This window comes from Nomascus leucogenys, chromosome 4, assembly GCF_006542625.1.
Source record: "Nomascus leucogenys isolate Asia chromosome 4, Asia_NLE_v1, whole genome shotgun sequence".
In the NCBI taxonomy this organism is placed as follows: domain Eukaryota; kingdom Metazoa; phylum Chordata; class Mammalia; order Primates; family Hylobatidae; genus Nomascus; species Nomascus leucogenys.
This window is the reverse complement of record NC_044384.1, coordinates 76,571,333-76,643,421: the sequence shown is the minus strand read 5'-3', so window position 1 is coordinate 76,643,421 and position 72,089 is coordinate 76,571,333. Positions and strand designations below refer to the sequence as shown.

The 72,089-nt window shown below is 44.7% G+C and overlaps 1 protein-coding gene across 1 annotated transcript; it reads right to left on the bottom strand.

Annotated features, from left to right (window-relative positions):
* Positions 1 to 40,926: 40,926 nt before the first annotated feature.
* Positions 40,927 to 52,439, bottom strand: LRRC55 (leucine rich repeat containing 55). Its single transcript, XM_030810820.1, has 3 exons — positions 52,371 to 52,439; positions 49,936 to 51,471; positions 40,927 to 45,380 (listed from the first exon to the last, which is right to left on the bottom strand). Exons 2-3 carry the CDS (start codon positions 50,723 to 50,725, stop codon positions 45,145 to 45,147), a joined length of 1,026 nt encoding a protein of 341 aa, XP_030666680.1. The 5' UTR covers positions 50,726 to 51,471; positions 52,371 to 52,439; the 3' UTR covers positions 40,927 to 45,144.
* Between the last annotated feature and the right edge of the window lie 19,650 nt (positions 52,440 to 72,089).

Below are 72,089 nucleotides of genomic sequence, written 5' to 3'. Positions count from 1 at the left end.
ATTACAGCCCAGGGTGAGTTCTAAGGGAATGTGTGAAGTGTTCGAGGGCCTGTTGTGGAGACAATGGAATGAGTCAGGCAGGGCGTCAGGGGCGACTTTACAGCCACGGTGCCTGCCTGGAGCCTGCTCTGAAGCGTGGATTGTGAGCGGTTAGTGGGGAAAATGTTCTGGGCAGAGGAATTGCCCACGGAGAACACAGCCCCTCTGAAGAACTGGAATGAACACTCATCCTTGTTTTTACTCACCCCCACCCCAACTCTGGGAGGTTGGCCAGTTAGAGGCACAGAGAAAATCTTGCCCAGTTCTCATTGCGTGGATGCCGAGAATACTGGGGGCTGGGACTAAAATCCAGGAATCCAGGTCTCTAGACAATTGGGGTTGTGCAGGGCTTTTTTTTCTTTTCTTTTTTTTTTTGTCACTTCCAGTTTCTTCCCTCCCTGGGTTTGAGCTATCTTCCTCTAAGTTATCTGCCAGGGTCTCCTAATCAGGGGCTGGAAGGTCCAGGCCCTTTCACTCTGAGCTTGTTAAAAAGGGGCAGATGGATTCCGTGGGAAGATCCTCCCCAACTTCAGAAGCCAAGATGACCCCCAGTGCAATAAGCTTTAGATGTGACACACCTCCCTACCGTCTCAGCAGACACCACTGTCTGCATTCTAAGGAGTTCAACACTTGCAGGGCCTGATCTGGCAGGGCCAGCTCTTCTCAATCATTGCACAAATGCTTATAAAGTCTCCATGCACGACATTGGAGACAGACACAAAGATGTGACCCAGGGAGCTTGAAATCAAGTGCACAAGAAAGGAGGTTCTGAGATGCTAAGCTCACTCTAGAAGTTTCCATTTCTAGTTAGAGTGTTGGAGTATCAGAGCAATGCTCATTTACTTATTCATTGAATCCTTTTTTTTTTCAGTGTCTGTCTTGTGCCTGGGACTGTCTTAGAAGCTGGAGATGCTGCCGTGAACAAGACACACCATCTCTGCCTTCATGGAACGACTAGAAGCACCTTCTAGTCTTACTTTCTCATTGAACAGAGGGGTAAACTGAGGCTCATGGTTGGGAGGGGGAAATGATTGACACATGGTCATATAGTGGGATGGTGGCAGAAGTGGGACTAGATCTCAGGTTTCTCACTGCCAGGCAAGAGCGTGTTCTGTGACTCTAGGCTTAGAAAAGAGAGGAAGTCTCTTATTGAGAATACACAGGGCAAGTGGAGAGTCAGATCCATGATGAGCCACCAACTGGGAAGTAGGAGGGCACAAAGGCGCTTGAGGATCATTCGAGGTTTTGTTAATAAACCTTTTATTTCAGAAGAGTTTTAGATTTACAGAAAAATTGCTGATAGAATACAGAGAGTCCTCATATATTCCACACCCAGTTTCCTTTATTATTAGCATTTTAGATTAGCAGGACATGCTTGCCACAATTAATGAACCCTATTGATACCTCACTATGAACTGAAGTCCATCCTTTGTTCAGACTTCCTTACTTTTTAGCTTATGTTCTTTCTCTGTTCCAGGATCTCATGCAGAATACCACATCACATTTAGTCATCATGTCTCAGACTTCTCTTGGCTGTGACAGTTTCACAGGCTTTGTTTTTGATGACCTTTATGGTTTGGAGGAACATTGCCTAGGTATTTTGTCCCATGTAGAAATATCTTTCTATGTCCATATGTCAGGCACATGCTTGGTGATGAGAAGAAGCAATACATGATATATAAGTGATTCCTGCTCTTTTGGAGTTTAACAATCAATAATAAAGTGCAGTAAGCATATTGCAGAGGAAGTACAGGATGCAGTGGGGACAAACACCCATATTCTGGTTTGCACCACAGAGGGATCCCGAGACAGGGCTAGTGCACTGGCTCAATGCACAGGCCCAACGTTCAATTCCACAGGGGTGTAAATGTCTGACATTCTCCTACTTCCAAGCCACCTTAGGGTGCATTTTCTTGCCTAAATAACTGGAAACCTGAGGACATGACACAAAGGACTATTTGTGCCCAGTGAGCATCTCCCCCGATATTGTTCTGTACTTTATTACTTAGTTGTATGGCACATCTCTTGCTACTTGAGGCAGCTTCTTACATGGAGAGTGGATAATCAGAAATGGATTCCCCAAACCTACTTGAAGTACCCCACTTGGCCAGCACCCTAGTACTCCCAGCCCCTTGTCCCCTGAGCACAGGGAACAGGTCTCTAGAAAAGCTGAGATCTGGCCACTCTGTCTGGGCTCTGTATTCCTTCTCATCTCTTCTGCTCTCTGGGCAGCTCCTCTAGACTAGGGCTATGTTTATGCATCTTTTTTATTCCCAGTGCGTGGAATGTGGCAGGTGCTCAAAGGATGTTTGCTTAAATAACTGAACAACTGAACAGAGAAAGTGCAGGAGAAAAGGTGAGAAAAGCTGGTTTTTGCTTACAGCAAACAAGTTGATTGCTTTTAAAATAGCCCAGAAAGATGAAGTTAGGACTGGTGCTACCAGAGACACACTGGGATTGATAAGTACTAGGATTATTAACCCCTGACCCAATTAAACCAAATGTTCTGGCTCCTAAGAGCTGCCCTCTGGGGACCCAGTGACAGAACAAAGGACTGGCTGGACCATGGTACAGGGGCTCTTCTGATCTTCTCAGTAGAATTTCTCAAATTATGGCATCGTGGCGACCAGTTCAATGTTCATGCTGGAAACTATGAAACTTCAGGTCTCTTTGGCTGGAGGATGGTTTGCAAAGCTGGTTGGCTTCCTGGGGAAGTTATCGGTGAGCCAAGTGGAGCTGACACTGAGTCAAACAGTTTCTGGGAATCCATGTCTGGACATCCACTGTTCATGGAGGAAGGACTTTTGTGGTGGGGGTGGGGGATGTACCGACTGAATAGAAAATAAGATCTTGGATTCCCCCTGTATAAAAATACTCAAGGAAAACTTCTCTTCCGTTCCCTGAGAAAATCTGGGCCACGTTTAAGGGCATCCAGGAAGATTTGGCAGTCTTTCTTCTGGGTCTGGAATATGTCCCTAAGGTCACTAGGTCTTCCTGTATGATAGGGATGAAGCAGCCTCTGATGATAAGAGAGGGACCCAGGGAGGCAGAGGTTGCAGCGAACCAAGATTGCGCGATTGCACTCCAGCCTGTGTGACAGTGAGAGTCAGTCTCAAAAAAAAAAAAAAAAAAAAAAAAAAGAAAGAGAGAGAGGGACCCAGGTTTTACTCTACGTGGACTGGGTCTGGTCTGTTTGGGAGAAAAAAACTTTGGTAGCAGGGCCGGCCAGTGACCCAGAGTCTGAGGACTGTCACTGCAACATGCCAGGAATGAAGATAATGGATGCAACCCTTGCCCTTAGGAAAATAGATACACCAATATGGTGGTTAGTTGGCTTCCGGGATGAGACCTGGAAGCCCTTGGGTGTTCTTAGGATTCAGCTGGTTGCAAGCTCTGTACTGGGGCACTGTCAGGGCCCCTGCATGGTGGTGGTTATTTGCTGTGCAGATAATAAACTATTTTTATGTTTGGAAAAAGCAACACAGCAATTACCAAAGGAATTGACTAAAGATAGACATTACCGGCTGGAGAAGGAAGTGATTTCTACTCTGATGGTTTCAGAAGCAGCTCAATGGGCTGACGTGAGGAATGCCGCATAATTGAGCTGCACAGAATTGTCCCTCCAGTCCCACTTCACTGGTAAAGAAAGTGGGGCCCTGGGACACCGGGCCATGGCTAAGTAGTGGTTGATTTGGCTGGCTTGGCTGTCTTGATTTTCAGGCCTGTTTACTTTCCACGTCACCAAGTTTCCTCCTTTCTATATTGTAGACGGCTTTGGAAGGGATGGTCATGGGAGTAGACAGGTAATCAGATGTGCTGCTGATGTGTACAACTTCTACCAGTGATGACTTAACCTGTCTCCTTTAAAACCATGATGTTTGTGTCTTGGGTGTCTATTCTGTTAAGAGTACCATCAGGCAGACCTAATTTATTTATTTATTTTCATAGGTTTTTGGGGAACAGGTGGTATTTGATTAAACGAGTATGTTCTTTAGTGGTAATTTGTGAGATTTTGGTGCACCCACCACCCAGGCAGTATACACTGAACTTGATTTGTAGTCTTTTATCCCTCACCCCTTCCCACCCTTTCCCTCTGAGTTCCCAAAGTCTGTTGTGTCATTCTTATGCCTTTGTATCCTCATAGTTTATTTCCCACTTATAAGTGAGAACATACGTTGTTTGGTTTTCCATTCCTGAGTTACTTCACTTAGAATAATAGTCTGCGATCCCATCCAGATTGCTGCAAATGCCATTAATTCACTCTTTTTTTATGGCTGAGTAGTGTTCCATTGTGTGTGTGTATATATATGTATATATGTTTTATATATTTATGTATATATATGTGTGTATATACACATACGTATATATATGTATATATGTTTTATATATTTATGCATATATATGTGTGTATATACACATACGTATATATGTATATATGTGTATATATACACATACGTGTATATGTATATATATGTGTATATATACACATACGTATATATGTATATGTGTATATACATATGTGTACGTGTATATGTACATATGTATATGTGTATATATGTCAACAAACTTCTGACCAGATTAATTTCATATGCAAACTTCTGTCAATTTTTTCTAGCTTTGTTTTGATACTACCAAGATAAAAATATTTTAAATACAAGATTAATTACCAACCACCACATTCCCGGAATTGTACACTCCCTTCTTCCTTGCACCCTTCTTTTAAATGCAAAGATCCTCCAAGACCTCTGTAGTGGAAAGGAGCTCAAGTCACTTTTCTTTGTAACAGGAGTGGCAAACAGGAGAATGGGAGGAAATTAAAACCTATAGATTACTTCTTATGTGCTGGAGACTGTGAGAGTTCCTTGCAAGCATTACCTCAGGTAACCTTCAAAACAGTTCTCTGAAGAAACTACTTTTAAAGCTATTCTATTTTGACAGATGAGAAAACAACCCACTAATGGATGTTATGCCCCTAGATCTTTGCTCCCCTGAATGTAGTCTATGAGCTAATAGCATCCACCATTGTTGGAGGGCTTTAAGGAACGAAATACTAAGGACACCCCCTAGATCTGTTGAATCCAAATCTGTATTTTAACATTGCCTAATGATTCTTCTTCACACAAAAGTTTAGGAAACAATGGTCTAGATAATACGACCAAATAAGAGATGAATTAGGATTCTAATTAGGTCTGTCTGAGGACTAATACCCAGAATCCACAACAAACTCAAACAAACTAGCAAGAAAAAACAAACAATCTCATCAAAAAGTGGGCTAAGAACATGAATAGACAGTTCTCCAAAGAAGATATACAAATGGCCAACAAACATATGAAAAAAATGCTCAACATCACTAATGATGAGGGAAATGCAAACCAAAACCCCAATGCAATACCACCTTACTCCTGCAAGAATGGCCACAATCAAAAAATCAAAAATAATAGCTGTTGGCATGGATGCGGTGAAAAGGGAACGCTTCTACACTGCTGGTGGAAATGTAAACTAGTACAACCACTATGGAAAACAGTGTGTAGATTCCTCAAAGAACTAAAAGTAGAACTACCATTTGATCCAGATAGCCCACTACTGGGTATCTACCCAGAGGAAAATAAGTAATTATATGAAAAAGATACTTGCACACACATGTTTATAGCAGCACAATTCACAATTGCAAAAATGTGGAACCAACCCAAATGCCCATCAATCAAGGAGTGGATAAAGAAACTATGATATATACACATATTTATGTATATATACACATAAATGTATATATGCACATAAATATACGTAATATATGTATATACACACATAAATGTATATATACACAAATATACATAATATATGTATATATACACATAAATGTATATATACACATAAATATACATAATATATGTATATATACACATAAATGTATATATACACATAAATATACATAATATATGTATATATACACATAAATGTATATATACATAAATGTATATATACACATAAATATGTGTATATATCACAGTTTCTTTATCCACTCCTTGATTGATGGGCATTTGGGTTGGTTCCACAATTTTGCAATTGTGAATTGTGCTGCTATAAACATGTGTGTGCAAGTATCTTTTTCATATAATTACTTATTTTCCTCTGGGTAGATACCCAGTAGTGGGCTATCTGGATCAAATGGTAGTTCTACTTTCAGTTCTTTGAGGAATCTACACACTGTTTTCCATAGTGGTTGTACTAGTTTACATTTCCACCAGCAGTGTAGAAGGGTTCCCTTTTCACCGCATCCATGCCAACAGCTATTATTTTTGATTTTTTGATTGTGGCCATTCTTGCAGGAGTAAGGTGGTATTGCATTGGGGTTTTGGTTTGCATTTCCCTCATCATTAGTGATGCTGAGCATTTTTTTCATATGTTTGTTGGCCATTTGTATATCTTCTTTGGAGAACTGTCTATTCATGTCCTTAGCCCACTTTTTGATGAGATTGTTTGTTTTTTCTTGCTAGTTTGTTTGAGTTTGTTGTATATTCTGGGTATTAGTCCTCAGACAGACCTAATTAGAATCCTAATTCATCTCTTATTTGGTCATATTATCTAGACCATTGTTTCCTAAACTTTTGTGTGCAGAAGAATCATTAGGCAATGTTAAAATACAGATTTGGATTCAACAGATCTAGGGGGTGTCCCTAGTATCTTGTTTCTTAAAGCCCTCCAACAATAGTGGATGCTATTAGTTCATAGACTACATTCAGGGGAGCAAAGATCTAGGGGCATAACATCCATTAATGGGCTGTTTTCTCATCTGTCAAAATAGAATAGCTTTAAAAGTAGTTTCTTCAGAGAACTATTTTGAAGGTTACCTGAGGTAATGCTTGCAAGGAACTCTCACAGTCTCCAGCACATAAGAAGTAATCTATAGGTTTTAATTTCCTCCCATTCTCCTGTTTGCCACTCCTGTTACAAAGAAAAGTGACTTGAGGAGCTCCTTTCCACTACAGAGGTCTTGGAGGATCTTTGCATTTAAAAGAAGGGTGCAAGGAGGAAGGGAGTGTACGATTCCGGGAACGTGGTGGTTGGTAATTAATCTTGTATTTAAAATATTTTTATCTTGGTAGTATCAAAACAAAACTAGAAAAAATTGACAGAAGTTTGCATATGAAATTAATCTGGTCAGAAGTTTGTTGAGAAAGAAAGATAAAAAATAATACCTTGCATATATAGATATTAAATTAAAAATTCGGTCTCAATCACCTTTCAAGTCTATGTGAGCCTCAGCTTCTCAGTCTGGGATGTAGAAAAGGTAGCCTGATAGAATTCCACACTGGTGATGTAGAGATGGAAACTCTGTTCCCAGCACAGTCTCCAACTTAGTGTGTTCCCTGGGAAGTCATGCCACCTGCTTGCACCTCAGTTTTCCCATCTGTATCATGAGGAGCTTGAAAAAGATCAGGACAGTCATAAGCTTCCTATTGTTATTGATGGCCTTTCTGGTATGACTCATAATCCCTCTCCATGCAGCACTCTGGGCAATTGAAATGATAAATGCAATTTTGAACCACCATCTATAAGGGCTGACATTCTATAATTCTAAGAATGGCTAATGGGGGAATCTCAGGCATTAGAGTTGAAGATGGGCCTGAAAGGATAACTAGGATTTTGGTGACTTGAATGTGGAGTGGGGGTTGTAGGAGGCATCCAGCCTGAGGAGACAGTGTGAAAGAGGGTAAGGAAGAGCATAGGAGGTCTGAAGAGCAAGTTGACTAGCTTGTGTGTAGGGTATACATACAAGGGACTGTGGAATAAAGGAGGAAGGATTAGACTGGGGACAAATCATGATGACTCATTCATTCATCAAATATCTGTTGAATATATACTGTGTGCCACTCACTCAGCTAGCCACCAGGATTATAGTGGTGAGATAGACCTTATGTAGCTTAGCACTTTTGTAGGGAAAGATAGAAAATACACAGATACATAAACTGGCCATTTTATGAAATGGCCAGTTATGGAACATACTATGAAGGAAATAACATCTGAAGTAGAAAATAATATTAAGTACAACTTCAGAAAAGGTGCTTGGGGAAGGCCATCTTGGAAGCTGACCTTGCCGTTGACATCTGAAGAATGAGAATGAGCCTGCCCTGTACAAGGGAGGCTCAGAGAGTCCCAGATGCAGGAAACAGCAAATGCAGAGACTGTGAAGCAAGAAAGATCATAGTAGGTTCTGGGAAGGTTGTCAGGGCAACTGGAAGGCTAGTCCCAGGAAGCCAGGCAGGGGGTGGCCTGAGACAAAGAGAGACAAGAAGGGGCCAGGTCATGCAGGACCTTGAAGGCTGTGGTAAGAAGTGTGACTATTAAATGCAATGAGAAATCATCAGAAAAATGACACAATCTAATTTGCATTTAAAATTGTTCCTCAAGCTGTTGCATACGGAATGAGTTGAAGGGGAGTAGGAGGGAAAGCAGAGAGACCGGTTAGGAAGCTACTTCAGAGGCCAAGATGAGAGATGTTGGTGGGTCACATGAGGGTGGTATCCACAGTGACTGAGAAGAGAGGCAGGTTTGAGCCATATTTTTGATGCAGAATGAATAGGACTTCTGATTGCCTGGGTTTGAGTGAGTGGGTGGATGAGCGGTGAGAAAGAAGGAATTATCCAAACTTTCTGACTTGAGCAACTGGGAAGAGGATGATACCAATTAGTGAGATAGGGAAGGCTGGAGAAAGAATAGCTTAAGTTTTAGCTACATCACCATATCATCCCTGAGATGTTAATAAGACATTCAAGTGGAGATGTTGAGAAGGCAGTTTGATATATAATGGAAGAGAGGTCTGGACTGATGATAAAAATCTGAGCATCATAGCGATGGAACTGTGAAGAATCCTACTGAGAGGTCAGATAAGAGGAAACCAGAAAATGATCCACTGGATTTGGTGACACAACGGTCTTTGGTGACATGGGCCAGGGGTTACAATGAATTTTGTTCGTAGAAGACAGACTACAGGTTGTGTTCGTAGAAGACAGACAGTAGAAGACAGACTGCAGAGAGCAGAAGAGTGGATAGGAGGATTGGAGAATGCTTGTGAAAACAACTCTTTTCAACAGTTTTGCCATTTTGGGAGGCCAAGGCAGAGAGATCACTTGAGGTCAGGAGTTTGAAACCAGCCTGGCCAACATGGTGAAACCCCATCTCTACTAAAAATACAAAAATTAGGCAGGTGTGGTGGTGTGCACCTGTAATCCCAGCTACTCAGGAGGCTGAGGCAGGAGAATCGCTTGAACCCAGGAGGCGGAAATTGCAGTGAGCCAAGATTGTGCCACTACACTCTAGCCTGGGTGACAGAGCAAGGTTCTGTTTCAAACAAACAAACAAACAAACACCCCAAAACCTTAACAGTTTTGCTGGGAAGGTAAGGAGAGAAATGGGCCATAGCTAGAGAAGGGCTTTAAAAAATTAAAGATACAAGGGCGTGTTTGTGTGCTAGTAACAATCTAAGAAAGACCAAAACTATAAGTGAGGGTGAAGGCAAGAATGAGCCATGAAGAGAATGATGCTTTTGTGGAGAAGAGACGACTGGAGGAGAAAAGCCTTCAAGAAAGACAGAAGGGATGCAGGCAGGAGCACATGTGGGAGGGTCAGCCTTTGCTAGGAAGAGAGGACGTTTCCTTCAGTGCACTAGAAAGGACGTAGGAGAGGATGGGTTAAGAAGCAGATAGGTTGGTAGAGTTTGGTGGTGGGAAGATCAGGAAGTCCTGGCTTTGTGACCTCTCATTTCTAAGTGAATTGTAAAATGAGATCATCAGCTGAGCGTGGGGTAGGGAAAACGGTCTAGAAAGTTTTAGGGGGATAAACTATTACCTTGGGCAATGAAAAAACGAAAATTCCTAGGGAAGCTTCCAGCGCCAATTTTCCACTTGAGATTTGTGTCCATGAATTTAAAGTGAAATCACTTAGACAGGTTGTGTGAAGTTCTCTGGCAACATTTAGATGCTGCAGCATAGGCACAGAGAAGGTGATAAGCACATGTTGGAGTTTTGCAAGGGGATTGTGACAGAGGAGAGCAGCTCCAGGGCGCTGGGGTTGTTTGTGAGAGTAATTATAAAGAAGGACAATGGAATCTAATTTATGTAAGGAAGGAAACAAAGGCAGGAAGTGGCTGCTGGAGGGTGGGTGTGTGGTGAGATCAATGGCTTAGTGGTCAAGATAAGGGGCCAGAAGTATGGGGATGAAGGGTACCAGAGCAAACGAGCTGGAATTACTCGAAGTGAAGGCCAAATAGAAGGATTTGGAAATAGAGATTTCTGGCCATGTCATGGTCATGTGTGGCTGTTGAGTGGGTGGCTGCAGAGGAGTGAGGACAAAGGTTGGTAGGGTAGAAGACATCAAAGAAAAAGACCAAGTGGCCGGTTGAGTTGCACATACAGATATTGAAGTTTTGAGAATTATTGTAGGAAGAGGGCAGTGAACATGATTGTAACCAGGACCTAAAGTCTTCAGTGAAGGAGGAAGGATGATAAGAGGTGGGTAGAATGACCCCAGTGAGGAGGAGGGCAAGGGTATAAAATAGCAGAAATTGGGGCCATGGCTAGCTCATATGATGCCTTTGTACAAATTAGGAAAAAATAGTCTTCCTCCAGTGGAAGCAGCCCCACCCAAGGGTGACGCCTGTGGGGATGTGGGCTGGATTTTACTTACCTCTCAGGTGGGCATCCTTGGCCAGGAAGCAACCTACTTGTACAACCTGTATAGCTGTGCCTGGACACCCTGGTTGAATGGCATAGGTGTCAAAGGAATTAGCTTTTTGAAAGAGAAAGAGCCTTAAAGAGGCAATGGGGAGCAAAGATCAACCTTCTGATTTTACAGACAGGGAAACTGAGGCCCAAAGAAGGAGGAAATAATTCAAACACATTGAAGGTTGGGGGCAGAATTGGAACTAAACTCTGCTCTCCTGAGACTCAGTGCTTTCTGTGACACCCTATAATGGAAGTGATGTTTTAGCAAACACTCCAAAATTGCAAATTCAAAAATATGTTGTCCCTCAAAGTTGCTTCTGTGGGAGGTGAGAGACTTCTTTCTAGTGATGCTGCCACTGTTCCAACCATTTCTGGAAACTCCTTCCGAAAGAAGATTTTCAGAACCAGCTTCTGAGTCACAAAGACAGCCCACTGCACTGCAGAGACTTATTTAGCATATGGGATGGGAACTGTCCTTTTCCTTCTTTGGTGCAGGGTCTCAGAGTCCAAGATTCAACCTGTGAACAAGGAGTCTTGTGGCTTTTCTTCATTGTATTTCAACACATGTTTATTTTCTGCTCAGCATGTTCCAGCACATGAGATCCCAGTTTAGGTGGGGGGTCAGATATTGCTGTGAGGTCTATTCAGTCCGATGAGGTTTGATTTTGTTAGGCTGGCAGGCATGAGGTTTGCATCCTTCGGGAATCTTAGATGTAAACAATACCCCTCTTTGCAACAGAAGATGTAAACAGTACCCCTCTCAGCTGTTTATGCAGAAAATGAATTTGATAAAGGAACTCAGGGAGCTCACAGAATCTCTCGAGCATTGGGCTGCAGGAAGGAGTCATCTGTGAATTATCTGTCTCTAGCAGGAACTTCTCTGCTTGCACTGTGAAGTTCTGTCTGGGACTGGATCTCCAGAACTCTCACCGCAGCTGTCTCTGAGACACTTTCCCTCCTTAGACAGAAAATCGGCTTCATGCAACTCCTGGATCCTCAGGTGGTTTTCTTTCCAAGTGAATTTTCACACTTGGTGAATGGTGGAGACCAGGTCAATGCTAGCATTAGTGGCAAAGGAATCTGGGAAAGTGAATTCTAGCTTCTAACTTGGAAGGTGGAGCTCAGATTGTGGACAGATCCTCAAACATAGTGAGTCTGCTTAAAAAAAGCTTGCATGCCACAGATGTGGCAAAGGTTGGCCACAAGTTTGTTGGTTTCCTTGGACCTTAGTTCCTAGAATTTGAGAGAGCTGCTCCAAGTTACACAGTCCTGGCTGAGCTGCTGTCCTTCCTGGTCCCATGGCCTATCTTTACAAAATGTGACAGCCAGCTCAGAGATCACAGTACACTTGGGCTTTTTGTATTAAAAATTTAGAGTTCCCTTTAAAATGAATGCAGTTAAAAGATATAGAGGAAATCTTTCTTCAAGCCCCCAAAAGTGGATGGTTGTCAAGGTTAAACCTCCCACCAGCGAACTGGTGTCCATGAAGAAAGCTGAGCCATTCAACCTGGAAATGCTCTTCCTCAGTGATCCAGAATTCTTTCCATCCAGTCTCTATAATAAATAGACAGATGACCCAGCATCTCCCTATGCATGCTGAATGTTAGTAGGGCTTGCTAGGTGTCAGGGTCTGGGCTTGAGCTTGAGCCGAGGGGGTTGGGAGGTTTCAGAGATGATGAAAATATGAACTCTGTTTACAGAAAACTCAGTCTGGTGTGGGAGACAGACAGGACCATGTCGATGTGTCCATGGAGTATGGTAAGTAGGGGAAACGGGCCTTGGAGCTTTTTGACCTCAGGATCATACGCTGGGCTCTGTGAACTAGTTTTCCTACTGCAAAGTGGGGATAATAAGGCTTAACTCTTGTGGTGGTTAGAGTCTGTGGAGTAGCTAGTGGCGCATAGTGGGCACTAAGCAAGTTGTGCACCTTGCCCCCACCCCTCCTCTTCTCCATTCATTGTGAAGTGTGATGGGACCACAGAGAAGGTAGTGGTTAATTTTGCTTGATGGATTTAGGCTGGGCTGCTAATGATGACAGGGAGTTCTTTAGGTGGAGGGCTAGGAGGACACTTCAGGAAATGGGAACGATGTGATCAAAGCCATGGAATACTGTGTCTGGTGAATGGTGCACTGAGTGTCTGGCTGGAGGTGTGTGAGTGGGAGAGGGGAATGGCAGGAGGTGAGGCTGGAGGCGGATTTAAGGGCTCCACGAACCACAAGGGGAGGCTGAATGTTCTCCTGTAAATGTTCAACCATGGAAACATGGGTGGTCAATGAAGGGCTCTGAGGCAGAGGCCTGTTCCAGGAAAGCCAGAGCAGCTGCTTTGGTTGGTGAAAATATCTGCCTTTTATTTGGAACTGCCCTGGACTTTGAGAGATAAGGATGGAATGGGTGAAGTGCTTCTTGGCCTCCATTCAGCCTGGGGATATATCTGGTTGGTGGACATCTGCCGCTCTCAGCACACTGTTAGGTGTTTTACATAAACAATCCCAAATCCTTTGAATAACTTTGTAAAAGGAGGTATTATCATCTCATTTTTGCAGAAGTAACTGAAGCTCAGGAAATGTTAGGCAATTTGCTTAAGGTCATGTGATCAGTACACGGCCATGCCAGGATTCAAAGCTGGGTTTGCCTAATTGTAAAATCTGTGCAAGTTTCACCATGCCATGCTCCTGAGTCCCACTGGATTATTTTTAATTGACATGAAACTTGTGGCATGAAAACTCTCAATCTGTATTCATACTCTCTCTCTCTCTCTCTACCTATCCACCTATCTATCTAATGGAATGTGAGAAATTTACCTAGTATCTGGAAATCTCTTGCCTTCCTTTCCTAAAATCGCAGGGAAGTCCAGTGCATTCTCTTTTTTGGATGCTGAAACGTGGCTAACTGTTGCCATCAGAAGTGTCCTAGAGTGAGGCTGTCCCGCCTGACACCTCAGTCATGCACAGACCCAGATCTGGTTCCAGGAGAAGGAAGCTTTGGAAGCTGACTTACAGGGTGTGATAGAGATTCCTGAAACTTCTTTTTTATTTTAATAGGTTTTTGGGGGAACAGGTGGTGTCTGGTTACATGAATAAGATCTTTAGTGGTGATTTCTGAGATTTTGGTGCACCCATCACCTGAGCAGTGTACGCTGTACCCAATGTGTAGTCTTTTATCCCTCACCCTCTTCCCATTCTTTCCCCTGAGTTCCCAAAGTCCATTGTATCATTCTTATGCCTTTGCATCCTCATAGCTTAGCTCCCACTTATGCGTGAGAACATATGATGTTTGTTTTTCCATTCCTGAGTTGCTTCACTTAGAATAATAGTCTCCAATTCCATCAAGATTGCTGCAAATGCCATTATATTTTTCCTTTTTATGACTGAGTAGTATTCCATGGTTTATATATATATATATATATGCCACAATTATATATATGGTGTGTATATATATATACGGCGTGTATATATATACGGTGTATATATATACCGTATATATATGTTGTGTATATATACGGTATATATATGGTGTGTATATATATGGTATATATATATGGTGTATATATATGGTGTATATATATGGTGTATATATATGGTGTGTATATATATGGTATATATATGGTGTATATATATGGTATATATATATGGTGTGTGTATATATATATATATGGTATATATATGTATATGCCACAATTTCTTTATTCACTTGTTGGTTGATTGGCATTTGGGCTGGGTCCATATTTTTGCAATTGCGAATTGTGCTGCTATAAACATGCACGTGCAAGTATCTTTTTCATATAATGGCTTCTTTTCCTTTGGGTAGATATGCATTAGTGGGATTGCTGGATCAAATGGTAGATCTACTTTTAGTTGCTTAAGGGAGATTTCTCAAACTTCTGTCTCTCCCTGCAGATCCCTTTAGACACCTAGCAATGCCAGAAATTCCTCTGTCTTTTGGTGTATTTTGGTATCGTGAGATGCATACGGCTTTGGACTCACAGAGACCTCAGCTGAATTGTCAGCTCTTCCCTTACCAGCAATTGAATCTATGGATGAGTTAGAGAACACCTCTGAGCCTCAGTTGTCAGCCAAGTAGAGGTGGCAATTGTACCTACTTATAGGCTGTTGTGAGAATAAAATGAGATGTCTGTAAAATTCTGGACACACAAATGCTTATTACATATCTTCTTTAAACTTTTCTTTTCTAGGGTGGAAATATATTAAGCTATATTAGATAGTCATTTGGAATAATTACTTGTAGCCTCATCTCTGGAAAGACTGAATGGGGTTAGATTGTAAGGGTGCTTGGCCATGGTGTAGAAGACGGGTGGGATTGGAAGCAGAAAAGGGAAGAAAGCACAAAAAGGGGCTTATCAGAAACAAAGTTCAGTGACTTCATAATTTATTCAGGATCCAGGCCCAGGTCAGCCTATGAAAGTGGTAGCAGATGGGCCTGGGCAGGCCCCTTTGATGCTGACTGTCTGTAAAAGGTTGGATGATATCTTCATGAAGCCATAAATAAGTTCTGGGCTCCAAATACAATCTTTCCTTAAAGGGCAAAATGCTCTTGGGTGGAGAGGTGACTTTATTTGGGTTTCCCTGGGATGGGCAGCCTCTTACTGAAGGCTGCTGGCAGGAAGCTGCCCTGATGGCTCTTGGCCAGGCCAGTGGAGATCTCTGACCTCCTCTCTGGCCCTCAGGAACTTCTGCTTCCCCAGGAGGAGGAAGGTGGCGGGGAGGAGGGGAAGGCACAGGGAGGAGCAATTGGAGCTTTCCAGAAAAAAATTTGGCAGTCAGGGAACCAAGGTGAATGGGAGGACTCCAGCTGAACTGTAAGCTTTATGAGTTCGTTGGTAGTTTTTGTTTTTGTTGTTTGTGATCCTTACTTCTTGAGTACTCCTTGAAGTCAGTGAGTGATGAAGGATCATTGGGTCTCACTGCTCCTTTTAGCTTTACGTTAACAAAGACCTGGAAATGGCAAGTGGGGTTCCCAGGGTCCCCTGGACTCTTCACTATTCTCCCTATGCTTCTCTGCTCTACTGTATTATTTTGTGATCAAATTGTTCTAGACTTAAGTGGCATCGCTAATAATAATAATAACAACATCAGCAGCACCAGCAGCAAAGTCAATTGAACACTTTCCAAGCTGGACACTTCCTCAGCTGGAGTATTTCGTGGGCTTTAATTTCATTTAATTCTGGGAGGCACAGGGGCTATTGTGGTCAGCCCCATTATACCCCCATTATACAGGTGAGCAAACTGATGTTCAGATGGATGACGTAACCTGCCAAACATGAAATCATAGCCAGCAAGGGATAGTTGGGATTTGAATCAGGGTGGATGGGATCCAGCGCCTGAGGATTTCTTAACTACAATATTGTTTGGTTGAAAGTGATTGCATTTTACTCACCCCCGGTCATCTGCAACACTTGGTATGTGGGGTCAAATTGCTCAGTAAATTGTTTGTACATAAGTAACAATGAAATTTTTCTTTTTTTCACTTTACAGTTTTGCTTGGATCTTTGTGCTGAGAATACACATTAGGCACTCAAAATTGATTGGTTCAAAATTAATTTTCATGGGTAATGAGGGACTGGTGTAGAGACACTAGGCATTAATGTGCACATATAAGATCTATTGCCTCCTTGAGATAAACAACATAGCAAGAGAGAACCTGATTAATGTTGTTTCGCATCTATCCAGCACACTAAGAGAAGTAGTGTGCTTTGAACACACTTGTGCCGGGCATTTTAGTATTGTTATCTTACAATCCCTGCAACTGTCTTGAGGAGAGGGTCCTATGTTATTCTAGCTATTTTGCAGATAAAATTTAGAGTCAAAGACGCTGGCAAGGATGTGGAGAAAAGGGAATTCTTATACACTGTTGGTGGGGATGTAAATTAGTACAGCCACTATGGAAAACAGTATGGTGATTTCTCAAAAAACTAAAAATAGAATTACCATTTGATCCAAGCAATCCCACTGCTGGGTATTTATCAAAAAGTAAAAAAAAAGGAAATCAGTATATCAGATTATACCTGTACTCTCATGTTTATTGTGGGACATTTCACCATAGCAAAGATATGAAATCAACCTGAGTGTCCATTAATGGATGAATAAAGAAAATATGGTATATATACACAATGGAACACTATTTGGCTATAAGAAATGAAATCTTGATTTTTTATTTTATTTTATTTTTTATTTTCAACTTTTAAGTTCAGGGGCACATGTGCAGGTCTGTTACATAGGGTGAATGTGTGCCTGGTGGTTTGCTGTGCAGATCATCCCATCACCCAGGTATTAAGCCCAGCATCCACTAGTTATTCTTCCTGGTGCTCTGTCTCCTCTCACACCCCACCCTCTGACAGGCGCCAGTGTGTGTTGTTCCCCTCTGTGTATCCATGTATTTTCATAAAAAAAAATGAATTCTTGTCATTTACAGTAACATAGGCTGGGTGTGGTGGCCCATGTCTGCAATCCCAGCACTTTGGCAGGCCAAGGCCGGGAAAATCATGAGGTCAAGAGATCAAGAGCAGCCTGGCTAACATGGTGAAACCCTGTCTCTACCGAAAATACAAAAATTAGCTGGGCATGGTGGCATGTGCCTGTAATTCCAGCTACTTGGGAGGCTGATGCAGGAGAATCACTTGAACCCGGGAGGCGGAGGTTACAGTGAGCCAAGATCACGCTGCTGCACTCCAGCCTGGTTACAGAGTGAGACTCTGTCTAAAAAAAAAAAAAAATAGAGTTAAATGCACTTTGCTAAGGCAATATTGTAATTGAAAGAGTCAGGTTAGGGACCCAGAAGAGTTGGAACCCAAATCTACCACACCAACTTGCCTCTCAGGTGGTGGATAAATGATTTAAGCAGAGACAGGACCAGATTTAAATTCCACTCCACATGCAGGGGTGAGATCTAGGCAGAGGAAGAGGAGGGGTCTCTTATTTTCCCTTTGAGGAGTAAAGAATTAATGCAAAGTAGAGGTACAGAGTAAACCAAGCAAGGACTTCGGGTGGGCCCTACATAAAGCAGACTCAAGGGGCTTGGCCTCTGTGTTTCTCCATCACCGAGACCCCCTGATGCTCAGAAATATCTGGTCTCCCAAGCGGACTGTGCTGGATGAGAACTAATCCCTAGGTTATTTTATTTACTAAAAAATTAAGCTGGAACACCAGAACCGCCCACCAGATTCCAGACTGCCTTGTAATGGCCGACGAGTACAATCTGGAATGCTGTTACTTGTTACAAAGATAGAGGCTGTACACTTTCATTCCCCGGCACTGCTATGGCTTGTCCAGCATCTGCAGAACCCTGAAAATATTACTGGTACTTGGAGGGTGCCTTTCCAACCTGAATACACTCTTAGGGATGTGGATCTTCAGGCTGGAACCCATCAAAGTGGGAAATGAAATGTTTCTCTCCTGTTCTCATTTATCACTTGCCCACCATCCTTTGTCCTGTTGAGCAGGATCGATGGCTTCTGCTGGGATCACATGAGAAAGCTGACAGGGGTGGGGGGCTTCCAGTCTGCAGCATCTGTGACTCTCCTGTCACCAGGCGCTTAAAGAGGCAAGAAGCAAGTTTTCAACTGTCAGTTTTAAGACCGGGAGGCTGAGGCACAAGGGGCTGGGGGCTGGGGGCTCCTGAGGCTGTGGTCATTGGAAGGGCTTTTGCATCCTGGGAATGTACAGAGGGTGTTCTAAGTGCAGGGCTGTCTTATGGAAGGTTTGTTTTCTTAGTGGACTGAGCCCAGCTGTACTGGGAAAGGCGGGGCTGGTGAGCGTGGATTTGTGTGTATGTGTGAAAGTGTGTGTGTTGTGTATATGTTTGTGCTTGAGTGTGGCTGTGTGGGTATGTATAGGAGTGTGTGTGTGTTTATGTTTGTGTTTGTATGAGTGTGACTGTGTGGGTATGTATATGAGTGTGTGTGTCTGTGTGTGTGTGTCTTTGTGTGTGTGTGTGTGTGTGTGCGTGTGCGCCTGTGCATATGTGTGTTCCTTTAGGGCTGCCAGGCCGAGTTTGGACTTAACCCAGCACAGCCCCTTTGAAGTGGAAATGAGCTCAGTTCCTCTTTCCCCCCTCAAACCCCATCGAGAGCATGATGGGCAGGCATTTGTAAGCTGTCTTTGCACTTTCTCACTGTCTCTGCCACCCCAAATGGTGGCACAAACAGTGTTTTTGAGAAAGACCCCCTGGCTCCTGGGCCTCTCTGGTTTCCGTGGAAACCATAAAGCCCATTTGCAGGGAGCTTGAGAGGGAGGAGGGGCTGGGAAGGGAGGGAGCCTGGAAGCTCCAGCCGGTGGGTGGGTGGGAGGCTTCATCTCCAGACAAAGGGAGGAACAAAGGCTTGGGGGAGGGGCAGGAGGAGTGTCACCAAAGACCAGATTTATCGCCTTGTCTTGTGGTTCTCCGAACTGATTACAGAATAATGAGCTTTGGGGCGGGGTAGTGGGGGAGGTAGCTAAAGGGGGACTGTGAGGCTATGTCACATGTGGCCCTTTGTCCAAGACCAGGACAGAGGGGTTGGAGGAAAAGTCCTCTTCACAACCCATTGCCTGCGGGATAAACTCCGAACTCCCTGGACTGCCATTCAAGGCCCTTTCAGTATCTGAGCTCGAGTTGCCTACTTTCCTGGATATCCTCCCTGACAGTCCCATAGAAAAGCACCAGCTTTGGACTGTAATTTCCTCCAGGGCAGCAACCTTGTCTTATTTATTTCTGCATCTTCAGTGCTTGGCCTCATAGCTGAGTTGTATAAATTGGTAAAATGTGCATGCTAACTTCAGTACCCCTTGTCTGGAAGGCCCCGATTCTTCTCTCTCCCCATACAAATCCTATCCTTTTTTAAATTGCCAAGTCTCCAAAAGTTTTCCCAACCCACATTCATTACCAAGGTCCTTAAAAGATGAATATAGTTCCTTGGCTTGTAAGTGTATATTAATATCTGGTTTCTTTAAACACCTGTGTTTGTAATTAATCACAGCCTGTTTGTTTTTAAAATGCACATTCTTTCCCTTCTGTTGGAAAGGGCATGGAATTTGGATAAACAATAATGAATAATGCTCATCAATAATTCAGTTCCTATTATGAGTGCTTTGCATGCAAATTATCATTTGAAGTAAAAAAAGTCTGACTTTGAGACTTGGTTGTACATCTACTACTTGTGAACTTAAGCAAAACATTTCAACTCTCTGAACTTCAATGTCTTCATCTGGAATATGGGAATTCTTATACTAATCTCACATTCTCTTCATTGGGCTGTTTTAAGAGCTAGTAGTCAGAACAGTGCTTTGAAACCTGGTGTTGTGAGTTATTGTCACTGGTAGGAGTTCTCTGAATGCAGGGCACGTGTCTTACCAACTTTATAGCTTTCTTTCTGTTCCACCCCATGCATGCGGTTCAGCCACCAAACCAGTAACACACATCAGATGCTTCTTGAGTGGAACTGAAGGTTTGTAGAGAAAATGGTGCTGGAGGGTTGTCTGAGTCTAGGTGGGGAATCCATACCCATTGTGTGTGGTCCATTCAGGCCTGGGGATTGTTAGGGTGTTTGGGGGATTTTCTTAGGGTAACAAATCCACAGGGATCAAAGGTCACAGTTTAGGATTGAGAAATATTAAGAGAAAATTTAGGAAAAAGGGCAAGGTGAAGGCTAAGAAATTCTAGGGAATGGAGTTAAGGAAGCTCAGACTTTACACTACAGTTGACCCTTAAACAATGCACAGTCAAAAATCCATGTATAACTTTGTACTCCCCGAAAACTACTAATAGTCTACTGGTAATGGTAAGCCTTATTGATAACATGCATATTAACACATAGTTTGTATGTTATATGTATTATATACCATATTCTTACAATAAAGGAAGCTAGAGAAAAGAAAATGTTACTAAGAAAACCATAAGGAAACAAAATATATTTACTCTTCATTAAGTGTCAGTAGCTCATCATAAAAATCTTTATCCTGGTTGTCTTCACGTTGAGTAGAGCAAGCTTGTCCAACCTACGGCCCACGGCTGCATGTGGCCCAGGACAGCTTTGAATGCCGTCTAACAGAAATTCATAAACTTTCTTAAAACCTTATGAGACTCTTTTGCGATTTTTTCTTTTAAGCTCATCAGCTATTGTTAGTGTTAGTGTATTTCATGTGTGGCCCAAGACAATTCTTCTTCTTCCAACGTGGCTCAGGGAAGCCAAAAGAGTGGACATTCCTAGAAGAAAGAAGGAGGCAAGGAGGGGTTGGTTTTGCTGTTTCAGGGATGGCAGAGGCAGAAGAGGTGGAGGAGATGGAAGGGGAGGCGGGAGAGGCAGGCTGTGTTATTCAAGGGTGAATCGTACTTAAGTACCCCTGCTGCTTGACAGCCACGTTCATCTATTAATCATCATCTGGTTTTATTTTCACAACTACCTTGTTAAGTGGGTGTTGCTCTCCCATATTAAGGGTGAAGCGACTGGGCTCAGAAGCTTGCCTTGCCCCAACCCAGGCCTTCTTCTGCAGCTTTGTATTACTTCCATGACCCTGTACCCTGGTCTTGAAGTCTCATCACCGTAATGGAACTAAAGTAAGATGACCCCTCTGAAGCTCCACTGAAGATATTGCCAGGGGAGAGAAAACCAATAGGTGTGGTGACTGTAAGAAAACATTTGGTTGGAAATCACAGCTTGTCATCCAGGAACAAGCTCACACCAGGGAGAAGAAAGCCCACAGAGCTTCCTGTGTTGTTGCCTGGGTGGTCTGCTCCCTGCACTCACACTCCCTGCCTGCCTGTCCATCCATTTAACTCACAAACATCCATCATCACAGGGCATTGCAGGGTGAGGTGACACAGAGGGGCAGGGAACGTGAAGGGGGAAGGGAAAAGCAAATGGTGATCACCAACAGCTGGCCTCCCTCTCCTTCCCCCACCCCCAGGACCTCAAGGTTCCCAGGGGCAGGGGTGAGTCCGATTAAGAGCCGTCCGTCAGGACATGCCCACCAGCTGCCGGGTGACCTCGGAGGCTGTTTCATGTCCAGCAACACAATGTCAGTCACAACCTTTGCCCTGTCTGCACCGTCGGAGGATGGAGCTTATTCCAAAGAGGAAAACGTCTTTAAAATAGAAGCTAGTCTCCTCAGCCTGCCCCCCTGGCTTTTCCTGCAACTTCAAGGCTCCTGTTGGAAGCTTGGAGATGGGTGTTTTCCTTCTTCAGTTGAGCCAAGAAAGGGGCCAGGTGGGAATTTACCAAATGGAACAGACCACCAGGACCAATTGTTATCTCAAAGCCCACAAAAACATTTTGATTTCCAAGGACATGTCTTAGCATGCCTCCCACCCCTTTTATGAAGGGAGGAGAGCCCCTCATTTTCATTCTTCAGTCGCTGCCTGTTATCTAGAGGGGTAGTGTACCCTCCTAGGTCTAGAGCTACAGTGGTCCAATACGGTAGCCAATAGCCACATGTGGCTATGCAAATTCCAATTTATATTATTTAAAATTAAATACAATTAAAAGTTTAGTTCTTCAGCAGCACTGGCCACATTTCAAGGGCTCTATAGCCACATGTGGCTGGTACTTACCACACGGGACAGTACAGATATGGAGCACTTCCATCATTGCACAAAATTCTTGTGAACAGCATTGGCATAACACAATCTGTTTTTATTAAGCATACCCCTGTGGCTGCACATTGGTGTCATCTTGAAACTTTGGAAAAGTCCTGATGTCTGGCTGGGCTTACCTCCAAGACTCTAAGTCCGTGGGTCTTGAGTGAGGTCTGTCATTGGGATTGCTCAAAAGCTCCCCCAGGTGATTCTAATGTGTAGCCAGCACTGGTCTACTGAGTCTCAAACTTATCTCATTATAAGAATTATGAACGGCCAGTTGTGGTGGCTTACGCCTGTAATCCCAGCACTTTGGGAGGCTGAGGCAGGTGGATCGCAAGGTCAAGAGATCGAGATCATCCTGGCTAACACAGTGAAACCCCGTCTCTAGTAAAAATATAAACATTAGCTAGGCGTGGTGGCATGCACCTGTAGTCCTAGCTACTGGGGAGGCTGACACAGGAGAATAGCTTGAACCCAGGATGCAGAAGTTGCAGTGAGCCGAGATCACACCGCTGCACTCCAGCCTGGTGACAGAGCAAGACTCCGTATCAAAAAAAAAAAAAAAAAAAATTAGGAACACGAGAGACTTTTAAAAAGAAATACAGACTCTTGGGAACTATTTTCTAAGGATTCGAATTCAGCAGGTGTGGGGCAGGTCTCAGGAATCTGTTTTCATTCAGCATGCCAAGTAATTCTTATGGTCAAGCAGGTTTGGGAAAATTTGATGTAGCCTAAAGATGAGAAGAACCAGGCAGCAGTTTGGTCAGGCATTATGTTAGGGCTGTAGCCACAAGACCCTAATGGCCACAGCAGTCCTACAAGGTGAGTTTTATGTGTACTTATGTCATAGGCAAGGAAAATGGAAATTCAAGAAAGCCTTGTCCCAAGTCACAGCCAGTAAGTGATGGACTGGTCTTTGGACCTGGCTTGAATATTTAAGAAAGTAGGCTTTAGAGTCATTTTGAGGTTTAGATCACACCACTAAGTGAGCTTGGGCAAATCACTAAACTTCTCAAAGTTGATCCCCTTCTTTGGAAAGTGAGAATCACGACAGTCCCTACCTTCTAGGGATGTGGTAGTGATTGATTGAGATTATGTAGGTAAAGGGCTTTTGGTTCTTCAGGCATCAGATGAGGGTCCAGTAGTAAACTTAGCTCTGGTGGTAACAAAGAGAATGCCACTGCAGACAGCTCTGTTCTTTCCATCACATCTTTATTCTAAGAGCATCTTTTGTTTGTCTGTCTGTCTCTCTTTCTCTTCTTTTTGTTTTTGTTTTTGAGACAGGGTCTCAGTCTGTCTTTCAGGCTGGAGTGCAGTAATGTGATCATAGCTCACTGCAGCCTAGACCTCCTGGCCTCAAGCGACCCTCCTGCCTCAGCCTCTTGAGTAGTTGGGACTAAAAGCATGTGCCACCATGCCTGGCTAATTTTTTATTTTTTGTAAAGAAAGGGTCTCACTGTATTGCCCAGGCTGGTCTTGAACTCCTGGGCTCAGGTGATCCTTCTGCCTCAGCCTCCCAAAGTGTTGGGATTACAGATGTGAGCCACTGTGCCTGGCCTGTCTCTCTGTTTTATTAGGTGGTAGGGAGGTGCTGGTTTTGCTCTTTCATGGCACGTGGCTCTAGGTGTTGGGTGTGGAAGTCAGGAGGGTTCTTGCTGTTGACCAGGTAGGCCCAATCTGCCTCCTTACCCAGAGTCTGCTGTGCTGCAGGACTGCAAATACAACTTCAGCAGAACAATAAATGCATTAGTAGAAATGATTACTTTGTGACAAAGTAGCAGCTGTCATTGATTTATAGACCACTTGAATTCCAGGCACTGTGCTAAGTGCTTTATGTATCAATGTGTTTAATCTTTTCAGCAAATCTGAGGCAGGGGTTGTATGCTTCATGTTATAAGGCACTTTCATAGACATGGAGTCATTGGATTCATATAACAAATGCTGTATGGTGGGGGTAGTTATTCCTGATTCCCAGATTAGGAAAGTGAGGTCCCTAGTAGGTGTGATATATCAGGATTACCCAGCTAGTGGTAACCAAGCAGTGGTCTCTTAGCTGCTACATTTCTGCTCCATCAACACAAAATCACTTAAGAGAAATTCAACTTATTATTTCCAGTTTTTAATTATCTTCATTCTTATTGTGCCTTGTCCCATGAATGATGAAGAGCCAATGGCTTCTCTCCTTCAGGGGTGGAAGTGCTTTGATTTGGTTAAGGCCTGAGCAAACATAAGATGGGTGCTGTCTCACTATTACATCTTAGTTCTAGCTCTTTCCCAAGGATGAGGAAGATCCTGTGACCTCTAGACTCCCTGTAGGGAAATGCTGGCTCCTGGGAAGGCCTTTTCCCCCTCGTTCACTGCAATTCTCCACTTACACAGAACAAAAACTAGCTCATGGCAGCAAGTGGGTGGTGCAAGAGAAAGGGTGTTGGAGTCAGGAAGAACAGTATCGGAATTACTGTTCCTTTTCCTTCTTACTGTGTGAGTTAGGGCACATCATTTAACCTCGCTGAGCCCCAGCTTGCTGTACTGTATAAATGAGATTAATAATAACATTTATCTTACGTGAGTGCTGTGAGGGCTGAGCTAGTCAATGGCCATTAATGCCTAGGCAGACAAAGGCATTCAGATAGGAATGATGACCATCTGTGATCATAGTCATCAGCCAGCCAAGTAGAGAAGTAGCAGAAGGAAGGGGAGCTGTGATGCTCCACCTGGAGTTGCCCCAGGGCCCCTTTCTCTCAGTGTTTATTGGAGACAGAGGAAAAGGGGGGTTGGTCCTGGAGAAAGGACAGAGGTCCTTTAATGAGCTCAGGAAAGCCATTCTCCTGACAATAACAGCCCTGGGCTCTGCAATAACATCCTGCCAGAAGAGGTAGCGACAGGATATGTGCTAGGAGTGGGAGCGTGTGGCAGCCCCACCGCCCGCCTGCCTGCCAGCCCCTTAGCCCTAAGAAGGTTCAGGAAGTAGCAGCCAGGGATCGGAGGGAGATGAAGACTTCCTCCTCCACATGCATCCTGGACTGATACGGAGACTGGAACATCAGCTCTCTTGGACAGACACACCTGTGGGGCAGATGGTTAGAGGCTTCTCCATGAGCTGCTCCTGTTCTATCACTGCCCCTGCCTTAGCAGGAAATATCTTCTGGGTCCATGCCCAGTGGCCTCTGTGGTTCCACTGGGTCAAGGAGCAGGACACATAAAGGGGAGTGGTCTCCACTTGTCGGTCAAACACCCCTACAATATTTGTCGAACATCCTCTGAGTGCTGATGACAGAGCCTGACTATGCAAGTACATTGATGATGGGGAGAGAGAGACTGTCCCAGGCCAGGGGAGTCTGTGGTTGGGTGGAGGAGAGAGAGAGAGGATAAGCAAGCACAGTGAGCTGAATGGAAATCCAAAAGTCCAGGGTGCTTTGGAGGTTGTGTGTGGGCTGGGATAACATGAGGGAAGGCTTCATAGAGGAGCAGGCTGGGCATTCAGCTGAACGAAGAGCAGGAGTTGGCCAGGTGAAGAGGTGGGAAACAGCCCTGAGTGAGCTGGTAAGGAAAGGGAGGAGCTGGGAAGTGCCCAGCGAGGGACTGTGGCTCAGAGTGACAGGGCCGTGGCTGGAGACAATATCAGGAGTCAGGGTCTTGGAGGACCCATCTGGAAGGATGAACTTCATATGAAGGTGGGGTGAAGCCACTGCAGTCCTTCAACAGAGAAGTGAGGTGATCAGATTTGCAGTTTGAATCTTGACATGCTCTCTCCCGTCAACAGACAGACACACCTTCACAAGGACCTGCTCTGCTCTCAGGCCTGGAAGGATCCAAGGAGGCTTCTTGTCAGGGCCAGAGTCCAGAGACACGCAGCAGAGAGATCAGTGTGGGACACCAGGGATCAGGGCCCAGACCTTGGCTCTGCATTCATTCACATGGCAAGTCTCTTTCACCCTCTGGACCCCATTTCCTAGGTGTAAACAGAGAAGCTGGAACCTGGTGAATCCTAAAGGCCCTTTAGAACAATGTATTCTGTGATCCAAACTTAAGATACTTTCCTGACTTCAAGAAACTTATGGTCTGGGGTTGAATGACCGAATGAGACGGCACATTTAATAAATGCTGGTTGACTCTCAGAAAGCATCAACTGGGGGTAGGGAGTGGGGAGGAACCGTAACTCTCCATTCCCTGGAAGATGAACTTTCTGCGTGCAGAGAAGGGAGGGATTGCCATTGTGTGCTCACTTCCTGCTGGAACTGAGGTTGGATTCTTCATTAATCTCAGTACTGAGTAGGGTCAGCCTCTCCAGCTGGTGGGCAGGTGACACAACGGGCTACAGGTGCTCTCCCCATGGGAGAGTCTGGGATCTTGCTCTTGGAGCCTTTCTTATAAAGGCGTGATTAGGCATCCCCAGAGAGTCATTGGAGGCTCTTGTCCACAGGATCATAAATGAATCCCATCGCAAATTCATTCCCGTCCCTTCCTGAAGGCAGGGATGCAACAGAGAAAGGTGTCAGCTTGAAGTGGTAGAAGTGGGTTAGATTCCTGGCCCTGCCAGTGAGTGACTTGTGTGACTCTGGGGGACAAATCATTCTTTCTCCTGGATCTTGGTTTCCTTCTCCTGGATCTTGGTTTCCTCATCTATAAAATGACAGAGTTTTCCCAAGTGATAGTTGTGTTCTAGGCACTGGGTGCTGGTGATAGGAGATGAAAAATGCTATTCTGGCTGGGGAGACAGGTGTGGAAACACATTCTCTCTGTGTAGTAGTATACAATGCTAGTGGGATGCCCAGGGGGCATAGAAATGCAGATTTAGGAACCTTAGTCCAGCAGGGGTGGTGCAGGAAGGCTTCCTGAAGGAGGAGGCCCATTTACACTTGAATGATCTGTGCAAGTCAGTGGGTGGAGAAGATGGGAGAAAAGGCACTTTAAGACATTTCCAAAGAAGAATCTATCTAGTCATCTTGCCTTTCCACAGTACAGACGTCAGCTCTCCTCCTAGTCTGATGCTCTGGAGCCATTCCCCTGGGCTGCCTGCTGGCTGGGAGGGCAGCCAGCTCAGAGCGCTCTAGGGTGGACTTCTGTGCACTCTCTGCTGGAGTGAACTCTGAGCATAGCCATAGCATTTGGCTAAGTCTCAAGCTTGCCTTGGGCAGAGCTTTCCAGCAGTCAGCAGGATGTCTCCTCAGGAGCCTGAAAGTCTTAGATCAGATCTGTTTTAGTCTTGGTCTCTGCCAGGGGTTGTTGGAAAAGGTGCCATCCTCTTCTTAGGAGCTTCCTAAGGGCAGAACATCCATCCCCTCATCTTGAAAAGGTTTATTGAGTGTAGACTATGGGATGAGTGGGAATGAAAGAAAGCAATGTCATCCCTGAACGCCCTCAGAAATGGACAGGAATGCTCTGTAGGGAGGGCAACAGTCTTATGGGAAAGTCTACCCAGGGAATCTGAGCTAGCCTGGTGAGTTCCCAGGAGAATTTCTAAGCAGGGATGCCTGAGGTGAAATCTAAAGGAAGGAAGAAATGGACAAGTTGAGGAAGGGAGTGGGATAGAGAGGGAGATCAGCATTCTAGGCAAAGAAATTGCATGAACAAAGATTGAGGCTTGGGAGGCTTGTCTATTAAGGAAGCAAAAGGCCAAGGGGCTTGTGTACATTGAGGAAGGGAGGGTGGTGAGACATGGAGCTGAGGGGTGGGCTGGGTTAGCTGTGAGGGTCTCACAAGCTGCACAATTGTTTACCCTAATTGCAACGGAAATCCATACCAGCAGCAGGCTAACATGATCTTAGATTTTTTTTTTTTTTTTTTTTTGAGACAGGGTCTCACTCTGTTGCTCGGGCTGGAGTGCGGTGGCATGAGCATGGCTCACTGCAGCCCTGACCTCCCGGGCTCAAGTCATCTTCCTGCCTCAGCCTCTTGAGTAGCTGGGACTACATGCAAACGCCCCTATGTCTGGATAATTTAAATTTTTTTTTTGGTAGAGCTGGGATCTTGCTATGTTGTCCCGGGGGTCTCAAACTTCTAGGCTCAAGTAATCCTCCTGCTTCAGCCTCTCAAAGTGCTGGGATTGATTACAGGCGTGAGCCATTGTGCCTAGCTGATTTGTGTTTTGAAAAGAATCTTTACCCTGGTAGTCTCCAGGATAGGGATAAGGGAGGGGCGGCAGGTGTTGCTTGACCAGTTAGGAGGCTATTGCAGTGGTCCAGGTGAAAGCAGGCAGCCTGATTGAGTAGGTGGCAACGGAGCTGTCAAGATGGGGTCTGCTGGGTTACAGTGCATGCAGGTGATCAGGGAGAGGGCGTGTCAAGATGTGTTCCGGTTTCTGAGATAACAGAGCCCTGGACTGAGAGATCATCTAGTCCGCCCCTCGTTTAACTCCTTAAGGAAACTGAGGCTTAGAAATGGGAAGGGACTTTCCCATGCTGGCAGAGCAGGGACAGTATTAGAGCCAAATCCTGTCCATGCTCATCCTGTTCTTTTATGGTAGAAAGCTGAAATCGTAGGGCAGGAAGTAACCTTAGACATCAACTTGCCTAATTCTAATATTTTATAGATAAGAAAACTGAGGCCCCAAGGGATGAAGCTTTAGTGGCCAAAGGCCACCCAGGGAGCTAATTAATTAATCAGTTGAATGGCCTAAGCACATATAAACATGGCTCTGCTGACCCCTAGATAGTGGGACATGTGTTTGTTCAGGAGGGAGATGACTTGGCAGACGTCCCTCCAAAGGCTTTCCCAAGCATCCTTGCATTGCTGCCTCTCACTCAGCTGGCTGCCTGGGGTTAGGGAATCCAGATGTCTGGGGCCACAGAAGCCAGCTGGATTTTCCCATGTCATGGGTTCCCAGAGTTTGGGCTCAATAGTTCAATAGCCATGGGAAGGGGGGTGAGAGGCAGGGAAGGAATGCCAAGCTGTTCTTTCGGCAAATTCCCCAGCTGCTGAGGTTAGAAAAACGGCTGATGTCCTCTGGTCTCTGGGTATCCTCCTTCTGGCAGGGCAAAGCCCTAAACCTAAGGCCAGAGCTTGCACATTGCTACCTTGCATCAAAATACTGGGACCGTGCTCTTTAGAACCAAATGTTGTGACAGGGTCTGACAGATGTTGTCAAATATTGTGCTGTTTCCAGATGAACAACAGCTCATTTGAGAGACGTACTAGTTTGGTGGCAATACGTTGGAATTTTCATTCTTTAGAAAAACAAGCAGAATATTTGAAATTGGGATTACATTGGAAAATCCCAGAACATATTTTTGGCAGCTGTCTGAGTAGCCCATCATCTGGGTGACCTGGCCTTGTCCCTGAGGAATCACTTAGAGACCTAGCGCTCTAGACCTGCTCCCCTTGACCCCTCAGGAATATTCAGGCAAGTGGGGAAAGTGGCATCAACTTTCCTGGAGGCTCAGGTGGCTGGGAAGACTTTGGTTTGTGGAAAAGCACAGGGTCTTTGGAATGATACGTCCCTGGGGCTGGAGCTGGCGGACACAGTTGTGTCCTGGCCTTACCACTTACTACATGGGTGACATTGGTATTTTCTTCTCTGACCCCCAGTTTCTCATTTTGTTAAGTGGGAATGAGGATCCTTATTTCACGTTACCATTGTGAGTATGAAATGAGAGAATCGGAAAAACACACTTAATATGTTGTCTGGCATCGAAAAAAGCATTCAGTAGATTTAAATTGTTGTTTGTTTTCACTCCAGGATCCTGAAATCAACCAAGGCTGAGTCAGATGGATTTTGATCAATGGAACCTTCCTCTCCAGCTCTGGCCACTCCTGGGTGCCCCTTGGGGTTCACTGTCATGGCAACAGGTCTGTGGAGTGGTGTGGAAACTGACTGGGGAAGCTAGGCAGCCAGAACGCTGCCTAGCCTGCCGGCGCCACAGCCAAGGAGGGCGGCCACCTGATTAATGCCTGCCTGATCCATTGGCCTCATCTCAGGCCACCCTGGTAGAAGCTTCTTGCTCAGGGAGGCATGAAGCCTCACTCCTTGGGATGTGCCAGGATCCTGGTCAGTGGGCACAGTTACAGGTGCCGCAGAGTCTTAGAACTGCCCAAGCAAAATATCAGAGCTGAAAGGGACCCTGGAGATTTGGTATTCCAGGCGCCTCTCTTTATGGCTGAACAAAGAATACATGGGTAATGAATGCTTACAGTGTGCCCAACACAGTATGAAACTCTTTCTCCACAGGTTAATTTCTACAATAACCCCGTGGAATAAGTATAATTATCCCCATCAGGGAGGTAGAAACCAGGGCTCAGAGATAGGAAATCTTTTGTTCATGACACACAACGCATATTTGCACCCAAGACTTTCCTGTTCCTATGTTCTTTCTACCGTCTCACTTTACTGATTGTTTGTCCAGCGCCCTGGAACTTACCTATCTCATCCCGAGCTGTATTTCCTATGCTTGCACAGTGCCTCACATGTCTTAGGGTTTCGGTAAAAGATTGTGGAATACACGAATTGCTGTGGTTAATCTTGAACTATTTTTGCAAGTATGATCCTAAAGATGGGTCAGGGAAGCGTATGCATGTTGAAGGGAGGGCCAATTATCAGACTCCAAAGATGGGAAAGGGAGGACTAAGACCCTAAAGATGAAAATCTCCCCTGCACCTCCCAGATCCTCCATTGCAGGCTATTCTTTCAAAATACCCTTTGTTCCAGTCACACTGGATTCTGTCGTGAGCATCCACTCTTCCTTCCCCTCTGTGCTGTCTCTCTTGCTTTCCCTCCACCTGGAATGGCTAATTTCCATCTTTATTGAAGAGCCTATACCCATCTTTAAATTTCAGATGTCCTCTTCTCTGTAAAGTTTGGTCTCTCACTTCTCTAAATTCATATTGTACTTGCAGATCTCTTTCTCATGTCCTTGATTGCATTCTTCATTGTAACACGTCTTCTTGTGACTGTGGAACTCCTCCCCATTAGACCATGGGCAACTGGAGGGCCCTGGCACTGTCACATCCTGGCATCATCCGGGGCATCTAGCATGTTGGCACACACATCAGTAGTAATGAATGTCTAATTGAATGGAATTGACTTGGGGCGGAGTACTGATACACTGGGATTGGGCTGGATTGGTCAAGGAGTAGCGCTAGAGCTAGGCAGAGATGAGGGTGAGCAGAAGGGGTGGGCCTCTATCTGCTCCATTTCCCTGAAAGCGGCCCTCTCCAGGGACCTCTCTGACCTCCGCTGACCTTCACTAGGGCTGTTTTCTCATTCTCTTGGATCAGGCTGAGAAAAACAGGAAGAATCATTAAGAGACAGAGCCTTCTGAGCCAGCGAAATTATTGCTGATTCTTTTTGCAGGCACCAAAAAGAATTTGTTTGTGCGTTGTGACGAAGAGTGGGCCTTTCCTGCTGGCCCCCAGGAGAAGCCTCTACCAACCTCCTGGATCCACCCCAGGCACCGTGCCCAGCCCCATTTACCTCTCTTTTTCTCCCTTCCATAGTTAGAGTGTCTACTATTTTTTCATAATTAAAAAACAGAATTGGAGGATCCCTCGTTGTATCCAAAATTTCTCCCTGAGAGATCATTTGCCCCATTGCTACTCAAAGTGTCGTCCATGGGCCAGCAATGAGGGGGTTTGTTAGAAATGCAACTTCCAGGCCTTCCTTCCCAGCCTACTGGTTTGGAATATGCACCTTAACAGGATCCCCGGGAAATTGTTATGCACATTCAATTTTGAGAGGTGCTGCTATAACCCACTTACATTTTTTAAATTTTAAAATAGGAGGTGAAATACCAACCCCAGAGAGGGAAATTGATTTGCTAACTAGTGTCATGATTAATTTGGTTAAACAAACATTTATTGAAAACCTGCTACACATCCAGCCTTATGCTGGGCACGGTGGATAAAATATGAATCAATAATCTCTGGTCTCTTTGGTTTTTAGTAATTCTTCATGTACCTAAACATTGCCTTGCCTCACGCCAGGGCCTCGGCAAGTGTTTACTGAGGGACTACGTCTCTTGAATTAAAGCCTAGGGCTTCTTCTACATTATTACAGCTGCCTTCTATAATTACCAGCCTCCTGGAGTAAATCGTAGCACTTTTAGACAGAAATAAATAAGTTCTTCAAGGAGGAAATCAGAGAGTGGGCTGCATCGTTGGTTTTGCCAACTCTTGACAAATCCCAAGACTCTAATAATGAGATAGAGCTCATGCATCCAAAAATCCATATATCACAAATGGTAGAAGAGGAGGATCTCTATGGAAACAAGGAATGATTTCCAGTGGACTAAACCAGTGGTCCCCAACCTTTTTGTCACCATGGAATGGTTTCATGGAAGACAATTTTTCCACACACCTGGGATGGGGAATGGTTTTGGGATGATTCAAGCGCATTACTTTTATTTTGCACTTTACTATTATTACATTGTTAACAATAATGAAATAATTATACAACTCGCCAAAATGTAGGATCAGTGGGAGCCCTGAGCTTGTTTTCCTGCAACTAGAGGGTCCCATCTGGGGATGATGGGAGGCAGCGACAGATCATCAGGCATTAGATTCTCTTAAGGAGCGTGCAACCTCGATCCCTCGCATGCGCAGTTCGCAATAGGGTTGGCACTGCCATGAGAATATAATGCCACCGCTGATCTGACAGGAGACAGAGCTCAGGCAATAACGTGAATGATGCGGAGAAGCTTTAATTACAGAGGAATCTTTGCTCACTTGCCTGCTGCTCACCTTCTGCTGCGTGGCCTGGTTCCTAACAGGCCACAGACTAGTAACCATCTGTGGCCCGGAGGTCAAGGACCTCTGGACTATACCATTGCTTCGATGAAGCAATACAGGATGTATAATGTACCCAAAGATTAGTGCTCAGCTCCACCTCCACCAAAGGTCTGGTGATTGTTCTCAATTCTACTGCTGATGATTCTATTCTGTTCAATCTAGACTGTCTTCTGGGTATTCCATGTTGCTCTTGTCCCCTGAGATCTCTGTTGGAATGTCTATTCTTTTCCGCTGAAGGACTTTATTATACATTTAAAGTAATCTACAGAAATAACCTTTATTTCTATGGAAGGCCTTGCTTTTCCCTTATCTATTTATTCATCAAAATGATGAATGCAGTACAGCTGCACTCCTCTGTGTAACTCATGGGCTCAGCATCCTTGTCTGTGCTACCTTTGACTGCTGCTTTATTTCTGGGAACTCAATATTCTTCCACCACTGTGGAGTGAGACAGGGTTTTAAAATTCTTTGCATAGACAAAATCTCATACTACTTTGTGTCTGAATTGGAAATGTTTTTTTTTTTTTTTGTCGAAAAATGCCTGTCATGATACATTGCTCTGTAACAACGCCATTTTGCAGGAGTAACTTGGGAAGTCCCTATTTTTTTTATTTTTTTTAAACAGAGTTTTGCTTTTGCTGCCCAGGCTGGAGTGCAATGGCGCGATCTTGGTGCACTGCAACCTCTGCTTCCCGGGTTCAAGTGATTCTCCTGCCTCAGCCTCCCTAGTAGCTGGAATTACAGGCGCCCGCCACCATGCCCAGCTAGTTATTGTGTTTTCAGTAGAGACGGGGTTTCACCATGTTGGCCAGGCTGGTCTTGAACTCCTGACCTCAGGTGGTCCACCTGCCTCAGCCTCCCAAAGTGCTGGGATTAGAGATGTGAGCCACCGTGCCCAGCCGGGAAGTCACTACTCTTAACGAGCAGTATGAGACCAGTTGTGGTCATCTTCTCTTTTTTAACTTTTGTTGTCCTTGTCAAATCTTTTAATAATCATGTCTTTACAATACCGTGCACTGAAGTTTCCTAAAGCAAAGGAAAGTGATACAAATTTCCTGCAGCATTATTCCTGGAGAAGTTAGAAGCAAAAACTAAGGATTTTTATCTATTCCTTGCATTGCAATTAAATTGCATCTAGAATAAGTGTATTCTTGTTAATAATAAAAAAAGCAGCTAATTTTTTATTGATTTCTTACTGTGTGGTTGGCACTATTATATGCTCATTAATAGGACTCCAGAGCATGGATGATTACTTTCTGTACAGCTTGCTTCTGGGATGCAACAGTCACTCTAGGTTTCAGCCTTATGTTTTTGACACATTTTTGTCCCCAATAAGTCTTTTTCTTATAGATTAGTGTTTCAGTTGCATATTGTTGCATAACAAATAGCCCCAAACATAGAGGCTTAAAACAATAAATTGTCACCACTATAGCTTAGTTGGAGAGTTGTTTTGCTGGTCTTGCTTTGGTCTCCCGTGGGGATGCAGTCAGAGGGTAGTTGGGGCTGAAATGTTCAATATGTATCCACTAACATGTCTGGTGCCTTGGGGGAATGGCTAGGAAGATGGGCTCAGCTGGCATGCTGGAAAGGCTGAGACTCTTTTCTCTCCACGTGGTCTCTCCATATGGACTCTCCATCACTCTCCATGGATCAGACTTAATCCATGGTGGCTCAGGGCTTCCAAGAGCACAAAAGCAGAAGCTGCCAGGCACAGCATTACTTCTGCCACTTTTTGCTGGTTAAATCAAGTCACAGGGCCAGCGCAGATTCAGTGTGGGAGTGGACCACTCAAGAATATGAATATTGAGGGCATGGTTCACTTGGTCCCACGTTTGGAGACTCGCCTTCACAGCTTGCCAGTGTGACCTATCTGGTATCTGATAGATACTGGGTCTGGAGGACAGAGGCGATTAAAACCCTGGCTTTGTCACATTTCAGCCCTGTGATGTTAGACAGGTTACTTAAGCATCTCTCAGCTTCTAAGTCTTTCCCTGTAAAAAAGGAATGATAGTAATAGTCGCTATCACTAATTGAATATCACTCTGTCCCAGGCACTGTTCTAAGTACTTTATTTACATGAACTCATTTAATCTTCTCAGAGGTCCCGTGAAGTAGCTACCATTATCCTCGGAAATTTACAGGCAGAGAAACTCAGATTCAGAGGTGATGTCATCTGCCCAAGGTGGCAGTATTGGGATTTGAAACCAGGCAGTGTGGTTTCCTAGTCCATGCTTAAAATCAAGTCTGTGTTTTCTTCCAGGAAAACCGTGAGACATCCATGATACTGCAAGTAGATTGTTGCAGTGTGTAATACATTGTAAATGCATAATAATCATAATGGTTTTGGATGTTCTCAGTATTAGCACCATCCTGAGACACCTAGTTTGTCACAATTGCCTTTCATTCCTTGCTTAAGATGAGTGAGTACAAACTGTTCATTCCCATTTTTCTTTATGTCATTCTATGCAATATTCCCATTTCATATTTGAGCCCATCTCAAATATAATTTGTTTCCTGGGTTTGCTTCCTGGTATACAGCCAAGGGAGTCTAAGACTCTCCTTCTAGGAAACAACTTTAGATTGATGCTCTGCCTCTGGCACATCACTGTGGATACAAATCTATCTCTACTGAAAATGCTGCTGATTATTAGACTTGAACTCCAGTTCCCGAGGCCCCATTGCTCTATTTAAGATCCACTGGGACACTCCGAATGATATTGCAGACTGTTGAAACAACTCTGTATGTTCATATTTTTCTACCCCCATCTCCGGGCCCTCAGGTTTCGGCCGTTTCCTGACATTATGTATCTGTTTTTCTATCTGCTTCCTCCCTCTCCCTTCCAACTTACTCATCAGGGTTTTCTGACTTACTGATTGTTGACTATCTGTTGTGTGTGTATGTTTTTTAATAGAATTAAGACAGTCTTTCCGCTACTTAGGCCTGGCTGAGCATTGCTGCAGCTGATGTGAAAAAAAAAAAGATTAGGAGTTATTTTTGATTTTTCTTTTGTCCTGTCTCCCTACATCCAATGCATCAGCAAGTCCTATTGGCTCTGCCTTTAAAATTTCTACTTTGATTGTTCCTTCATCCACCACCAGCCCTGATGTCCCTTTAGAACGCCTTTCCCCTGGACTCATGGAGAAGTCCCCTCCCTGGTGTCACAGCTTACATATTCTTTCCCACCTTTTAAACATACAGCATCTAGAATGGTCTTGGAAAATCGCGTCAGATCATGCTATTCCCCTGATGAAACCCCTCCAGTGGTTTTCCATTGCATTTAGACAAAATTTGAAGTCTGACCAGAGCCCACAAGGACCTACTTATCGGGTGAGATCTAGGCCTACCTCTGTAATCTCACCCCCCAACCCTCTTCCTGCTGTATTTTCTTTGCAGCACTTATCACTACCTGGAACTATTTATTTTTCTTGTTTATTGTCTGATCTACCACCATTCCCAACCCTCTCACCCCCACCCCTGCATAGAAAGACACCAAGGGGCAGGGGCAGGAATGTTAGTTTGTTGAGCACCATATACCCAGCACTCGAAATATATGTCTAGCATGCAGAGGTGTGGGATTCATATTTTTAAATGAATGGAGGTATAAACTGCTTTTTTATATGGGAATCTAACTCTTGGCCAAGTAGTCCTTTTATATCAACCATTTTCATAGCTTTGGCTTATTTATTTATTTATTTATTTAAGACTGAGTTTTGCTCTTTTCACCCAGGCTGGAGTGCAATGGCATGATCTCAGCTCACTGCAACCTCCACCCTTTGGGTTCAAGTGATTCTCCTGCCTCTCCCTCCTGAGTAGCTGGGACTACAGGCATGCACCACTATACTCAGCTAATTTTTTTGTATTTTTAGTGGAAACCAGGTTTCACCATTTTGGCCAGGCTGGTCTCGAACTCCTGACCTTAGGTGATCCACCCACCTCTGCCTCCCAAACTGCTGGGATTATAGACGTGAGCCACTGTGCCTAGCCCAGCTTTGGCTTTTAATTTGCAGATCCAGGGATCTCTTTTGAATACGGGCTCAGTTACAGGAATAGAATCCTTAGCTTTGTAAAATCAGCCACATTATTTTGTGTTTTCTAGAATGTCATGCAGTATACTCCTGAATGATTCCATGAGATAGGTGTAAAGCTGGGTGGAGGAGGGGGGAACATAACAATATTATTTTTCTTGTAACCATGTCACAGTGGCGTTTGTATTTCCTTGTGATCTCTGCCTTCCATGTTGAGGGTGTTGGGAATAATGACCAGCAATACAACACAGCCAACGTTTTCTCTTTAGATAGCCCCTTTACCAGCATCCACGAGCAGTAACTTTTTCCCAGCAACCTGGCAGACCTGTCCCTGCTGTGGTGATTTCTGGTAGACTTTCTGAAATCTGAATGTCATCAGTGAACTCTCTAGTTTGGTAGCATTTTTTTCTTCTTCTCAGTTTCCTTCCTTGTCATCCCAATGACCATTTCCCATGAGGAGTTTCATTCCCTTCGTGAAGTTCAGGTTGCCTAACTGTTGATGCATTTTAAATATTTTTGGTCTCAGTCCAGATTGATCCGAACCAGGTTTCTGAATGCCTTACTTAGTTCTAAAGGAGTTTGAAATTAGAAATGAAAAGAAAGAGAAAGAAAGTAAAAAATGAGGGGAACTAAAAAATGGAAAAAGCTGACTGCTTCTAGACCTAAATGATAAGAGATAAAATTGACAAAGGCTTTGAGCAACAAGGTGCCCTAAAAACATCCAGTTAATGAGACTTATCCAAGAGGAAATGAACAAGAATAAGAATGTGTCCTTCTCACCTGTTGTTTCAGATAATTGCAAGGCTGCATTAACGGAAGAGAAAGAGGCATGGAAGAAGAGAAAGCAAAGCATCACAATAGGCTTGAAAGCACTTTTTGGGACAGAGCTTTGTGTGTGTACTGAAATGTGGAACTCAGTGGAAGCAAACAAATCTACTACGTTTTTAAGGGAGGTAAATTGCTATGAAACCATGAACCTGGAACCAAAAAGCTTTCTACTATTGGGTCCTAAAACCGGTTTCAGGCCAGCATACTTGCACCAGCAGAAGGCTGGCTGTTGAAGCTGGGTAACTGCCAAAGGTTGCATTCTCCCCAATATCCACTGTAGATATAGCCATGGTGGATAATGGAAAAGGGAGACCCTTCAAAAGGGAAGAGTCAGGTCACAGAGGACAGTGACAAAGGAGTTCTTCTCAGAAAACAGAATCAGAGTTGAATGTAAGAACTTAGTCTGAGGCCTTCATAATGCTCTCCAAGCAGGATTTCAGAATTGCTATGAGCCATAATGGGCGTGTGTGTTTTCCTTCTTTTCAAACAAGGTCTTTAATTTGCTGTTACTCTGTCCCTGTGCCACCATTGTATATTGGGTGTAGGGTAGGGGGTGGGTTGGGGGGCAGATAATTTTTCTTTTCAGTTCATAGGTCACTGGACCACCAAGAGACCTGATGGAGATACTGGAACATTGGAGATCTTGAGCTTTGACCTGGATGTGGTGACAGTGTAAGGTAAGTGTGGAGGAAGAGTGAAACAGGTATTTGGTAACAAGAAGAGCAGACCATGTTAGAGGCTGGTGGAGTTGATCAAAGTCTGTTTCCTTTGCCTTCTATGTGCACAGCTAGTCTACTTCCTTGATGTTAAATGAAATCATGGGACTCAGTTCTGGCCAATGGAATATGCTGGAATTGAAGTACAATACTTCTATTTTTGACTCCTGCAAATGTCCTTGAGATCCTCCATGCTGTAGAGAATTCCCATGGCCTCAGAGATGGCAGAGCCACTAGATGGAAGAATCCTGGGTCCCTGAATAACCATATGAGGCAGAGCCACTGACATGCTTTGGAACATGACATGAGCAGGAAATAAGAATTAATTGTGTCAAATAACCTAGCAAACAAATCTCTACTTTGTTGGGATTTTGAAATCACCTATTATCACAATTAGTCTACCTTGTCCAATGCAGCCATTAAAGCTACTTGCAATGAAACAGATAGGATACTTGTTGGTTTTACCTATTACTCTCCAATTTTTTTCACCAAATAATCATAGAAGACTGACATGGTTTGGCTGTGTCCTCATTCAAACCTCAACTTCAATTGTATCTCCTAGAATTCCCACGTGTTGTGGGATGGACCCAGGGGGAGGTAATTGAATCACGGGGGCTGGTCTTTCCCATGCAATTCTTGTGATAGTGAATAACAAGATCTGATGGGTTTATCAGGGATTTCCCCTTTTGCTTTTTCCTTATTCTCTCTTGCTGCTGCCATGTAAGAAGTGTCTTTCACCCTCTGCCATGATTATGAGACCTCCCCAGCCATGTGGAACTGTAAGTCAAATTAAACCTCCTTTTCTTCCCAGTCTCAGGTATGTCTTTATCAGCAGTGTGAAAATAAACTAATATAAAGACCTCTGTGGCTAAAACCCTACTTTTGATTGAGACTGAATTTTCTCTTATGGCCCACATTGTTCTTGTCTTCTGAAGTTAGTCAGTCACCAAGTATTACTGAGTGTCTAAACTCAGATCAACTACTTACTAGCTATGTGACCTTAAGCACTTTAGCTTGTTTGTGCCTCAGTTGCCTCATCTGTAAAATAGAAATAATAGTAGTACTTACCTTGGGTTTTTGTGAAAATTAAGTAAACTAATCCATATATAGTGCTTAGCAGAGCAGCTGGCACACAGTAAGTGATCAGTAAATATTATATCATCATCATCATTATCATCATCATCATCATCATCATCATCTTCATCAGTCCTTGGCACTATGAACAGCATTGAATGAGATATGCAAGCTCTCGTCTTCCATGAGATGTCTGCTTATTTCAGGAGCCTTATTTTTGATTTTGCACTTGTTCAGCATAGTCTCTATTAAATACTTAATTTGAAGAGAAGGGTTTTGCCTCCCTCTAATCTACTCTAGAAAACACTGATTACAGTTGAAGATGTTCTCTGTTTAGCTGAGTGTTCTGAGTCAGTATCCGTGTTCCATTTAGAGGCTATGAGTGCAGTATTTGTTTGTACCCTGTGGCAATTGGAGTGGGAGGAATAGAGGGAGGTTAACATCCCTATTGGTGGAAGGAACTACTTTCTGCTCAGAGCCACTTCCTGCTTGGATTGACTTCCTTACAGCCACTTCCTACTTAGAATACTAAGATAAAAACAGCTGCCATTGTACCTACAGAAGTACACTTTCCTTCTTTTCCTGTCCCTGTTCTCAAGGTACATTGCCTAGCCATCTCACTTCTGATGATGTGCAGGCAACACTTGCAAAACCCAGGAGGTTTAGAATCCTTTCCCTTCTTTATTAACCTATGAGAACAGAGGCTGAACTTATACCAGCAATGGCCTTATCCAGCCCCAACACCATGCATTTAGATGCCTGATTTACCTGCATGCCTGAGTTAATGTCTTTTTGCCCATGCCACTGGTGTGTGCCTTCTCCTTATCACACACCCTTCAGTGATGCTAACTAGGCAGGCACACCCACTTGCCTTGGTATGTTTTATGGATGACCCAAGTTGCAAACATCAACATGTGTAAGACATATGCTCTCTTCTTTGTGTAATTTCAGGCACCAAAATATGCCTACACAGAGGGGTATGTGCATACAGACACACGCGTATTCTTTTTTTGCCTGGTAGAAATATACTTCTGTGATGTTCCTTCAACTCCCACACATGCCCCTCCATGGCTGGCACATCTCCTAATTATTTCCATCCACTCCCTCCCATAGACCTTTTGTGTGTATATTTTGGCACACATTCTCTTGGTTCCACCTAGTTCCTTTCTCTCTTTCTTTCTCTACCTCCCTCCCTCTCCCTATTCTTCTTCACAGCTCTTAGGAAAATTTGTTAAACTATACACTCTTTATTATTAATGTACATTTATGAAAAATTCTTCACAGTTACAAAAGTGCATGGTTATAAAATCATCTCCATACAAAGGTTGGCATCTTCCCTCTAACCCCACCCCTCCCCAGCCCTCCCACCCCCAGACATTAGCACATTACAGGACAGTGCTTAGAAAAACTGAGAGCTCTGTGGATCCAGCTCTCCACCCAGTGCTGTGACAAACACAATAGTGATTTACAAAGGACCTTGTGACGCCCTCACTTCCCTTTTGCCTCTTCCTGGGGTGGGGAAGAGCAGACAATTTTCTCTGGCTTTAGGAAGATGTCCTTTTGAGGAATGGGTTAAGATAGATCTTTTTAGTCTTCTGCTGTTGGAAAGGATGTCAGCACAGATACCTTAGGGGAAAATGGAAGCTGGAGGTCTTCCCCCATGGTTGAAGACAAACACCTGTCTTGATCTGTTCAAATTTCATACATGACCCTCCTTGAAAGGAGCCATGAACCTCTATAGCAACTCTGGAGACCTATTTCTGCAAAGTTCCCTGGGAATTCCTCTAGGAATGGAGAAAAAGAGACGAGGGTTTGTCTGAGGGTGACCAGAGATAACTGGCCCAAAGTGGTGTGATTCAGATATGAGGGCTCTTCTAAAAAGGAATTTTCTTGGCCCAAATCTTGACCAAACTAAACTTTGATATCCTCTGGCCTAGCATGGAGGAAGCTTCTGCAATAAGAACAAGTCTCTGAGGGGCAGGAGAGAGCAGAGGGAAGCAGGGAGAAATCACGTTCTCATTAGGATGCCTCTGCCACAGATTTTTCTCCTTCTTTATTTTTTTTAGCATCCAGTCCTACCCTAAACCTGGTGGGATTCCATCTTAATCTATCAAACAATGTAATATTAGATTGGTGCAAAAGTAATTGCGACTTTTGCTATCACTTTTAATGGCAATCACTTTTGCATCAACCTATATACACCTATTTAGGCATGCTTATTTATGCATATTTAGCCACTCAGCCTATGGCTGAGTGGACTATGTCAGAGAACTGAACCCAAATTCCAGAGAGATCTGTCCCATGTCAGCAGACAGCCAACACACAAGGAACCTCACAGACAGACATACAGATGCAGAGATACCCCATCACATACATGTTAACCAGTTTGGACAATTTGAATGAAGCCTGTGGTCACCAGGGATATGGGAGCAATTCCAATCAGGATTGTTAGATTATCTCTAGAAGCTTGCTTCTGATAGCTTGGACAAGATGATGGCAGTGGGGGAGAAGCAGGGAATTCCTTGGCAGTAGGGAGGTTGAATACTTTCCTCATTGTGCTCTAGTAAATTGAGGAGCTTCTAGCAGCAGGAGAAACATCTGTCCTTTAAAAGCCATGTATCCTGCTCAGAAAGGTTTGGCATTAATGGAGACCAAATTGTCCCACTAGAAAGGACATTGATGTCAAGGGGGCATTTGGTGTCTTTTCTGGTTCTAGTCCTATGCAAAAAAGCATATATCTTAAAATATATTAACTACATTTTGGCAAACAATAGTTCCTAGGAGGTTATTATAGTATTATGGTACGCCCCTATGGGAAACTTTCCTATTTTGTCAGGATTATAGTTTCTAAAAGTTCCTCTCCAGGTATTTAGGTTGCCGGCCTGGCTTGTAGAGAACAGCTCGAGTTCACCATCCTTGGTCATCACAGAAGGAGAGAGCAGGGCACAGTTCTGCTTCAGATGTCGCAGGGCCAAGATTTGTCCCAGATGTTGTAAGCAAGATTCAGGGGACACGGGTTCAAGTACTTCAAGTCTAGCAAAGTTTCTGAAGACTCTTTTGGTTGACTAGCTCAGGGAAGCACCAGTGAAGGATGCCTTCCTGGAAGATGACATATTAGCCTCCTTCATTCCTTTCAGGCTTTCCAGGAGGATGGGATGATAGAATACCTCTGGAGCTTGGGGCAAGGTAGGTGGAAAGCCCCTGTTTTAATTCTCCTCCTGGCCAGACTTATCAGCATGTTGGACTGTGCCTTGATGTTCTTCTCCTAAACTGCAGAGGTTCTCACCTATAGCTTTCTTGCTCTCTTAGTATCTCTTGCAACACACACAGCAGGGCTTGAGAAGGAGTTGTTAATACAGCTTCCTCTCTTGATTCCCAAAGATCTTACTTTTCACATGACTGCCACCATGGCCACCATTGCTGATGTTTTATCTACACATCGTAAAGCAGGAGTCTACTATTCAGATGTTACCTGTGTAGTCTCTGTTTCAGAGCCTGCAATTTGCCTTACCATGAGCATAGTTCAATCTGTACAGCAGATGGGTTTGACTGCCTTCTATTTAGCTTATCCACTAGCACATTCATGGATGCTGAATTCCAGGGCCCCACTACTCAGCCATCTGAGGCATTATCTTCCCCAAGCACTTGAGAAAGCACTGGAAAGAGAATCGTGTTAGGGTTGAGCCCCAACCTTGCCACATAGCAAGTCATATCCAACTTTGAGACATTTTTTCCCCATCTGTAAAACAGGATTACTGATGTTTGATTTACCTCCTGCACAGGGTTGTGAAAAATCAAGGAGAATGATGCAAAAATACTCATGAACTATCTGGTGCTGAACAAATAGACGGAAGATAATGATGCTGCTGATGAAACTGATGAAGAAGACCACAATGATGATAATTGTGCTTTGCTCGTAAAGTTACTTGATTTTTGACTGACTGATTAGATGCAGTTTCCCTGAATGGAGCTGCCTACCGCCTTCCTTCTAGGGCTTATCCAGACAACCTTGGGTAAGTCACTCAACTCTCTACAATTAATTCATCTGTCAAATGGGGATAATAAAAACCACCAGGCAGTGTTGCTGTGAGAATTGAAAGAAGTGAGTCAATAGATATAAAAGTGCCCAGAGGAGTGCCTGGACCTTATGAGAAACTTTGTCAGCTCTAGTTGAATTTGAATTTATATAACTCTAGAGGGAATGGTGATGTTCCCCAACTTGGATGGGGCAGTAGAAAGAGCACGGACTTTATCTTGCTCATGGTGGCATGTGAGTTTAACCTCTCTGAGCCTTAACTGCCTCATCTGTAAAATGGGATCAACAGCGTTCACCTTAAAAGATTTGTGTGTGTGTTAAAGGGAATGGTTTGTGGAGAGAGCTTTTCACAGTACCTGACACTGGCAAGGGCTTAGTATTTAACAGCTTTCTCACCCTCATGCTTAACATGGGTAAGTTGCTTAGAAGAAAATGCAAAGCCTCATATGGTCATAACTGTGCTGCCTTTGTCCCCTTTTATCTCTGGGTGCTGCCAGGCTATGGGTCTGTGGCCCACAGTGCACTTTCCTGGTGAGACCCTGTGGCGTGAGCACTGTGGCAAGAACAGTCACATGATTAGGATCCCAAGGTGCCAGGACTCTTGCTGCCCCAGTTGCTGGGCCTCCTGCTTCTGTCTTCTGAAGCCAAGCTTGAGTGAGAGGCAGGAGCAAGGGCATTGAAAGTGTCCATCCTCAGCCTGCTGCCTGGGACCTCACCAACTGGTGACATTTGGTCATATGGGGGCAGTCAGTGGGAGGTGGTCTCACCTGGTAGCTGCTGGTGGAAGGAGGCCAGGGGCTGGCATGGAGGTGTTCTTACTCCCTGGAGGCAGTGGCTGGCATTGCTGAGAGCTGACAGTTTTGGTGTCAGGAGGTCGGGGGTAGGTTTGAGTTCTGTGCCACACCCCCTCTATACAAGTAAGTGACCAGGAACTGTTCACTCTTCTCAACACAGCACACTATGCGTATTCTGGCCTCTGCCATTTGCGGACACCCTTCTTTGCCTACCTGACAAAGTAGATATTTCCTGATGACCCAGTTCACAAATCACTCTAATCTTTTAATTCTCATGGACATTGCTAGACACAGATGATGGCTCCTCCTCTGGGCCTCCATAATGACGTGCTCAGAGTCCTGACATACAGTCTTAAAGGGAATGGTTTTTGGATCTCTCTCCTTGACCAGAGGGAAGTGCCTTGAGGGCAGGGACTGAGTCAGTTCATCTGATGTTCCCAATTCCTAGCGCACCGCCTGGCCCAAAGCAGATGCTCATACAAAGTGAGTGTCCCCACCTTGCTTGAACCATGACTGAGGCAGCCAGGTCACCATGGAACCAGCGTGGGCAGTCAGGGAGGGCGTCTGGTGGCCAGCAGCTGTGGCGGTCAGCAGCATGGAGGGATGAGAGGCAGGCATGTCAGATCTCTTCCTCTTCACTGGCCTTGCTCCAGCGGTGGCAGCAGTTGGCAGTGATGCCCAGGAGGAAGTTGGTGGCCACAGAGGCAATGGAGACCACGAAGCCCACAAACGCAATGAATAGGTAATCGTCCAGGGTCAGGGTCAGGTGGCAGGCCTTGAAGCTTTCCTCAGTGAGTGAGAAGAGTGGGGCGCCCTCGACTTCAGGAGGGCCCCGGCACTCAGCCAGCTGAGAATCTGTAACACAGAAGCCAGGGAGGATGAGGAAGCCAGGGAGGATGAGGTACCCAGGGAAGGAGAGGTGATTGGAAAGCCCACCCACAACCGCTCGCTGGAAAAAGTAAGAAAGACATTCACTGAGGTTCTTCCATGTGCCAAGAATTCTACTTATCTCCTTTAGTTCCCCCAACAACTCTCAAGGCAAGGATTTTTATGCCTATTTCTATAGATGTGGAAAGTACTGTTTAAAGAGTTTAGCAATTTGCTGAAAGTCATCTGGCTATGACCAGTGGTAGATCTGGGGACACGATCATCTCTTACAATAACCTCCCAACTGGTTTCTGGGCTTCAGAAGGTGTCTGTCAGCCTGCAGCCTGGGACCTCACCAGCAGCTGACAAACCATTTTAATACAGTCAGCTGAGTGGTTCTTTCAGATCTGATGTCCTGCTATGCCTTCTCTACTTAAACTGTTCCCTGGATTCCTGTCTTTGAATGGAGCAAAAGCCCAGGTGCTCCCTGTGGGCTCCAGGGACTCTTTCCCATCTCTTCCACTCTGTTCCTTACTTACTCTGCTCCAGCCACACACACCTCCTGGTCATCCTTCCATGACCCCAGAGTGTCCCCTCTTGAGGCGGGGAAGGGATGCTTTTGCATTTGTCCCTTTGGGAGGGAGCTTCTCCCCTCGATCTCTGCACAGCTCAGCTCCCCACTTCCTTTGGGACTCGGCTCAATGCCACATTATTAGTGAGGCCTTTCCTTAAGACTCCGAATAGCACCCCACTTCATCTCCTCCTGGGCTCCCTATATTACCTGCTCTGCTCTGTTTTTCTTTGTAGTGTTGATCACCACCTGAAAGTTTCTTGGTTTATTTTCTGTCTCCTCGTCTTTCAATATAAGCCCCTCCCATGGTATCTTTAGCATCAGAACAGTGTCCCGTCCATAGTAAGTGCTTGATGAATCTTTACAACATGAATATAAGACTGTCCAACTCCAAATCATTGGGCCTTTCCACTACTTATGTGGCTTTTCTGGATACACAGAGTATAGGGTTAAGAGTATGGGTTCCAGAGCTATTGGCCTAGTTTCAAATCCCCTCTTCTCCCCTTGCTAATTGCATGATTACAGGTAAGTTATTTAATCTCTCTGTGTCTTGACTTCTTCATCTGTTCAATGAGGATAATAACAGTATCTACTTCTCAGGGTTGTAGTGAGGATTCAGTGAGTTAACATATACGAATTATATGTTACATATTAATGTAATATATAATATATAACATATATTATATTTCATTTATGTGAATTATTATATTGGTTGTTTTTCCTAGACAGGTCATTGGGGGTCATATTCTGCACTCAAGCTTCTGTAGGAGGGGGCTGCTTTTTCTGGTGGGGTTACTGTTATCTTCAGCATTGATGGTCTCATCTCATCCTTCTGGGGTTGCTTTTATGAATGCATGATGGCTGTCAATGGTCTTATCTCACTCTGCCTGGGAAGTAAAGGTAGTGTGCAGGTGACACTCTTGCCATGCAGCATTAGGCACCAGCTTTTAAGCAGCCAACCATTCCTTTGTTTAGTGGACAAATATTAATCAAGCTCTTAACTTGGGTAAGTCTTTTTTTTTTTTTTTTTTTTTTTTTGGTCTTTCTGGCTCTCATGCTCTGCCTCTACAATAAGGGGCCTCTATAAGAAGGGGATAAACCAGTCAGGTTCAGTGACTCATGCCTGTAATCCCAGCACTTTGGGAGGCCAAGGCGGGTGGATCATGAGGTCAAGAGATTGAGACCATCCTGGCCAACATGGTGAAACCCCCCTCTACTAAAAATACAAAAGTTAGCTGGGTGTGGTGGTGCACACCTGTAGTCCCAGCTACTCAGGAGGCTGATGCAGGAGAATTGCTTGGACCTGGGAGGTGAAGGCTGCAGTGAGCTGAGATCGCACCACTGCACTTCAGCCTGGGTGACAGAGTGAGACTCCGTTTCAAAAAAAAAAAAAAAAAGAAGGGGATAATCCCATCTAAATTTTGTGAGAGTCAATATAAAGACATTTTCTAAATTGTGTGTTGTATAAATGCATAAATGCTATGTACTCATTCTGCAGTTTTTGAGGGCAGGGCATCAAATGATGGATTTGGATTGAACCTTTCAGGAATTGAATCAGCATCAATATCCTTGGAAATGGGGAGTCAGGTTTGGAAGGAGAACCCAACCTTCCCCAAATCCCAGGTTGAGTAATCCCTGTAGGCTGTGAGCACAGGACCCCTGTCCTGCCCAGGCCAGGATCCTGTCTGGGGTTGACTCACATGTGCTTTCCTCTGGAAACCTGAAGATGCTGAACTCTAAAGTCTATTATGTAGATGAAGTGGGTACTGGTGAGACAGTGAGATGGGGAATGTGGCAACACTCATATGGACCAGCCAGAGGAGCCCCTGACAGCCCTTGGTGGGACCACACAGGATGCAGGATGGGAACGTGGAGGCTGACAAAACCCCCTGGTAAGTCAAGGCACCAGTCCTAAAGTCATGCTGTATCCCAGGGGCTTGCTTACTGTGGCCCTCTTTGTTTAATTTTTCCAAAAACCATGGATAACAGTGGAGTTCCGCCAAGAAAAAGGGAGGAAGCAGCTGAAAAGGACCTAAAGGGAAGAGCATCACGTAGTTCTGCCTCCACTGGCAAGGTTTTGTCCCTAAGGAGAAGCACCCTGGGGCATGTGGCCTGGTGTTAAGTGTGTTCTGTGGAGGAACAGGGAACCTGGCTTTCCAGCTGGGCCTGCTTGCTTCCTCATCATGGGCCTGTGGACAGCCACTGTCCCCCTCTGGAGCTCAGGTTCCTCACCTGTACTGATGTATGTGTGAGCCCACACTGATGAAATCTTGGACCCCTCTCCTGCTTGCTGGGAGTCTGAGCTAAGAAGTCTGAAGACAGAGCAGCAGGGACCTCAGAGATCACAGAAAAAGAGTCCCTGGGTGTGAGGGAAGCTTAGTGCTTCGGGTGCCCTTTCTGTTAGTGCACAGGAGAGAGAGGGAAGGCGCGGCCTGCTGAGGTTGAGCAAGTTGGGAGATTGCTCCAGGCAGCCTCCCCCTCCTGCCCTCCACCATCGCCCCATCCCAGTCCCCAGCTATTTTGGTGCCAGAGAATTTCCTCCTACAGCTCTGTGGAAACACTGGAATCGTGACCCACAGCCCTCCCCAAACTATTTTGGTCTTGGGCTCCCCACTCAGTCCTCCTCTCCCTTTTACCGCATTCAGCATTGCTTCTTCTCAACATGTGCTGAGCTCAGGTTCTGGGAAAACCCCGGGGGTAGGGCCTTCAGCTACTACTTCTGGGTGCTTGTGCCAAGCCTTGGTGTTGTCACACAGGAGAGCTGGTAGCTAGGGCCGCAGATGAACATAGCCTGCCTCTGGGTCAGGCTCAGATGCCACTGGGTTGGGACGCCCATCAAACCTATGTGATTTGGGCTCCTTCAGGCCCCAGTCCACCCTCCAGTGGGGAATGGCTGGTTGAGTTGCCGCATCTCAGTCTTCCTCTCAGCTCCCTACCCTGTGCCCAAAGTTTACACTGCTCAGGGCCTTGAGTTTGAGGAAAGCCAGGTTCTTGTAGCTGAGGTCCAGGTCTTGGAGCTGCATGAGGTCCTGGAACTCTACTGCAGCCCTTTGGTCAGTCCAGGACTGAGGTTCTGACTCCTCCGGCAGGCCAGAACCTGACTCTTCAGGATATAGTCAGGGAGATTGCCAGGACTCAAATCCTGGCTTCAACACTTAGCAGCTGTGTAACTTCCAACAAGCTACTGAACCTCTCTGTGCCTCAGCTTCCTCCTCTGTAGAGTGGCAATCTCATTAGTGCTCTTCTGGGGATAGGAAGAGATAGGTAAAGCTGCTTAAGAGAGGGCCTGGTAAATAACAAGTACTAAGGTCTCAAGTTCCTCCTGGAACATATTGGCTGTCACGCAACTTAAGCTATTGCAGCTCTGTTGAGATTGTGTTAGCCATTACTATTTATACGAGAGTTTCCAACACTTGGAATGCTAAAAAAGCAGTCTGGTAGATTGGAACAGGGCTTAGAAGTCAGATAAATCTAGGTTTTATTCATGGTCCTGACACTTTTTAATTTTTTAATTTGTATTTTTTTCATGGCCCTGCCACTTTCTAAGTGCGTGATTCCTGTCAAGCCTTTTTATTGTTCTAAATCTCAGTTTCTTCACCTGGAAAATGGATATAATAAAAATGGGGGTCTCATGAGATAATGGATGCCAAGACCTTAGGTCATGGGGAAAGCTCAGTAAAAACCACCAATGATGAGCTATTCTCACTTGTCTACTATTCGTCTGCCTCATTAGGTCATGAGCAGCACAGTGGTGAGGGACATCTATTTCATGAATGAACGGGCCCTCGGTGCCTCACATGCATTGGAAGGATTCTACAACCTGTCGGCCAAGGTGGTGTACAAAGAGGCAAGCCCACATGAGAAAACACAGTAGGTGCTTTCCGGCTCTAAGTCCCCCGCTTTCTTTGGAGCCTTTGCTTCCCATTGAGGCAAGCCCTCCCTGTTGACTGCCCCGTCCTGCCCCTCCATTACCTGCTGTACAGCGCTGGATCCGGTTTCGCAGCCACTTCAGCAGGGGCTCCATGGTGCAGCCACACACCCAGGGATTGCCACCGATCTGCAGGGTCACCAGCCCCGGTAGGCCCTCAAGAGCCTCTAGGCTGAGGAAGGCCAGGCCCCCATAGCTGAGGTCCAGGTCTCGGAGCTGCATGAGGCCCTGGAAGGCCTGGGGGTGCACCCTCCGCAGCCAGGGGTTGTGGCTCAGGTCGATTTGGACCAGCCCATGGGCCTCCTGGAACATGTCGGCCGGCACGTGGCTGAAGTTGTTGTAGCTCAGATCCAAGTGTGCCAAGCGCTTGGCATGGAGGAAGAGGCCCCGGGGCAGCTCCATTAAGGAGTTGTTGCGCAAATCCAGCACCTGGAGCTCCATGTAGCATGTAAGGTAGCCAGGCGGCACTGCTGTGATGCGGTTGTGGGCCAGGCTGAGGTTTCGGGTGTCCATTGGCAGGTCTGGGGGCACGGAGAATAGCCGCTGGCTGCTGCAGTCCACCACCTGGTTACGGCATGTGCAAAGGACTGGGCAGCTGGTGCCAGCATCCGAGTGCATCAACCCAGCTGCCAAGAGGAGGGAGATCAGCAGCATTGCTGGGTGGGGTGGCCCGGGCCAGGGAAGCTGGGCCCAAGTGTCACCCATTTTAGGTAGCTGGCAACAGCAGTGCTGGAGGGAGCCCAGGAGGACTGCGTCCATGGAATCGAGAGTCTGTGACACAGGAAGGCAGCTACATCTGGGGCCAGCCTCTACGAAGGTGGGGCTTCTGAGCATGTAGTATCATGGCTAAAGACTTTCCCAGGAGGCTCTGAGCACCAGAGGGCTTCCTGAGATCCACGGGAGGTCCCCTTCCGGAGCCTAGGAGGCAAGACACCCAGTTGAGGTCCCCTAGGGTCTGGAATGATCATCAAAATCTGAGAAAGGGAGGGGACAAGGATGGGGCTGGGTCAGCTGCCAGCAGGTCCTGGAAGAGTTCCTGCAGATCTTTTGTGTCTCTCTCACCCATGCCTGCTGGATGTTTCCTCTTGGTGCTGTGTCTGGGAGGGAGGGGCTGAAGGAGATGAAAGGTGCCCTTTAAAGATCCTTGGCCCTTCTTCTGAGAAAACTTAAGTCCTGTTCCACGTCTGGGACTGATTAGGAAGCCAGGGCTGCACCTGGGTCTCCAGTGTTGAAGTTCTCAGAGGCCATTTGTCCTGGTGGCCTGGTGGGCTGGAGTCCAAGGGGGTCCCAGGGTGGGTGTTTTGGGAAGAGGGCCTGGGAGGAAGTGAGTCTCCATGGGCCTCCTAAAAGCCTGAGAGTCCTCAGCCTCAGTGGCTGCTGGAATCCCCAGGGAGCCTCTTTTTTTCCCAAAGAGAGGAGGACCCCAGGTGACGCCCACTGTCTGGGCCTCCGGGGCCAGAAGAAGTCATGAGTCCTGAAGGTGCAGGCTGAGGGTCAGCTGGCAGAGCTCTGGCAACTTCTCCAAGCCAGCGCCTTCCTCAGTGCAGCTCTGTATTCAGCAGGTGGAGGCTGAATTCCCTCTGTCAACAAGGAAAGCACTCAGGCAGAGAAATCCTGTGCCCTCGACACCCCGTTGTCCCTTCACCTAGGACCCTTGTCTTATCTTTGTCTCTTTCTTTCCTCCCTTCTTTGCTCCCCCAACCACAAAGTTCTCTGCTTACTGTCTGTCAGGTGTGGGCCATGGTAGGTTCAGACCCCAGGCTCACATTGCTGTTACCCACGAGCCCGCCCTGACCCAACCTGCAGCCATCCTCCTCTGGGTTCCTGTCTTGGGTTAGATGCATTTTCTTCTTCTTCTCATAACCCCACCCCCATCAGTACCAAACACACCAACCTTGAACAACTCCCTAAGAAAAACCTGCATCCACACTCTGGGGGTTTGCACACCCCTTTGAAACACTTTAAGCGCTCCTCTCTCTCCCTCTCTCTCTCTCTCTCTCTCACACACACACACACACTCACTCACACACCATTCTGTGACTCCCCCGTATTTTGCTCTGCCCCGTGCTCACGCCTCGCGGTTTTCGCTGCAGCTTTCTTCTGCATTGGCGATCCTGCAGACCCCTCCCCAGTCGACCCCCAACATCTTTCGCCCCCCCCCCCACCCAGCGCACACCCCTCATCCCAGCATCCCTTTCCACACACTGCACTCTCCTGCTCGCCGCCCCCAGCAGAGGGACCAAGAGTGATGCCACGCCCAGAGCCTCAGCCCTCGCGCCCCGCGCCCTCTCGCTTCTCCCTTGCCCACCTGCTGTCCTCGGTCCTCCCCTCACCCTCGGCCTGGCGCTGCCTATTTTCCTACCGCTTCAAGCCTCAATCCCGCCCACCGGGAAATCACCCCAGCTCCCCTTCATGCAGACTCATTTTTCTAAGCCCCGGTCTCCCCCCGCACTCCCACAGGCCCCAGGAGCCTACTCACTCCGTTCCAAGGACACAGCCATCAATCTGCGGCAGACGCGGGTCTCCCTCCCTCCTCCTGGAATCCCCGCTCGCTCCTTGCTTGCTTCAGAACAGATTGCCTCCCCGGCTCTTCCCCTCCCCCGGCCTCTCCTCCTCCTTGTCTCCTGGATCCCAGGCCAGCATCTTCTGTGATTTCCCGTCCTGCGGTCCCCCTGCCCCTTCTTTCACCCAAAAGGAAAATCACAGAGAAAGGATGCTCGGAAGAAAGTTCACAGAATCTGAATGCTTCTTTCTGAAACTCAGCTGGTGCCCAGGCTGCTGGGGTATAAGGCTTCCGCCAGAGCCAGGTCTTCCCCCTCCCTCCCCCCTTCCCGCCCTCTCTCTCTCCCTCCCTCCATCCCTCCCCCTCTTCTCTCCCTTTTTCACTCCCCTTTTTTTCCTCGAGGGCCAGGTACTGACGTTTCGCTGTCTCTTAGCAACTGCCTCCACATTTTTGAGCAACAGGAGAACTGGCTGTGGACCCCACCACGAAGAGAGAGGAGGGAAGGAAGCACAGGGCAAAATTCACAGCCGCCCACAGGATCCTGGGGATAGAGCGAGGAGAAGAAGGGGAGACAAGGGTGGGCAACTGGACAGGGGCAGAGAAAGAGGATCAGGCAGGGCCCAGTGGGAGAGGTTGTAGTAGGGGCAAGGTGTGGACATGGAATCGGAGACAGAGGAGGGATGGCTTAAGGGCATCAGATCCAGAAGAAAAAACTAAGAGGGCTTGCAATGAATGGAGAAAGGGACTTAGTGGGGGATGGGGGGAGTGAAGACTGGGGACACTGAAAACATGAATAGGAATGGAAAAAAAAAAGAGATGTGAATATGACAAGTTTGCTCACTTGATGGGATATATCTTTGTAGTCACCATATAATATCTACTTACCTGGGTTGGAATGTATTTTGGGCTCCAGCTACCAGGTGATTGGCTCAGGGCTTGTTAGGGACCATTATTGCAGGAGAGACCTTTTATATGTTCCCTGATTTTCCCTAAGTCCTGACCCCATGGGCTTTCTGGGGCTAGGAGGCTTGGCTGGAGTAGACCAATTTCCCCTTGGCTTGGGATATGAGAACTTTTGGGATCCAAAAGGCCAACTTCTTGGCCAGGTGGGTGCACCTGGGGCTCTACAGACACTTGGGTCTGTTAAGGGGAAAGGAAGCTTGTGATCCTTTCTTCTTTCTCCAGGCCCAAGGGATTCTGTCTGTCGTCTTGTTCCCATCCTTCCAAGCTTCCTTGGAGTGACTTCGGATGAGGATGAAATTTGTGCAATACCTGTTTTCTTGCTCACCCATTGAACAAGTCTCTAGCTGTCCTGCATTTTAAAAATCGTCTTGACCAGTTGGTTTGCTCAAAGAGCTGGCTTATTTCTTTGCTTAACAAATATTTATTGAGCATTCATTGTATGCTAGGTACTTGGCCAGATGGTGGGCAACAAGAAGGACATAGACTCCTCCCTCATGGAGCTGCTTCATTCGGTTGACCTGGGGCCTCTTGCATTTAAGTAACAGCTTAGGTCTTTGGGGGAACCAAAATGGAGTAATAGAAAACAACAAGTGTGAAGTTATGCAGACTCTGGGCATTTATAAAGTTCTTAAAATCATGGTCGTTGTCTTTTCTAACATGATTCTTTTTGCTATATGCTTGTAGAAAGTCAGTTCCCTTCTGTGTTCTTTCAGATGCTCATTTTGAATCTTTCATGTTCTACAGTCTCTGGCACAGAGTAACATGGCAGCCACTCCATAAATATTTATATATCGAGTTGACTGAGGTAAATGAGATTTCAGTCCCTGCTTAAGAAAGGGAATGTTTGTTCAATCTCATTTATGAGTTTAGAAGTAAAATATTAATTGTAACCCAGAAAACACAACACAGTGAAACAAGTAATCTATTCTAGCTGAGGACTGTTGGCCTCCGGAAAGTAAAGCTAGCATCCTATGTTATTAACATTAACTGAAAAATGGTAGAAAACATAATTATCTGAATGGAGGCTAAAAAAGCTATCCAACATAGTTCAATATTTAGTGTTGACTAAAGGTAACTTATGAAGATTTTCTTCCTTTATATGATACAAAGTTTATAATTAAAATTAGAATTAATAATATAACTAAAGGAAAACATTAGTGACTGTGTTCCTTAAAAAATAGGATCTAGGTAAGATGCCTCATCACCATTTGAAGCTTCAGTTTTCTGACCTATGAAGTAGGGATAACGACGCCTAAGTCACAGGGTTGTTAGATATATGAGCCATTATAAATAAAGCACTTAGAACACTGTACAGATGGCTTTGTCAAATGAACAAATAAAACAAAGTAAAATAAACAAACAGCAGAATATAAAATCTCTGAAACAGTTATGGAGAAAGAAAAACAAATAAATTGCTCAAAAAGTAAAAAGTTAAGAAAGGAAAATATTACATTTGCAGATGATTTGAATGTATTCTTGTCCAAATGAGTTGCAAAACCTTCAGAAACCCCTAATTTAAGAATATTATCATTGCATATATCTTCTGTAGAAGTGAGGTTCAATGAGACAGAAATATTTTATATGACTTTATACATTTAATCATTTTACAAATCATTATGGGATTCTATGAATCCAAAATTGGCGTCCCAAGGTACACTGTGTGCCATGATGTTCTTAAATAAGTTTGAGAAACACTGAGTTAAACAAAATGAAATGAGTTTACTGTAAGATTTCTCAGAGGCTTTAATGTGTAAATGGTTAGGGCCAGTCTGCAAGTGACGGCATTGGGGAATGAGGAATATATAATATCCAGCATTTCCTAAACTTATTTGGGATCTGTAATTTTCTTTTATCTTCTGCTCTCCCTCTTCTACTGCCTTTCCCTCTCCTCTTCCTCTCCTATTCTCACCTTTTACCTCCTCTTCCTTCTTTTTGTCAGAACTGTTAATATTGGGAATAGTTTTTGTTGAGCATGGTTTGGGAAATATGGAGCTGAAATTTATTATAGACTATCTCTTGCTTAAGTATCTTTAGTAATAGCAGTTGGCTTTCATAGAGATCATTTTATTTTTTTTTACACAAAGAAATATGTATCACTTTATGAGAGTTACTAGATATGTAGATAATAAATTCAATGAATTCATTCAATGAATTCATGTTGAGACACCCATACTGGCTGGTTGGCTGTTTCCCTTCACAAAATGACTTTTTCCTGCACAGCATTCTTGCAGTAGGAGTGATTCTATTTTGAACCCCCGCAAAATGATAAGTGATTATGTGTCACGGCCTTTTGGGGTCTCTTGCAAGTTATTGAAACTGTGATTGTTCAATCCATGATTGTCAAGGATTTACTCTACTGGGAAAATACACAGAAATCAATCAAAGAGTTGCACAAATGAAATGAGTTGAAAAATAATTTTCATTACTATGATTTCCTGAATACGTGCTAAATTAGTTGTAACAATGGCAGGAAATCTTTAAATACACGAGAATTAATTTAATCTACCACGTAAGAAATTCATTCAAGGAAAATTATGAAACCTTAATAGAATGAAGATGGAGGAAGAAATGGAAAAAGGTAATCTCTCTAGTTGCTGGGAAAGCATAAAAATAACAAAGATGATTCTGCTTTCTTCAGTATCGTAGCTTAAAGTATCTGAATCAGAATCTGGTGAACTGGCAATGAAAACCATTTGGGAGAAAAACTGGCAAGAATGCACAGATTATATTAATAAGATGATGGTGATGATGATGATGACAGGAAATGCTTCAAAGTAAAGATGATGGACTCATCTAACTAAAAGATTAAAAAAAATTTTGCAAACTAAAAATCACTTGATGACCTTACTAAATATTTGTGCTTTCTATTCACAATAGCAAAGACACAAAATCAATCTAAATGCCCATCAATGATAGACTGGATAAAGAAAATATGGTACATATTTACTATGGAATACTGTGAAGTCACAAAAAAAGAGTAAGATTATGTCCTTTGCAGGGACGTGGATGGAGCTGGAGGCCATTATGCTTAGCAAACCAATGCAGGAACAGGAAACCAAATACTGCATGTTCCCGCTTGTAAGTGGGAGCTAAGTGATGAGAACACATGGACATATAGAGGGGAACAACACACACTGGAGTCTATAGGAGAGTGGAGGTGGGAAGGAAGGAGAGGATCAGGAAAAATAACTAATGGGTACTAGACTTAATATCTGGGTAATAATATAATCTGTACAACAAACCCCCATGACCCAAGTTTACCTATGTAACAAACTTGCACTGTACCCCTGAACTTAAAATAAAAGTTAAAAAACATTCGTTCTTTGAAGAATGACCATAGATGAGACTCTAGTTTCTGGAAGTGGTTCTCACTATCACAATACAGAATATGAAAAATGGGAAACTACAACAATGTTGGAATCAACCTCAAAGCAAGAAATGGTCTTGAGACATTAGCTCCATACTTCATTTTTTTGCTCTGAAAAAAATTCAAATGGTCCAAAGGAAAAACAAGCAATAAAAAAATACGAGCCAGGAAGAGAGCAGAATAGCACATTTATCTTAGTTGTGGAGAGAAGATATCTTTCTGTATGTGGAGGAAATGGACAATGTCATTTTTCAAACATATGACATTAAAAGATAATGGGGTTTTGCTGAGCAAAAAATGATAAAACAAAATCAGAGAGAAAGGAAAGACAGTCAATGGAAAAATAAATTTTACATGAAAATCATTTGACGTAATACATGCAAAATATATTAAGAATTGCTACAAATACAGTTCTTACAAATTGCTATAATACACAAATTACTCCGATACAGATACAGAAAATGTAACATTGTGGTAGGTAAGATTCTAAGATGGCCCTTGTGGTAGATAGAATAATGGGCCCCCAAAATGTCCATTTTCTAATCCTCAAAACCGAGGAAAATGTCATCTTAAGGGACTTGAGATGGGAAGATGATCCTAGGTTGTTCAGGTGGGTCCAATGTAATCACAGGGATCCTTAGAAAGGAAAGAGGGAGGTAGGAGAGTCAGAGAAGGAGAGGTAAGGATGGAAGAAGAGGTTGAGTGTGTTACACTGCTAGCTTTGGAGGTGGAGGAAGGAACCATTAGTCAAGGAAGGCAGGCAGCCTCTAGAAGCTAGATACAACAAAGAAACAGATTCTATCCTAGAGCCTCCAGAAGGAATTCAGCCCTGGTGACCCATTTTAGGCTTCTGGCCTCCAGAGCAATGAGTTAATCAGTGGGTGTGGCTGTAAGCCACTACATTTGTGGTGATTTGCTATAGAGGCAATAGGAAACCAGTATAGCCTTCAAGCTGACCACTTCTTGGTTGAGTTCAGGTAGAATCTGTGAATACAATGGGATAAAACTCCTATGATTAGGTTAGTTCATGTTAATCTAAAGGCAGGCTATCTAGGTGGGCCTTACCTAATCAGGTGAGCCATTAAAAGTTCCCCGCCTTTCCTGAAAGGGTATTTGACTCCAGGGATATTCTCTATTGCTAGCTCTGAGAATAGAGGGGAACATGTGGAAAGAACTTGACAATTGGCTCCAGTTGCTATGATTGATCACTGCCAACAGTCAGCAAGAAAACGGGAACCTCAATTCTTCACCCACAAGGAGCTGAATCCTGCCAACAACTTGAACATGTTCGGAAGACGATTAAGCCCAGGCTGCAGGTGAGAATGCAGCAGGCCAGCCAGTACCTTGATTACAGCCTTGTGATTCCCTGAGTATCAAACCCAGCTATGCTGTACCGGGACTTCTGATTCCCAGAGCTATGAGCTAATCAATGGGGATTGTTTTAAGCCACTAAGTTTGTGGTAATTTGTGATGCAGCAATAGAAAAGAAACATAAATGTCATGTGGAAAGATGCATGTTCTGGCTAAAAATTAAAGACATAAACAGAAAAACCATTTAGCGATAATACGTTAAACTAGTAACAATAAATCCACCTATAAAACTGCATGTGCTGGGTTTGGGGGAACGAGATGCATGTACAATTTTGGGGGGCACTGGGTATTGGCTCAGGCCCACTTAGGAAATTGCTTATACCTTTGACTCTGCAATTAGTAAGAAATTAGTTCGTTCAAAAATATTCATAGAAGGAACATTTATGATAAAGAAAAAGATGGAAGTAATGTGAATGTCCAGCATTCAGCAACAGAGGGTGCTAAGCAAGCATCTTATAACGAAAAGAAACACCAAATAGAACAGTATTATTTGTGGCATCCTGATGGGTAATATTGTTGCCTGGAGAGCATGCACAATCATGTTAATGGAATAAAGCAGAGCAACAATTAACTGATACTTCACCACTCACTGGCTGTGTACCCTTAGGCTAATGACTTAACCTCACTGTGCTCAATTTCCTCATATCTAAAATGGGCATGATTTTAGGATGCACCTCACAGGGCCATGGAGAGATTTCAAAGAGGCAATCCATGTAGAATCTGGCATAATCCTTGGTCCTTTATAGAATCTCAAGGAATTGGCCATTACTATAACAATTATGAGTAGTATCATTATATGAAAAGGAAATGGGGCTGGGCGCAGTGCCTCACACCTGTAATCTTGGCACTTTTGGAGACCAGTTTGGGAGGATTGCTTGAAGCCAGGAGTTTGAAACCAGCCTGGACAACATAACGAGACTCTATCTCTATAAAAAATAAAAAAATCAGCCTGGCATGGTGGCATGCGCCTGTGGGTTCCTCTACTCGGGAGGCTGAGGCAGGATGATCACGTGAACCCAGGAGACTGAGGCTGCAGTGAGCTATAACTTAACCACTACACTCCAGCCTGGGCAACAGAGTGAGTTTCTGGCTCTAAAAAAAAAGGAAAAAAAAAAAAAGAAAAGAAAAAAGAAAATGAATTTGATGACTTCCGTTCCTGACACTAAAGTTTCTTGATTCAACCTTGGAGACAATATTATATGATAGGAGGCTAGGTAACGTAGTGTTAGGAATAAAGGCTTTGGTGTAATTAATAATAATAATAATAATGATAATAATACCTGACTCATGGTTATTAATGAAATAACTCATGTAAAATGTGTAGCATAGTATCTGTCAACTCTCAACAAACCATAACTACGACTATTATTTTATTATTATTTTGGTAGGGAGTTGGTGGAGGTGAATATGGAGCCACACCTCAAATAATAGCACTTAGTCTTTAGATAACAACTGCAGCCTATCCTTTTACTTGTGACTAGTTCACATGTTCTTTCCGCTCCTTGGTTTCTGCATCCCTGGTCCAGTTTTTGAACTTTTGTGATATATTCTTCATGCTCCTGCCTCAGTGATCCTCCACATCATCCCTTTGTAATTAGATGTTGACATGATTCAACATCTGCATGATTCCTGACCACCACGGAGGTGTGTGTGTGTGTGTGCATGCATGTGTGTGTGCATGCATGCATGTGTGTGCCCGAGTGTGTGCATACATGGGTATGTGCATGCATGCACAGTATGTGTGCGTGTGTGCGTGTGTGTGTTTGTAGAAGGGGGGACGTGGTTAACTTGGAAGCATAAACAGTAAAATCTAATGATTATCTGTTGCCAGACAACATGCATTCATATATAATGTGAATGGAAGGTGGCTCCAGTCCTGTGACCACCTCCCTGGCAGAGAGAACAACCTACAGTGGAGGCAAGGCTAGATGGGAAAAGAAGGGTGAGTGGAGCGTAGCTCCTCTTGTCACCCAGTACTCTCTTGGCCAAATCTTTCCTGGAGTCATTGCCACTGTCCTGCAAGCCTAAGGCAGCTATAAGGCTTAGAGTTGGCCCCACCAATATACAACCTGAGTTGCCAAGTGCTTATTAAATGTGTTTTCCTGAAAAGTTAATGGGACAACAAAATAAAATTTGTTAGGAACTGCAACTCCCTGCCCCTCTTCTCTCGCTTCTGTCAGGAATTCTCAAGGTAATTGTCTGTGTACCTGTCTGTTTCCATTGCTAGGCTGTCAGCATCTTGTGGGCAGGTACAGGTATTTTGTATGAATCTTTTTCTCCAGTGTCTAGCATATAATAACCACAGAAACTTCACAAATATTTGCTGCATGAATGAGTCAATTCTTGAGCATCAGGTCAGCGGTACCTGCTGATGGGTTATTTTGGCTGAAAGCCCATAAAATCTCTCTGGCTGAGGCAGGCTGGTTAAATGTCTATCTAGGGACATTGCTGTTGACCACTCTTGATAATGGAAAGAGAGGCTTCTGGGGGTTGCTAGACGAAATAGAAGTGGACACAAAGGGATGAACTAAAAGATCAAAATTAACACTCAATGATAAGAAGTAGAAGTAGCAGATGCTGTTGCTTTGAGGTCCTATTGAGAGAGATCAATTTTACTATACTAGGAGAGACAATGGGACCACAGGGGGACTCTTCATTAGCTGACCAGAAAAGACTACCATGGGAGTGGACAGGAACCAATACATGCTGAATAGATATAATGTACAGAGGGTACAGAGAGGGTGACCGACTGAAATTCATCCACTTATTTAACACATATTTATTCAACACCTACTATATATCAGACCCAGGTTTGATCTACCTGTACAGCATATATCCCTGCACAGCTGATGAGGCAGATGTCGCTCTGAATGCTCTGAATGGTCAGTGTCCATGATGCTTGGTTGTTAAATATTTAACTATGCCTTCTGTTAGCAGTGAACAAAAGGTCCCTACTCTCTTGGTGCTCAGTTTTTGGTCAGAGGGGATAGATGATAAGTACAAACACAAACAAATATATGACAGGTGATGATAAATGCTGTGAAGAAAACCAAATCAGGGTACAGGGACAGAGGTTAAATAATTTGCCTGAGACTTCAGAGCAAATAAGAGGTGGAACCAGGACTTGATGAATTTGAAAGCTGGCTCTAGTCACATCTGAAGAGGGGCTGTGGGAGCAGCTGATCACGAACCTCACTGTAGTCCTACCTGAGCAAATGTCAGAAAGAGAGATCTTTTCATAAGCGATCATCAAATATTTATTGAGCCCCTAGCTCTATCAGGCACCTTGCTAAGCACTGGAGATACAGCAGCTGACAAACCAGAAAAGATCCGTGCTCAGGGAGGGGTGAAGCAGAGGAGATGAATCTTAAATCATTGAAAAATAAAAAGAGATAAAAAGTGTTTCAAAAGAAGACAGAATGGTACAGGGAGGTAAAAAGCAGAGCTATCCTAAAGAAAATGAAAGCCAGCTTGCAAAAGACTTACCTGCATTCCCAAGTTTATTGCAGCATTATTCGTAATAGCCAAGATATGAAATCGACCTAAGTGTCCACTGATGGATGAGCAGATGTAAGAAGTGCCTTTTGCCTCCCACCATGATTCTGAGGCCTCCCCAGCCGTGTGGATCTGTAAGTCCAATTAAACCTCTTTTTGTTCCCAGTTTCAGGTATGTCTTTATCAGCAGCAAGAAAACAGACTAATACAGTAAATCAGTACCAGTAGAGTTGGGCGTAGCTGAAAAAATACCTGAAAATGTGGAAGTAACTTTGAAACTAGGTAACAGGCAGAGGTTGGAACAGTTTGGAGGGCTCAGAAGAAGACAGGAAAATGCGGGACAGTTTGGAACCTCCTAGAAACTTGTTGAATGGCTTTGACAAAAATGCTGATAGTGTTATGAACAATAAGGTCCAGACTGAGGTGGTCTCAGATGGAGATGAGGAACTTGTTGGGAACTGGAGCAAAGGTGACTCTTGTTATGTTTTAGCAAAGGGATTGGTGCCATTTTGCCCCTGCCCTAGAGATTTGTGGAACTTTGAACTTGAGAGAGATGATTTAGGGTATCTGGCAGAAGAAATTTCTTTTCCTTTTTTTTTTTTTTCAAGATGGAGTCTTGCTCTGTTGCCTGAGCTGGAGTGCAGTGGTGCAGTCTTGGCTCACTGCAACCTCTGCCTCCTGGGCTCAAGCGATTCTCCTGCCTCAGCCTCCCAAGTAGCTGGAATTACCACCACATGTGCACCACCATGCCTGGCTAATTTTTGTATTTTTAGTGGAGACAGGGTTTCACCATGTTGGCCAGGCTGGTCTCAAACTCCTGACCTCAAGTGATCCACCTGGTGGCAGAAATTTTTAAGCAGCAAAACATTCAAAAGGTAACTTGGGTGCTGTTAAAAGCATTCCATTTAAAAAGGGAAACAGAGAGTAAAAGTTCAGAAAATTTGTAACCTGATGATGCAATAGAAAAGAAAAACCCATGTTTTGAGGAATTCAAGTCAGCTGCAGAAATTTGTATGAGTAGCAAGGAGCCTAATGTTGATCCCCAAGACCATGGGGAAAATGTCTCCAGGCCATGTCAGAGACTTTCACGACATCCCCCTCCCATCACAGGCCTGGAGGTCCAGGAGGAAAAAGTGGTTTCATGGGCCAGGCCCAGGGTCCCTGTGCTGTGCAGCCTAGGGACTTGGTGCCCTGTGTGCCAACCACTCCAGCCATGGCTGAAAGGGGCCAATGTAGAGCTTGGGCTGTGGGTTTAGAGGGTGGAAGCCCCAAGCCTTGGCAGCTTTTATGTCGGGTTGAGCCTATGTGTGCACAGAAGTCAAGAATTGAGGTTTGGGAACCTCTGCCTAGATTTCAGAAGATGTATGGAAATGCCTGGATGCCCAGGCAAAAGTTTGCTGCAGGAGTGGGGCCTTCATGGAGAACCTCTGCTAGGGCCATGCAGAAGGGAAATGTGAGGTTGGAGCCCCTCCACAGAGTCCCTACTGGGGTACTGCCTAGTGGAGTTGTGGGAAGAGGGCCACTGTCCTCCAGACCCCAGAATGGTAGAGCCACTAGCAGCTTGCACCATGCTCCTAGAAAAGCCGCAGGCACTCAATGCCAGCCTATGAAAGCAGCGAGGAGGGAGGCTATATCCTGCAAAGCCACAGGGGTGGAGCTGCCCAAGACCATGGGAACCTACCTCTTGCATCAGTGTGACCTGGATGTGATACCTGGAGTCAAAGAAGGTCATTTTGAGCTTTAAAATTTAACTGCCCTGCTAGATTTCAGGCTTGCATGGGCCCTGTAACCCCTTTGTTTTGGCCAATTTCTCCCATTTGGATCAGCAGTATTTACTTAGTACCTGTATCCCCATTGTATCTAGGAAGTAACTAGCTTGCTTTTGATTTTGCAGGCTCATAGGTGGAAGGGACTTGCCTTGTCTCAGATAAGACTTTGGACTGTGGACTTTTGGATTAATGCTGAAATAAGTTAAGACTTTGGGGGACTGTTGGGAAGGCATGATTGGTTTTGAAATGTGAGGACATGAGATTCGGAGGGGCCAGGGGCAGAATGATATGGTTTGGCTGTGTCCCCACCAAAATCTCAACTTGAATTGTATTGTCCAGAATTCCCACATGTTGTGGGAGGGACCCGGCGGGGGTGAGGGGGGGCGTGTAGTTGAATCATGGGGGCCGGTCTTTCCTGTGCTAGTCTCATGATAGTGAATAAGTCTCACGAGATCTGATGGGTTTATCAGGGGTTTCTGCTTTTTGCTTCCTCCTCATTTTTTCTTGCTGCTGCTATGTAAGAAGTGCCTTTCACCTCCTGCGATGATTCTGAGGCCTCTCTAGCCATGTGGAACTGTAAGTCCAATTAAACCTCTTTTTGTTCCCAGTTTTGGATATGTCTTTATCAGCAGTGTGAAACAGGCTAATACAGCAGATAAAGAAAATGTGGTACATGTACACAATAGAATACTATTCAGTCTTAAAAAAGAAGGAGATCTTGTCATTTGTGACAACATGGATGAAACTGGAGGACATTTTGCTAAGTGAAATAAGCCAGGCATAGACAGAAATATATTGCATGATCTTACTTATATGTGGAATCCGAACAAATCAAACTCATAGCAGCAAAGAGGAGAATAAGGGTTACCAGGGGCTGGGAGGTGTGTAGGAGATGTATGGAGATGTTGGTCAAAGGATACAATGTTTCAGCTAGACAGGATGAATAAATTCTGGGTGTCTATTGTGTAGCATGGTGACAATAGCATGTACTTCAAAATTGCTAAGAGATAGATGTTAAATGTTCTCACCATAAAAATTTAAGGATGTGGCATGATGGATATGTTAATTAGCTTGATTTAATCATTTCACAATGTATACATATGTCTAAACTTCACATTGTATGCCATAAATATATACAATTTTTTCCTTAAATATTTTTTCTTTTGTAGTGATGGGATCTCACTATGTTGTCCAGGCTGGTCTTGAACTCCTGGCCTCAAGTGGTCCTCCTGCCTTGGCCTCCCAGTGCTGGGATTATAGGCATGAACCACTGTACCTGGCCAATATATATAATTTTTATTTGTTGATTTAAAAATTAATAAAAATTAAAAAATGAAAAAGCAGGGCTATTCTCATTTGGTGGAGGATGACCTCCCTCAGAAAGCTGTGTGTTAGCTGAGTGTGCCTGTTCTGTGTTCCCACTTTCACCTGTGAGATGGTGTTTGTTATAAGCCTGTTGACTTTGAAGAGCATCCCTCCTTTCTGTCTGGCTCCCTACATTTCCCTTCCTTTGTGAATGTCAGCAGGGGCTGAGTCCTTCCCAGCTCTCTTCAATTTGTGATTCTGATGCTGTCCAGATGTGCTTAGCAGGCTCTCATCTCCCCAGCCAGACCACTGAGCTCTTCCAATTACCAGCCAGTCACTTGGAATCATGCCTCTGACCCATTAGTTCAGGGCAGATGCCTTCTCCCAGGCATCCTTAGAATTCTGGACAGAGGAGAGTGGGAAGGAGCCCAGATTCTGCCCTGAGATTTTCCAGAAACGGAGAGCTGCAGTGTCCGAGGAGGAAGAGATAAGAGGCAGGATTTGGAAAGAGCTGCAAGCTCTATTCCCAGGCACTTGGGAAGTAAGAACTATTTATCCTATTTATTGGATGATTGTCAATAAGTCTTGCCAATTGCCAGGAAATATCCTGGCACTGCAATGAGGTCATACTCACCTCTGTGACCTATGCCTTTTGCTCTTTCTTATCTGTCCACATGGATAAAGGTGCAACACCTATCTCTTGGGTCAGGCACAGAAAAGCTGCCACATGGGAGTGATTTATTCCTGCCTGTGTTTGTGAGGCCCCTATTGCTTATTTCTTCTTTTCCTTACCATTATCAACCTTGCTCAGGTGCTGCTGGGTTGGAACCAGAAGACCCTGGTTGGAACTGTAGCCCTCCTTTTCTGGCTCTCTGATCTGGGGACATCAACACAGAGCTAACAAGTGTTGAGCACCTTTCCTGTGACAGGCAAGAGGTTAAGTGCTTTATGTCAACTATTTTATATTGTTCTTATAGCAGGCCTATGAAGGGAGGTGCTTTTTTTTTTTTTCCCTTTAAAAGAATCACAAAACAACCGAGGCCGAGAGAAATTAGGTAGTTTGCTAAAAGTAACACAGTTAGGTGGTAAAAAAGCTTATGACTGTCACTCATGAAACACTGTGTTCAGTGTTGTACCTGTGCCATCTTTTAAAATCTTTGCAATAGTCTTTTACTTTTTCGCGATGGAGTCTCATTCTGTTTCCCAGGCTGGAGTCCAGTGGTGTGATCTCGGCTCAACGCAACATCTGCCTCCCAGGTTCAAGCGAATCTCCTGCCTCAGCCTCCCGAATAGCTGGGATTACAGGCATGCATCGCCATGCCTGGCTAATTTTTATACTTTTAGTAGAGATGGTGTTTCACCATGTTGGCCAGGCTGGTCTCAAACTCCTGACCTCAAGTGATCTGCCCACCTTGGCCTCCCAAAATGCTAGAATTACAGGCATGTGCAATACTCTTAAACCTAAGTATGACAACCCCATCTTTTATACATGAGGAAATTAAAAAGCAAAAACATTAAGAAACTTTCCCAAAGTCACACAGCTTGTAAATGGCAGAGGAAGAACTTCAGCTTAGTCATTCTCCTTCCAAAGTCCAAGCCTACACCATCTTTCTGAAACTCAGCCTTCCCTTCTGTGGCGAAGGGAGCCCCATTGTGATAAACAACTATGAGGGAGGACATCTTGGAGTCACACCTTTCTTCTCTTGGGTCTGCACCAGTTCTGATGTTTGAGGGAGATGCCTATAGGGACTGGGAGGGGTTGGGTCACACTAGAGTCCCTGAGGTCTGATACAGGGATGATCTTTTTGAGCCAGCTTGGGTTTTCCTGAATATTCCAGAGTAGGAGGCATTAGAGAAACAGACGTTGAACAAAGCAGCTACTGGGGCTCCTGCTTGGTTAAGGGAAAGGGTTTTTCAAGTCCACCTGTGGCCAAGAAGGAGAGTGATATGGTTTGGCTTTGTGTCCCTACCCAAATCTCACCATGAATTGTAATAATCCCCACATGTCATGGGAGGGACCCAGTGGGAGGTAACTGAATCATGGGGGTGGGGTTTTCCCATGCTGTTCTCATGACAGTGAATAAGTCTCATGAGATGTGATTTTTTTTTTTTTTTGAGACCGAGTTTCACTCTTATCACCCAGGCTGGAGTGCAGTGGCGTGACCTTGGCTCACTGCAACCTCTGCCTCCTGGGCTCAAGTGATTCTCCTGCCTCAGCCTCTCGAGTAGCTGGGATTACAGGCACTCGCCACCAGGCCCAGCTAATTTTTTGTTTGTATTTTTAGTAGAGATGGGGTTTCGCCATGTTGGCCAGACTGGTCTTGAACTCCTGACCTCAGGTGATCCACCCGTCTCGGCCTCCCAAAGTGCTGGGATTACAGGTGTGAGCCACCACACTTAGCTGAGAGCTGATGGTTTTATAAAGGGGAGTTCCCTGTACATGCCCTCTTGCCTGCCACCATGTGAGATGTGACCTTGCTCCTCCTTTGCATTCCACCATGATGCCAGCCATCTGCAACTGTGATTCAATTAAACCTCTTTCCTTTATAAATTACCCAGTCTTGGGTATGTCTTTATTAGCAGCATGAGAACAGACTAATACAGAGAGATATTAACGTGGATTCCCTGCATGGCAGGTGCTGCAGAGGGCAAAGCACCAGATTGAGGGCTAGCAGCACTGGGCCAAAATGTCTGGGCTATTCCTTATCAGCTGTGTGAGCCTGGATTAGTCTCCTAATCCCTCGAGGCTCGGTATCCCTCTGTGGAAGTGGGAAAAGGCACTTCCTCACGCAGTGAATTGCTAAGAGCATTTTATAGACTGCTGAGTGCTTTATACATGTGATGTTAATTTCCTTCCTTTGGGTAATAAACGAGACATGCTGGGGTTCCCTTGTTTAATAGGTTTCTAGGTCTGGCTCCAGGATCTCATGATGTGCCCTGGGATGTGGATGTGTCAAAGTATCAAAGAATGGAAAGAGCAAGAGATGAAGTAGATACAGAAGATTCTGAGATAGCTTCACTCCAATCCCATGAAAGTGACAAATTGGCTGTACAATCACTCAATTGCTAACTTTTCCAGCACCTCCCACGTGCCTGGTCCTGGACTTTGCACTGCCAGGGGTAGAAGAAAACCCACTGGTCTTGTCTGATGGGAGTTTATGGTTTTAGGTGGGGACAAGGACAACACCAAGTCAGAACTATTAGACATGGTATTTAATTCGGAACTAAGCTGGATGGGAAATGGAGGTGTACACGTTCTGGAAAGAAAGGCTGTTGGAGAGATGAGAGTAATCAGGGAAGGCTTTGGCAGAACCAGAGCTTGAGAGGGACTGAAAGGAGCAGGAAAGGTAGTGGTGGATATAGTGACATCCCCTTCATCCCACAACATGTGGCAATTACCAGCTTCCTACTGCTAAAAAAAGCATCAAACACTGACTCTATCCTAGGCACAGAGCCAAATCCTTTATGTCATTCAAGTCTCCCAACCCTTTGAGGTGACACCATTTCACAGATGAGAAAACAGGCAGGGGAAAGAAGGTGTTTCCAGGTCACATACCTAGTCAATGGCAGAGGCGGATTCTAACTCTGGACTGTCTGGTATATCCAGAGTTTGTGCCCCTGACCACAAAGCTGTACATTGAAGGCATGACAGACCTGTGTGAAACACTCTTTGTTGTCCAGCCAGGCTGAGAATGTAGGGGCAATGGAAAGGTTAGTACTTGTCAGGAGCAGAAAACTCCTGACAAGTACTCGTTCTTTTGTTTTTCCCTTACTCCAGGAGGGACTTTGGGGCCAAGATGTTTTTGCCCAAGACATGCTTTTGGTATGGAGAGCTGAGAGGAACTACATCGTGATGGAGAAGTGAAGTCTGGGTGCTTTGGGCTGGTTCAGGCTCTGAATCCAGAATAGAGAGTGGGGCCTGAGGGTGCATGGTGTAGTCCTCAGTGGAGCACATAAGGGCAGAGAGGAGGGGTTGTAGCAGGAATCCACACCTGCAGCTACAACATGGCCTTTACTGGGAGAATGTGAGGCATAAAGGTCAAGAGTTGATCTAGCCATGGAAGGCCAAGCTCTAACAGCCCCATGAAATAGAAGGATCATGATCCCAAATGAGACTCAGCCTGCCTCTCAATCCCCAGGGGAAGGAGTCCTGAACTGAGAAATCAGGCAATGCCCAGCTCTCCTTCAAATATGCTGTGGGGTCATGGAGCGAATCATATGCTCTCCCTTGCCTCAGTTTCTGCATCTAATAACATGGGGCATTTGGACCAGATGAATTCTGAATAGGTTGGGTGACTGTAGAGTTGTATTCAGGACAGTGACTAAGCATTTTCCATGTTTTGAGATGATAGTTCACCATTTTCTTTAAGGGGCTGAATCCCTTTGGCCTGACTGCCTGACTCTAAAGTCTCAGCTTTCAGACCCTACATCAATAAGGAGCTGGAGAGAGGATGGAGGTCTCCCCACTACCCTAGGGAAATGGGGACTGGGAGGGCTGGGGTGATGGAGCAGTCCCTGCCTGCATCCTAGAATAGCTGCAGCCTTCCTGGCATCTGCCATCCTGGCTGCAAACTCCCATCTCATTGGCTGCTCCTTGTCCCTGCCGTCTGGCAGGCGCTGCTTTCCAGGTTTTTGTGGCACCGACTAAGCAGCCTCCTTGCAAGCTACAGCATGCTGGCTTCTTTCTCCACGTGGCTGGAATCATAATAGCAACTCTCCTCTGGTTCCCTCCATCCTTCCTCACTTCACCTCCCTGATGGGTGTGGACAGAGGGGTAGTTTAGGACAGTGGAAAGGGGCCTATACTTGGCATCAGGGGTCTCAAGTTCTTCCTACCCATTTTCTATGTGCCTGGGCACAAGTCTAAACATCTCTCCTGGCTTCAGCATCTTCACCTGTGAAATGGGTGGGATCAGGCTGTTGTTCTACTGCTGTTGACCAGGGTGGTCATCCCTGTGGTTCACAGCTGGAGTCCCTTTTGCTTGGCCAGTGCCCAAATTATACGGGTTGTTTAATAATTGAAATAGCTCCCTGAGGATAATAACATCAGGGCATTCACACAGAACTTGCTGTGAGAATTCAATGGAGATAAATGAAGGATGGGAGCAAGTGCTTTGGGAACTGTGAAGTCATTATCAAGTAGCGAATACACCCGTCTGTCCAGTACCCATTTGTCTCCTCTGTCTTGAAGGTACATTTCATCTTGATTTTCACTCCCTCATTCTTAACCATATAGTTCAGTTGGGACTTGCTCCACTCCCAGCTCCAAGTCTGCATGTGAGCAGGCCTGGGCAGGTGAGCATGTCTTCCTCTGGCTGCAGTGATAGGGTTGAGAGATGAATCAAACTGAAAAAGCCTTATCCAAGCCAATCCTGGGGTAGGACCCAGACCTGATCAATAAGAACGCACATATTCTCACTGCGATAATGGCTTAGGGATAGGCTTATGACCTGAGTTAGACCAATCCGATGATTTTTCTGAGATTATTCTCACTGGAATGGGTGGAAAAACTCCTTTCTCTTTTAGTTGATGAGTTTGGAGGCTGTGACTCATGGCTTTTTTTTTTTTTTTTTTTTCACACGGAGAAAGCCTGCCTGGGTAGAAGAGAAAGGAGCCAAGCAAAACCAAAAAACGGATATGAGATGAAAAGGAAAGAGAGTAGAGTCCTGGTGACACCAAGTCCTGGCTCTCTTTGGTCTGTAATGCCCTCATTCCTTTAGCTCCTCCTTCAAGCAGAGTAAAGAACAGAGGGTAGCAAGCTGTGGGATACACTTCTACAGTTTTACATTGCTGATCAGGGAAGGCTTTTCTACTACGGTTAAATATGATCTGAGATCTGAGTAAAGTAAGGGAGTGAGTCCTGTAGATACACAGGGGAAGAGAATTCCAGGCAGAGGGAATAGAAGGTGCAAAGGCTCTGAGATGGGAGGGAGCTTGGTATGTTCAAAGAATTGCAAGTGCACCAATTGTATCTGGAGCTGACTGAGAAAATAATAACTTATCTTAGAACTTCTCTCTGGGATGTCTCAGCTATGGAGTTTCTCTCTGCCTGGACTAGAGTTGATGTTGGGACCTGAACTGCAGCTCCATGGGCTTTGATGCCTGTAGCTGCCAGGGGCTAGAAAGGTCAGAGACTAGCACGGAGGTTTTTTTTTTTTTTTTTTTTTTTTTCTCTGTAATCCTATATCTGTCAATATCCAAAGGATATAACCTCCTTCTAATTAGCTTCCTCTAATAATTCACGCAGGAGCTGTCATAAACTACTGTTTCTACAGGGATTCAGAGAAGGGAACAATTCTGTGTGGCTAGAGTAGACAGAAAAGCTTCAGTGGGAACGATTCCTTTCATTACAATTGCTGAGGTGTGACATTCCATGAACACATGCCAATTTGTTCCCTGTGTGTTTGTTCCTTTCTTCATTCATTTAACAAGAATTTATTGAGTATCTGATATCTGCCAAGGTATACAGAAAGGCACTGAATATACAAAGATGAATCAGTCACGGTTTTTGCTTTCAAGGATCTCAGTCTGGGGTGGGTGTGGAGGAGGCAGCCATGTAAACAGATAATTAGAGAGAAACATGGCAGGTGCTGGAACCAAGGTAGGAACGCAGTACTGGATGGAAGCCCTGAGGAAGGAGGGACAGTTTTACCCAGAAAAGCCAGGGTGATCTACACTGACCTCTGAATTGGACATCGAAGACAGAGGGAAATTTGACCAGTCGAGGGGATAGCACATGTTAACAGTATGTAGTCATAGGAAAGGACGGGATTAGGAAATGGCAAACATTTAGTATAAAGGGTTTTGGGGTTTGGGAGTTGGTAGGTAAAATAGAGGGGAAGTGGTTGAGGTAAACCCAGTCTGCATTAGACTTTGTTCTGCTGATTTGGAGAATCACTGGGGATTCAAAGCAAGGGAGTAATAGCAACAGATTAGATCGTTATATAATATAATATAATATATAAAATATACTATTATAATATAATATGATAATAATGGGAGTTAGTCTGAAACATAAATGGTTAGTTGTTTGGGTTGACACAGTTACCAACTCAATGCCAACAGGGGCCAGGCAGAAAACAGAACAAGGAGCAAGGTCAGCAGGTCGTACAGCCCTGCAGAGGGCAGGTGCTACTCGACTTAGTCAATTGTTGCCCCAATAGAAGCTTAGGTCCGGGGCTATCAGAGCTTCTGAGTTTTCAAGAGCAGCTGGAAATCCAGATCCTTATGTAAAAAAATCTCACCATTTTTAAATGTTGGCAACTACTTAAAATTCTACAAAATGTTGTGTGGGCCAAGTGTAACACATCTGCCAGCCTGATCTATCTGCAGGCCACTGGTTTGCAACTTCTGGGTTGAGAAAAGAGTTTTCTTTCTTCAAAAGAGAGATGGGATGAAAATAGTTTTGGATCCAATGATTCAGGCC

What these genes read in the sequence shown, in the direction of transcription:
- LRRC55 (XM_030810820.1), bottom strand. Translation starts at nt 50,725, where the DNA reads ATGCTCAGAAGCCCCACCTTCGTAGAGGCTGGCCCCAGATGTAGCTGC. An exon ending in GATCCAGCGCTGTACAGCAG is followed by an intron (nt 45,381 to 49,935) that starts GTAATGGAGGGG and finishes TCTGTGTTACAG; the next exon opens with ATTCTCAGCTGGCTGAGTGC.